Source organism: Muntiacus reevesi, chromosome 1 (genome assembly GCF_963930625.1).
Source record: "Muntiacus reevesi chromosome 1, mMunRee1.1, whole genome shotgun sequence".
NCBI classification, from domain to species: Eukaryota; Metazoa; Chordata; class Mammalia; order Artiodactyla; family Cervidae; genus Muntiacus; species Muntiacus reevesi.
Window position 1 is genome coordinate 179520847 of NC_089249.1, and position 64535 is coordinate 179585381.

At 50.6% G+C, this 64535-nt stretch overlaps 1 protein-coding gene across 5 annotated transcripts; it reads left to right on the forward strand.

Moving 5' to 3' along the window:
• Positions 1-19269: 19269 nt before the first annotated feature.
• FLT4 (fms related receptor tyrosine kinase 4) lies at positions 19270-59880 on the forward strand. 5 transcript variants are annotated; one of them, XM_065931216.1, is made up of 30 exons: positions 19270-19383; positions 32692-32788; positions 33486-33730; positions 33930-34042; positions 34152-34314; positions 34530-34669; positions 34942-35110; positions 35406-35523; positions 38172-38326; positions 38412-38574; positions 40016-40145; positions 41246-41354; positions 42350-42712; positions 42988-43134; positions 43232-43363; positions 43516-43622; positions 43900-44035; positions 44509-44613; positions 45185-45298; positions 45464-45552; positions 45673-45823; positions 46379-46473; positions 46841-46963; positions 48195-48306; positions 49409-49508; positions 49867-49972; positions 50554-50705; positions 51744-51864; positions 52904-52989; positions 57987-59880. In XM_065931216.1, exons 1-30 carry the CDS (start codon positions 19317-19319, stop codon positions 58180-58182), a joined length of 4104 nt encoding a protein of 1367 aa, XP_065787288.1. In that variant the 5' UTR covers positions 19270-19316; the 3' UTR covers positions 58183-59880. The 5 variants fall into 5 exon arrangements, 4 of the variants coding, with proteins under 4 accessions (XP_065787288.1, XP_065787308.1, XP_065787298.1 ...); XM_065931236.1 differs by having other exon boundaries at positions 57990-59880; XM_065931226.1 differs by having other exon boundaries at positions 40019-40145.
• The last annotated feature ends 4655 nt before the right edge of the window (positions 59881-64535 follow it).

Genomic DNA, 64535 nt, shown 5'->3' on the forward strand with positions numbered 1-64535 from the left:
TTCATTTCTCATACCTCCTTTTACTGAAAACACTTCCTTGAAAAGTTTTATTTCACATTGCATTCCTTTTCTTGTTGACAGATTTGTAACAGATAGAATACAGTCGTATTTGACCTCTAGTAAGTCTAGATACAACAGAAGTATTATACTTATTGATGGTTCTAAAGACATGTCTATTTTACCAGGTACTAATTTAATATTGAATATTTCCTAGTTCATGTGAACATGAAATTCATTTAGCTTAATCTGGAATTGTTTGATTTGTAAGTCCTTACTTTAAGTCAATTAAATAGGACTCATTCATAAATTAACAACAGCGATATTATCCAAAGACACATATTGAGACATGCACATATCCAGACAGACACAACCAGAGATCTAGTTTCATTTTCTAAACTTAGTCATGAATTAGATATTACAATATAAAATTTGCTAGTTTATAAATAGCAATTGGAATAAATAAAATGTTTACAGGCTTCTTCACATTTTTCCTCAGTCTCAGGAGTTAGATATGGTCTAGATAAGTGTTCCTGAGCCCAGGTGTCAAGTTCTAATAAAATGGCATCATGTCTAAACCAAATGATGGCCACACAAAGCAAAATGGCCATCACAAATCACAACACAGAACACAAAGCATAAAATACACACATAAACCTGGCAGTCCTAATCAGACACTCCCTTAAATACAAGATTACAGTCTCTCAGAAAACCTCCTATAGATACAGAGAACTTCATATCCAAGTACTAACAGAAGAAATGAAAACATCTCAGGTCTTCAAAGATTTCAAAGGGAGGAAAGGAAGCCAGATTGAAAGAAGAGACAGAAGAAGGCAGGAGAGGGAGGCAAAAGGGGTGATCTTATAGACGTCTCTTGCCACCTGCAGATAGGCAATATGGAACTTTTAAAATAACTCATGCAAATGGTTACTATCATGCCTGGTCAGGGTGGGCAGTTTCAGTCAGTGGGCTTCCCCTAACACCTGGTCCCATTTCCCCAATATACTCTGTGATGTTAATTGTGGAATTTTGTATGGCATGTTGAGTTTTAAGAACCTATATGGTGAATTAAAACATAATTGATTATAGGTTGGAAGGAAAAGCATAGCAAAAGATAAACCACACAAAAACAAACAAACAAACAAACAAAAAAAACTGGTGTGGCTATAATAAAGTCAGACAAAGTGTACTTTAAGTTAAGTTGTACTACAAGAGATAAAAGTTACAAATACTACATATAGCTAAAAGGATCAATTCCATAAGAAGATATAAGCAGTCTTAAATTTGCATGCCTCTAAAAATATTATTTCAAAATACATAAAACTGATGATAGAAGCTGCCAAGGCACATTGTAAAGGGCATAGATACAGAGAGAAGTAAAGGGTAGTAAGCCACCTTTGCAAACTTCACATTAATTGAAGAGAAAAAATATATAAAATACTTGATTAATCCATTAAAAAGTTAAAAAACCAAATGTCACTAACTCATACAAAGCAGAATCATAAACATATATATATAAACATATACATATATATATTGAAATTATGTAAAACAAAACATTATGTAAATCAAAAATTAACAATTTCAGCATACCTCTTTCAGAACAAGAAAACAAACAAACAGAAGGTTAAGGATATAGAAGATTTGGACAGCATGATTAAACTACTTGATTTAGGTACCATGCTACACCAAACGACCTTTTCAAGATTGGTAAGTTTACCATGACATGCTGAGCCTAAAAGCAAGCTTCAACAAATTTCATTGGATTGAACTCAGTAAGAATACATTCTCTTATAACATAATTTTAAACTATAAATTAAAAAATCACCAAGTATTTTTAAATTAAACAACATATTTCTAAATAACCCATAGTTCAAAGAAAAAATAATACTGGAAATTATAAAACACTATGATCTGAATTACAATAAAATAAAGTAAATCAAAGCTATAAAATATTATGCATATAAATAAAAGAAAAACTAGATAAATGGATGGACATAGCATATTCCTAAGTGATAACTATTAAGATGATAATTTCTCAGTATAATTCCAATCAAAGTTCTAGCATATTTTTCATTTCTGAAAAGTGACAAGCTGATTCTGTAATTAATACGGAAATGAAAAAGCCAATAAAAAGCAACACACTTTGGAAAAAGAAGCATGAATTTCATGAACTAACATGACTATATATTAAAAGTTATTATAAAACTACCATAATTAAAATTGTATGGTATTGTGCAAAATGGGCAAGTAGACAAATGAAACATAATAGTCTAGAAACAGACTAATCCATATAAGGTGACATGGATTAAAACAAATGTGCATCTGAAATGTAGTGAGAAAAGGTTGGTTATTTACATAAATTATGCTAAATCAATGAAATAACAATACAAAAAATCTTGATATCAATCTTATACTACATATAAATCAATTCTAGGTAGGTAATCAATCTAAATGTAAAAAGGAAAATTAATGTACTGAGAGGAAAAAGTGGAGAAAAATATCTTTATGACTTTGGAGTAAGCAGGAAATTTTGAAAATAGAATACACAAATGTGCACAAAAGGAAAAATTATAAAATGTACTATGTAAAAAGTAATAACTTCCATACTCCACTAAAATTCTTTCAAATAACTCATATTTATCAAATATAGTGTAAAAGTCAATTCTGTAAAGCAGTTATCCTTCAATTAAAAAATAAATATATTTATAAAAAAGATTCAGGAGACTGACTTAAATAAATTTTTTTATGATAAAAAGCACTAAAGTAATGCAAAAGCAAGTCACTGAGTAGATGATATTTGCAATAAATGTCTAGCAAAGGTATCCTACTTAGAGAAGTTCTACAGATTAAAAACAAAAAGACAATCATATAAGAAATGACTGACAAAAGAACTGAACAGAGAGTTTAAAACAGACAATATCTAAATAACCAGTATACACATAAATGTAAGTTCAACCAAAATTGGAAGACTACTTTCACCAAGACAAATTTTCCCTCTGACTATAAACAATTAGAAAACCATACAAAATTTGTCAAACAATGTTTTTGAGGTATTAGAAATCAAAGTGAGTTCTACAAATTGTCCAACCATCATACTAAAATTTCAACTTTCTATATCATGGCACAAGGAGAAGAAACCCAAATAAGGCTTAATAGACCTGCTGAGATAAGGCCAAGGCAGCTGGAATTTATAGTACAAAGTTCAGGAAAAGATTACATTATACATAAAAAGTACTCCAGAAATTTGTAAATGATTCACCTCAAGTTTTCTGCTGAGTGTTAAGCTGCATTTGCCTTTGCATAAGGACTTGGCCAGAATACTGGAGTGGGTAGCCTTTCCCTTCTCCAGGGGATCTTCCCAGCCCAGGGATTGAACCCAGGTCTCCTGCATTGCAGGCAGATTTTTTACCAGCTGAGCCACCAGGGAAGCCTAGACATTCATAGGTATAACATTTAAAATGTCTAAAATCTAATAAAAATTATTAGATAAGCAAAGAAGCTGGAAAAACGTGACACAAAACCAAGAGAAAAACCAGTCAACAGAAACAAAACCATAATTAGAGAGATGATAGAATTTGTGGACAATGACTTTAAAAGTTATAAATATATTGAAGAATCTTAAAGGAAAACAAATGAACAAAATGAACTTATAGTAAGAAGATATATAAAAATATCAAAAGGTATCCTTAGAGTTAAAATTACAACATCAGAAATAAACAATTCACTGCAAGTGTTATATAGCAGATTAGCAAAAGAAAAACTTGAAAAACACTAAGAAACTTGAAAAACTACAATAGAAGTTATCCAACAAAATCACTTTCTTTCACTTTGCTTGATCCAAACCAAAAACAACACCCAGTTGTGGATGTGACTGGTGATGAAATTAAAGCCAGATGCTGTAAAGAACAATACTACATAGAAACCTGGAGTGTTAGGTCCATGAATCAAGGCAAATTGGAAGTGGTGAAACAGGAGATGGCAAAAGTGAACACTGACATTTTAGAGATCACTGAATCAAAATGGACTGGAATGGGTGAATTTAATTCAAGTAACCATTATATTTACTACTGTGGGCAAGAATCCCTTAGAAGACACAGAGTAGCCATAATAGTCAATAAAAGAGTCCAAAATGCAGTACTTGGATGCAGTCTCAAAAATGACAGAATGATCTCTATTCATTCCCAAGGCAAACCATTCAATATCATTGTAATCCAAATCTGTGCCCCAGCCACAAATGCTGAAGAAGCTGAAGTTGAGTGGTTCTGTGAAGACATATAAGACCTTCTAGAACTAACACCAACAAAAAATGTCCTCTTCATTATAGGGGACTGGAATGCAAGTGTAGGAAGTCAAGAGATACCTGGATAACAGACAAATTTGACCTTGGAGTAGAAAATGAAGCAGGGCAAAGGCTAACAGAGTTTTGCCAAGAGAACTCACTGGTCATAGCAAACATCCTCTTCCAACAACACAAGAGAAGGCTCTACACATGGACCTCACCAGATGGCCAACACCAAAATCAGATTGATTATATTCTTTGCAGCCAATGATGGAGAAATTCTGTACAGTCAGCAAAAACAAGACCTGGAGGTGACTGTGGCTCAGATCATGAAATCCCTATTGAAAAATTCAGACTTATCTAAATCAAATCTCTTATGATTATACAGTGGAAGTGACAAATAGATTCAAGGGATTAGATCCGATAGATAGAGTGCCAGAAGAACTATGAACAGAGGTTTGTAAATTGTACAGGAGGCAGTAATAAAGACCATCCTCAAGAAAAAAAATTGCAAAAAGGCAAAATGGTTGTCCGAGGAGGCCTTACAAATAGCTGAGAAAAGAAGATAGACAAAAGGCAAAGGAGAAAAAGATATATCCATCTTAATGCAGAATTCCAAAGGATAGCAAGAGGAGATAAGAAAGCCTTCCTATGTTGTCAATACAAAGAAATAGAGGGGGAAAATAGAATGGGAAACACTAGAGATCTCTTCAAGAAAATTAAAGATACCAAGGGAACATTTTATGCAAAGATAGGCACAATAAAGGACAGAAGTTGTACAGACCTAACAGAAGCAGAGGATATTAAGAAAAGGTGGCAAGAATACAGAGAAGAACTATACAAAAAAGATCTTAATGACTCAGATAACCAAGATGGTATGATAACTCACCTAGAGCCAGGCGTCCTGGAGTGCAAAGTCAAGTGGGCCTTAGGAAGCATCACTATGAACAAAGCTAGTGGAGATGATGGGATTCCAGCCGAGCTATTTCAAATCCTAGAAGAAGATGCTGTTTAAGTGCTGCACTCAATATGTCGGCAAATTTGAAAAATTCAGCAGTGGCCACAGGACTGAAAAAGTTCAGCATTCATTCCAATTGCCATAAAAGACAATGCTAAGATTGTTCAAACTATCGCAGATTGCACTCATCTCACATGCTAGCAAAGTAATTCTCAAAATTCTCCAAGCCAGCCTTCACCAGTACATGAACTGAGAACTTACAGATGTTCAAGTTGGATTTAGAAAAGGCAGAGGAACCAGAGATCAAATTGCCAACATCCATTGGATCATAGAAAAAACAAGAGAATTGCAGAAAAATATCTATTTCTGCTTCATTGACTATGCTAAAGCCTTTGACCATGTGGATCACAGCAAACTGTGGAAAATTCTTTAAGAGATGGGAATACCAGACCACCTTACCTGCCTCCTGGGAAATCTGAATGCAGGTCAAGAAGCAACAGTTAGAACTGGACATGGAACAACAGACTGATTCCCAACTAGGAAAGGAGTACATCAAGGCTGTATTTTGTTACCTTCGTTATTTGCCTTATATGCAGAGTACATCATGTAAAATGCTGAACTGGATGAAGCACAAGCTGGAATCAAGATTTCATGGAGAAATATCAATAATCTCAGATACATAGATGACACCACCCTTATGGCAGAAAACAAAGAACTAAAGAGCCTCTTGATCAAAGTGAAAGAGGAGACTGAAAAGGTTGGCTTAAAACTCAACATTCAGAAAACTTAAGATCATGGCATCTGGTCCCATCACTTCATGGCAAATAGATGGGGAAACAGTGGAAAGAGTGACAGACATTATTTTCTCAGGCTCCAAAATCACTGCAGATGCTGACTGCAGTGATTAAGAAATTAAAAGAAACTTGCTGCTTGGAAGAAAAGCTATGACCAACCTAGACAGCATATTTAAAAGCAGAGACACTACTTAACCGACAAAGGTCCGTATAGTCAAAGCTATGGGTTTTCCAGTAGTCATGTATGTATGGATATAAGAGTTGGACCATAAAGAAAGTTGAGCACCAGAGAACTGATACTTTTGAACTGTGGTGTTGGAGAAGACTCTCGAGAGTCCCTTAAACTGCAAGGAGATCAAACCACTCAATCTTAAAGGAAATCAATCCTGAATATTCATTGGAAGGACTGATGCTGAAGCTGAAATCCCAACAATTTGGCCACCTGATGCAAAGAACAGACTCATTGGAAAAGAGACTGATGCTGGGAAAGATTGAAGGTAGGAGGAAAAAGTGTCAAAAGAGGATGAAATTTTTGGATGGCATCACCGACTTGATGGACATGAGTTTGAGCAAGCTCTCTGAAGTGGTGATGGACGGGGAAGCCTGGCATGCTGCAGACTATGCGGTCACAAAGAGTTGGACACAACTGGGCAACTGAACTGAACTGAATGGAAATTCACTAGGGGAATTCCCTGTTGGCCCAGTGACTAGGACATTAAACTCCCAAGTGTAGAAGGGGCCCAGGACTAAGCCCTTGTCAGGAAACTAGATCCCACAAGCCACAACTAAGAGTTCATATGCAGTAACTAAAGATTGGCACATGCTGCAACAAAAAGACTCCACACACCACAAATAAAAGATCTCACATACACAACTAAAAAAGGACACACATGCCACAAGGAAGATTGATGATCCAGTGTGCCACAACTAAGATCCAATGCAACCAACTAAATAAATACAAACATGCACATTTTCAAAAACAATGTTACTGAGTACAATCTCACTCTGTTCACTGCACAAGAGGCCAATAAACCCAAGGGACAGGTGTTGAGGGAAGGCATACGACTTTATTTGGACCAGCTGACAGAGAAGATGGTAGACTAATGTCTCAAAGCAACCATCTTGTTGGGGTTTGGAAGCCACGTTCTTTTGCAGAGCCAAAGAGAGAGGCTATGAGGAACCAAAGTCAAAAGGCAGAATAGAGAAGGAGAGGCAGTGCAGAAATGAAGTGAAAGGATCTTCAATCTTGCAAAACATTTCTAGTCTTTGGAAGGTATGTGTTAATGTCTTCTATTCAAAGGTGGGCAGGGTCAGATTATCTCTCTGTGAGCTGAACAAAGGCACTTTAGTTTACATTCAGGTCAGGGTCCTCTGAAGCAGGCAATTATGTATGATTATAATAGCAAAAGCAATGAAAAGCAAGTCAAAGAAACAGTTTCCAACATAGAGTAAGAGTTGGTTTTTTCTCTGCAAAAGAAACACATGAGGGGAAAAAAGGGTAAGGGGGAAAAAAAAAAAAAAACCTCAACTTTTAAAGTGGGCAAAGGACTTGAATAGACAATTCTCCAAGTATGTACAAGTGACCAGTAAATACAAGAAAAGAGGTTGAACATCACTAACCATGAGCGAAATGCCAATCAAAACCACAAAAAGAGATTGATTCAAGATGACAGAGTAGAAGGATGTGCACTCATCTCCTATGAGAGCACCAAAATCACAACTAGCTGTTGAAGAGTCATTGACAGAAGGGTGCTGGAACCTACCAGAAAAAGATACCCCATGTCCAACGAAAAGAAGAAGCCTCAACAAGACAGTAGAAGGGCACAATCATGGTCAAATCAAATCACACACCCACTGGGCAGGCGGCCCACAAACTGGAGAAAAATAAACCAAAGGGGTTCTCTCACTGTTGTGAAGGTTCACATGTTTCTGTTGTGAAGGTTCAAGTAAGGCTTCCCAGCCTGGGGATCCAGCAAAGAAACTAGGAATCCCCAGAGAGTCTGACTTACCGTGAAGGCCAGTGGGATTTGATTGCATGATTTCCACAGGACTGAGGAAAACAGAGATTCCACTCTTGGAGGGTACAAACAAAACCTTGTCCACAACAGGACTCAGAGGAAAGGATCAGTGGCCCTGCAGGAGACTGAAAAAGACCTACCTGACATGTTAGAGGGTCTCCTGTGGAGGCTGGGTCGGCAGCGACCTGCAGCAGGACAGTGGAGCAGCACTCCTGGGAGGTAACCACCGGCATGAGCCGAACAACTAACAGGGAGGGAGCACAGCTCCTCTGATCAGCAGATCATCAAGTTAAAGTTTTACTGAGTACCAGGGAGACCCAGTTTTCCCCACAGCCAGTCTCTCCGATCAGGAAGGTCACATAAGCCTCTTAGCTTCATCCACCAGAGGGCAGACAGAAGAAGCAAGAAAAACCACAACCCCACAGACTTCAGAACAAAACCCACAATCGTAGAAAGCTCATCAAAATAAAAAGGATTATGTCCCAGATGGAGGAACAAAGTAAAATTCCCAAAAAAACGGCTAAATAAAGTAGAGCTAAGCAGCATTCCAGGAAAAGATTCAGAATAATGATAATGAAAATGGTCCAGGATATTGGAAAAATAATGGAGAAGGTGAAAGAAATGTTTACCAATGACCTAGAAGAACTACAAAACAAACACTAGAAGGACTGAATAGCAGAATAACTGAGACAGAGCAGATAAATGAGTTAGAAGACAGAATGATGAAAATCACTGCCACAAAACAGAATGTAAAAAAAAAAGAAATGAAGACAGTCTAAGAGACCTCTAAGACAACATTAAAAACACCAATATTCACATTATCAGGGTCCTAGAAGGAGGAAAGGGAGAGAAAGGACCCAAGAAAATATTTGAAGAGATAATAACTGAAAACATCCATAATATGGGAAAGGAAATAGTCGACCAAGTCCAGGAAGCACAGAGAGTCTCAGGCAGGATAAAACCATAGAGAAACATGCCGAGACACACAGTAGTCAGACTGATGAAAATTAAAGACAAAGATAAAATATTAAAAGCAACAAGGGGAAAACAACAGCATACACGGGAACACCCATAAGGTTATCAACTGATTTCTCAACAGAAACTGTACAAGTCAGAAGGGAATGGCATGATGCATTTAAAGTAATGAGAAGAACCTATAACCAAGAATAATCTAACCAGCAAGACTCTTGTTCAAATTTGACAGAGAATCAAAAGTTTTACAAACAAGCAAAAGTTAAGCGAATTCAGCATTACCAAACTAGTTTTGCAACAAATGCTAAAAGAACATCTCTAGGCAGGAAACACAGAGAAGGAAAAGATCTAAAAAAAAAAAAATAAATCTAAAACAATTAAGAAAATGGTAATAGGATTACTGTTGTTGCTATTTAGTCACTAAGTGGTGTCTGATTATTTTGCAACCCGGTAGCCCACCAGGCTTCTCTCCCCAAAGAACTTCTGAGGCAAGAATACTGGAGTGGATTGCCATTTCCTTCTCCAGGGACTCTTCCTGACCCAGGGGTTGAGCCCACATTTCCTGCTTGTCAGGCAACGTTTTTTTACTGGAGAGCCACATGTGAAGCCCACTAGGATCATATTTATCAATAATTACCTTAAATATGAATGGACTAAATTCACCAGCCAAAAGACATAAACCGGCTGGGTGGATACAAAAGCAAGATTTTATACATATACATATATATATATACACACACACACATATATGTATATACACACATATATATACACACACATATGTGGATATGCATATGAATATATATATATGTATATATATATATAACCTGCATAGGAGTAGCTCAATATGTAAGCAAATTCTAACAACCATAAAGGGAGAAGTCAAGAGTAACACAATAATAGTGGGGAACTTTAACACCCAACTTTTATCAATGGACAGATCATCCAGACAGAAAATTAATATGGAAACACAGGCCTTAAATTACAGTTTAGGACAGTTTGACATAACTGAGGATTCCATCCAAAGGTAGCACACCATACATTCTCCAGGACTGACCACCTGCTGGGCCACAAGATGAGCCTTGGTAAATTTGAGAAAATTAAAATCATACCAAGCATCCTCTCCAACGACAACATTATGAGTTTAGAAATAAACCACAAGAAGAAAAACTATAAAAACACAAACATGTAGAGGCTGCACAATATGCTAATAAACAACCAATGGATCAAAGAAAACAATTAAGAGGAAATTTAAAATCTAGAGAAAAATGAACACACGATGATCTGAAAACTCTGGGATGCAGCAAAGCAATTCTGAGTGAAGTTTATGGCAATACTTAATCTTTCCTCAAGAAATAAAAAAAGTCTCAAGTAAACAGCCTAATCTTACACCCAAATTGTTTTACATGTTTTTTTATTTTTTTGTTTGCTTGTTTACATCTAATTGTTTTAACAATTAGAGAAAGAAAAACAAACAAAACCCAGAATTAGTAAAAAGGAAAGAAATCATAAAGATCAGAGCATAAATAAATGAAATAGGGACAAAGATAACAATTGCAAACATTAATGAAACTAAAAGCTGGATCTTTAAAAGTTTAAACAAAATTGATAAATCTTAAGCCAGAATCATCAAGGAAAAAAATGAAGAGAACTAAAATAAACAAAATTAGAAATGAAAAAGGAGAAGTTACTGACTTCATGAAAACACCAAGGATCATTTCAGTCGCTCAGTCATGTCCGACTTTTTGCGACCCCATGGACTATAGCATGCCAGGCTTCCCTGTCCATCACCAACTCCCAAAGCTTGCTCTGACTCAAGTCCATCAAGTTGGTGATGCCATCCATCCATTGCATCCTCTGTTGTTCCTTTCTCCTCCTGCCTTCAATCTTTCCCAGCATCCGGGTCTTTTCCAATGAGTCAGTTCTTCACATCAGGTGGCCAATGTATCAGAGTTTCAGCTTCCACATCAGTCCTTCCAATGAATATTCAGGCTTGATTTCCTTTAGGATTGACTGGTTTGATCTCCTTGCAGTCCAAGAGACTCTCAAGAGTCTTCTCCAACATCACAGTTCAAAAGCATCAATCCAAAACCACGGATCATAAGAGACTACTATTAGCAACTGTACAACAATAAAATGGACAACCTGGAAGAAATGGACAAATCATTAGAAAGGTACAGTCTCTCCCTAGACTGAACCAGGAAGAAATAAAACATATGAACTAACAAATCACAAGCACTGAAATTTTAACTATGATTAAAAACCGCCCAACAGACAAAAGTCCAGGACCATATGGCTTCACAGGTGAATTTTATCAAATATTTAGAGTTAACACCTACCCTTGTGAAATTGTGCCAAAAAATTGGAGAGGAAGGAAAACTTCCAAACTCGTTTTATAAGGCCACAATCACCCTGATACCATAACCAGACAAACATACCACACACACAAAAAGAAAAAAGAAAAAAATTACAGTGATGAACAAAGATGCAAAAATCCTCAATAAAATACTAACAAACAGAATCCAACAGTACATTAAAAAGATCATGCACCATGATCAAGTGGGATTCTATACAGTTCATGGAATTCTCCAGGCCAGAATACTGGAGTGGGTGGCCTTTCCCTTCTCCAGGGTATCTTCCCAACCCAGGGATCAAACCCAGGTCTCCTGCATTGTGGGCAGATTCTTTAACAACTGAACCACAAGGAAAGCCCAGGGATGCAACCATTTTTCAACATGTGCAAATCAATCAGTGTGGTACACCATATCACCAAATGGAAGAATAAAAACCACATGATCATCTCAATAAACACAGAAAAAGCTTTTGACAAAATTCAGCACCCACTTGTGGTAAAATCTCTTTAAAAAGTGGGCATAGAGTGTACATACCTCAGCATAATCAAGACCATATATGACAAACCTACAGCTAGCATTATGCTCAATGGTGAAAAGCTGAAAGTATTTCCTCTAAGATCAGGAAAAAGACAAGAATGTCAACTCTCACCACTTTAATTCTACTTTTTCTGTTATTTTCTGTTGACCAATCATGATACAATGGTATTAAGTGAATAATACTGACATAATTACAATAGTAAAAGATCTTTACCAGTTTTCACAATCAATAGCCAGACAAAATATAAAATATAATTACAACTGCAAGCCATAATGGGGACATGATTAACCTAACAATATAAAATAATTACGTACAATTTGGGGGTTAAGTGGAATGACATGGTAAGTGGAAGGAAAATTATTATATACATTCACATGTTTTCATCTGTCCAGCCAGTCTTTGTCTTGTGGTTTGTGCATTTAATCCATTTCCAGTTAAGGTAATTATTGATATGTATGATCATATTAACATTTTCTAAATTGTTTTGGGTTTATTTTGTGTAGGTCTTTTCCTATGTTTGCATTTTCTGCCTAGAGAAGCTCCTTTAGAACTTGTTGTAGAGTTGGTTTAGTGGTGCTGGATTCTCTTCACTTTTGCTTGTTTGTAAAACTTTTGATTTCTCTCTCAAATTTGAACAAGAGTCTTGCTGGTTAGAATATTCTTGGTTATAGGTTCTTCCTTTTCATTACTTTAAATGTATCATGCCATTCCCTTCTGACTTGTACAGTTTCTGTTGAGAAATCAGTTGATAACCTTATGGGTGTTCCCTTGTATGTTATTTGTTGTTTTCTTCTTTTTATTTTTAATATTTTATCTTTGTCTTTAATTTTCATCAGTTTGATTACTCTGTGTCTTGGTGTGTTCCTCCTTGGGTTTATCTTGCTTGAGACTCTCTATGCTTCCTGGACTTGGTTGACTATTTCCTTTCCCATATTAAGGAAGTTTTCAGGTATTATTTCTTCAATGTCTTCTCAGGTCATTTCTCTCTCTCTTCTTCTGGAACCCCTATATGTGAAAGTTAGTGCATTTAATCTTCCAGAGGCCTCTTAGGCTCTCTCTCTTTTTTTTTTCATTCGTTTTTCTACATCCTGTTCTGCAGCAGTGATTTCCACCATTCTGCTCTCCAGGGCACTTATCCATTCTTCTGCATCACTTATTCTGCTCATTGATTCCTTCTAGTGTATTGTTCATCTCTGTTTGTTGTTTAGTTCTTCTAGCTCATTGATAATTATTTCTTGCACCTTCTCAATGTTTGCCTCCATTCTTTTCCCAAAATGTTGGATCATCTTCACTATCATTATTCTGATTTCTATTTCTGGAAGGTTGCCTATCTCCACTTGGTTGTTTTTCTGGAGTTTTATCTTGTCCTTTCATCTGGGACAAAACCCTATGCTTTTTTCATCCTGGTTAACTTTCTGTGGTGTGATTTTGATTCTAGCCACTGTGGAATTATGGTTCTTCTTTCTTCTGCTGCTGCCCTCTGATGGATGAGGCTAAGAGGCTTGTATAAGCTTCCTGATGGGAGGCACTGATGGTGGGGAAAACCGGGCATTGGTGGGCAGAGTCAAGCTCAGTAAAACTTTAATCTAAAAATCTGCTGATGGGTGGTGGTACTCTCCCTTCCTGTTAGTTGTTGGGTCTATGGGGACCCAGTCCTGGGGTCTATAGGGACTCTATAATAAGGTTAACAGTGACCTCCAGGAGGACTTATGCCACGGGGTTCTTTCCAGGACTGCTGCCGCCAGTGTCCCCATCCCCAGGGTGAACCATTTCCACCCCACTCCTCCACTGTAGACCCTCAACACTAGCAAGCAAGTCCAGTTCAGTCTCCTGTGGGATCACTGCTCCTTTCCCTTGGGTCTAAGTGTGCACAAACTTCTGTGTGTGCCACCCAAGAATGGAGTCTCTGTTTCCTCCCATCCTGAGGAATCCTATAATCAAATCCCACTGGTCTTCAAAGTCAGACTCCCTGGGGATTTCCAATTCCTTTGCCAGCTCCCCAGGATGGGAAGCCTGATATGAGACTCAGAACCTTCATAACGGTGGGATTCTTTGGTATTATATGGTTTTCCAGGTTGTGAGTTGCCCACTCAGTGGGTACAGGGTTTGATTTTATTGTGTTTGCACCCCTTCTACCATCTCATTGCAGTTTCTTCTTTGTCTTTGGATGTGCAGTATCTTTTTTTGCTGGGATCCAGCATCTTCCTGTCGATGGCTGTTCAACTAGTTGCAATTTTGGTGTTCTCACAGGAGGAGAGGAGCACAGGTTCTTCTACTCTGCCAACTTGAACCAGAATCCCCCTCTGGGGTTTTATCTTGTCCCTTTATCTGGGGAACTAACGTTCTGCTTCTTCATTCTGATTAACCTTCTGTAATGTGGTTTTCATTCTAGCCACTGCAGGATTGTAGTTCTTACTTCTTCTATCTGCTTTGCCACTTTTATTCAACATAGTTTTGGAAGTCTTAGCTATAGCCATCAAAGAAGAAAAAGAAGTAAAGGGAATCCAAATTGGAAGAGAAGAAGTTAAACTGTCACTGATGGCAGATGCCATGATACTATATGTAGACAGTCCTAAAGGTAGTACCAGAAAACTATTGGAGCTCATCAATGAACTTGGTAATGTTGCTGGTTACAAAATTAATATACAGAAACCCATTGCATCTCTATACACTAACAATGAAAGATCAGAAAGACAAGTTCAAGAAACATTTCTACTTACTACCACATCAAAAAGAATAATATACCCAGGAATAAACCTACCTAAGGAAATAAAAAGCCTGTACTCCAAAAACTATAAGATGGTGATGAAAGAAATCAAAGTCACAAACAGATGGAAAGATATATCAAGTTTGTGGAGTATAAGAATCAATACTGTCAAAATGACTAAACTACTGAAGACAATCTACAGACTCAATGTAATTTCTATCAAACTACCAATGACATTTTTCAGAGAACTAGGAAAAAAAATCTCAAAATTTGTAAAGGGACACAAAAGGCCCCAAATAGCCAAATCAACCTTGAAAAAGAACAATAAAGCTGGAGGAATCAGTCTCCCTGGCTTCAGATTATACTACACTACAAAGCTACAGTCCTCAAAATAGTATAGTACTGGCACAAAAATAGAACTATAGATCAATGTTACAGGATAGAAGATCCTGAAACCCATGCACCTATGACAAATTAATCTAATTAATTAATAAATAATAAATTAATGACAAAAGAGGCAAGATTACACAATGTGGGAAAGACAGTCTTTTCAACAAATGGTGCTGGGAAAACTGTATAGCTACATGTAAAAAAATGAAATTAGATCAGTCTTTCTGTAATACCATTCACAAAAATAATCTCAGAATGGATTAATGACCTAAATGTGAGATTAGATACTATAAAACCCCTAGAGGAAAACATAGGCAGAACACTTTTTGACATAAACCACAGCAATGTCTTTTTCAATCTGTTTCCCAGAATAATGAAAATAAAAACAAAAATAAATGCAGAAGCTTCTGCACAGTAAAGGAAACAATAAACAAAATGAAATGACTACCCACAAATTGGAAGGAAATATTTGCAAATGATATGACAAATAAGGGATTAATCTCCAAATTTTACAAACAGCAAATGATGCCTAACGGCATCAAAGCAAACAATCCACTCAAAAAAATGGGCAGAAGACCTAAATAGACATTTTTCCAAAGACATACAGGTGGCCAATAGGCATATGAAAAGATGTTCAACATCTCCAATTATTAGAGAAACGAAAGTCCAAAATACTATGAGATATTACCTCACACCAGCCAGAATGCCTATTACCAAAAAAAATCCACAAGCAAGATTCCTTTAAAAAGTGGAAATAGAACTGCCATACAAACCAACAATCCCACTGTTGGGCATACACACCAAGGAAACCAGAATTGAAAGAAACACGTGTACCCCAAAGTTCATTGCAGCACTGTTTACAATAGCTAGGACATAAAAGTAACCTAGATGTCCATTGGCAGATGAATAGACAAGGAAGTTGTGATGCATATACACAATGGAATATTACTCAGCTATAAAAAATAATGCATTTGAGTCATTTCTAATGAGGTGGATGACACTGGAGCCTATTATACAGAGTGAAGTGAGTCAGAAAGAGAAACACCAATACAGTATATTAATGCATATGCATGGAATTTAGAAAGATGGTAGTGACAATCCTATATGCAAGTCTGCAAAAGAGACACAGATATAAGGAACAGAGTTTTGGGCTCTGTGGGAGAAGGCAAGGGTGGGATATTTTGAGAGAATAGCACTGAAACACGTATATTGCCATATGTGAAATAGATGACCAGTGCAAGTTTAATGCATGAAGCAGGCACTCAAAGCTGATGCTCTGGGACAACCCAGAGGGATGGAGTGGGGAGGGAAATGGGAGGGGGATTCAAGCTGGGGGAAACATGTGCACCCATGGTTGATTCATGTCTATGTATGGCAAAAAACACCACAATATTGTAAAGTAATTATTCTCCAATTAAAACAAATTAATTAATTTTTTAATCCACAAACAATAAATGCTGGAGAGGATGTGAAGAGAAGGGGAATCCTCCTACACTATTGGTAGAAATGTAAATTGATACAGCCACTAAGGAGAACAGTAAGGAAGTTCCTTAAAAAACTAAAAATAGAGCTATTATATGACACTGCAATCCCACTCCTTGGAATATATCCAGAGAAAAACATGATCCGAAAGGATGCATGCATCCTAATATTCATTGTAGTGCTGTTTGCAATAGCCAAGACATGGAAGAAACCTAAATGTCCACCAACAGAGGAATGGGTAAAGGTGTGGTACATACATGTTGGAATATTACTCAGCCATGAAGAATAATGAAATAATGCCATTTACAGAAACATGGATGGACCTAGAGAGTGTCAGACTTAATGAAGTAAGTCAGACAGAGAAGGAGGAATATTGTGTGACATCCATTATGTGTGGAATCTAAAAAGAAATGATACAAATAAACTTACTTACAAAACAACAAGAGACTCACAGACTTAGAGAACAAACTTAAGGTTGCCAAGGGGAAGGACAGGGGGAAAGGATAATTAGGGATTTGGGGATGGACATGTACACACTACTATATTTAAAATGGACAACCAGTAAGGACTAGTGTTATAGCACATGGAACCCTGTTCAATGTTATGTAACAGTCTGGATAGGAGGGGAGTTGGGGGAGTATATATATATATATATGTATAGATAGATAGATAGATAGATAGATAGATAGATAGATAGATGAGTCCCCTCACTGTTCACCTAAAACTATCACAACATTGCATGTTTGTTAACTGACCACACCCCAATACAAAATAAAAAGTTTTTTTTAATAGAATAAAACATTTCAGCAGCCAAAAGAAGAAAAAAACCTACAAATCAATAAGAAAACGACAATAGGCAGTGCTCAGAAGCAAAAGACTTGACATTCAAATGGAAAATTATTAAAATGTGCTCAAATTCAACATTAATTAGGGAAAATCTAGTGAAACCATAAAGAAATGCCACTACAAATCAATTAAAATGACTAAATTCAAAAATTAAAACTGACAATATGTGTCGGTGAAGATGTGGAACACAGGGAACTAATTACACTGCCATGGAGTGCAAAATGTGCAAATAATGGAAGAGTAGTTGGTACCAACAACAAAGTAGAAGAAATCTAGTAGTGTCACTCTTATACATATAACTTAGAGAATAGGGCACGTGTATACCAAGAAACATACAAAACCATGTTTGTAGCAGCAAAAGTTGGAAACTGGTAACAACTCAAACTTCCATCAACAGTTGGTGCACAAATGAACTATATTGTATCACACAGAAGACTATGCATCCATGAAAATGAGTGAAGTATTGGTCTTCAGTGAAGCATAGGGCTTTCCTGGTGGCTCAGTCTGTGAAGGATCTTCCTGCAATGCAGGAGACCTAGGTTCAATCCCGGGGTCAGGAAGATCCCCTAGAGAAGGAAACGGCAACCCACTCCAGTATTCTTGCCTGGAGAATTCCATGGATAGAGGAACCTGGTGGGCTACAGTCCTTGGGGTCACAAAGAGTCAGACAAGACTGACTAACACTCACTTTTTCATAGGTCTTCATAACAATACACATGAATCTCACAAAAGATACTGAGCAAAAAAAGATTGCACAATTAATCCATTTAAATAAGGTTAAAAAACAAGCAAAACATATCTGGAAAATAAAATGATAAAGAAAAGCAGGGAAATGATAAAGCCAGGATTTGGGGTTTAAGGAGGAGAAAGGGAGAACTTCTGGAAAGCTCATGCCATTTTATATTCTTTAATCTGTGGGACTGAAACAGAAGTGTTTGCTTTAAAATTTGCATTTATAATACATTGATATATAGTTTCAATATATTAAAACTAAAAACAAAAGTTGAAAGAAAATCAACATATGGTTGAGGAAAAGAATCTAACTTCATTTATTTGGTTGCCTACACATTATTTATTAAATCATCCATATATGATTACAACTTAAAGTCCATTCTTTCTTGCATTAGAGATTTAGTAGCAATTGTTTTCAACAATGGTTTTGACAAGGGTGAATGGGTGGTAGGGCGGAGGGATAGTAAAATTGTGATTATAAAAGCAGGAGAGGGAGACAGTCATGCTCATGGGATTTGTTTTTAAATAGGAAAATTCTAGAGACATAACTGAAAAGAGAAAGGAAGTCTATGAAAGGGTTGCCAAGTCAGAGAGCAAACTGTCACCTGATGAAAGGACTTATGAATGAGCTCAGAGCAAAACTATTTGGAGGAAATCTAAAGAGGACATGCCTGCAGGATGGAGGTTAGTTATACTGGGTGCCTGGCCCAAGGGTACAGTCTCCATCTACACCACGTAGGCGGTAAGATAAAGTTTACTGTATGGTCTCAAAGATTTGATATATTGCTATTTTAAATTATATTGCTTTCCTCTTTTTCCTACTTTAAACATAGCATTTATTAACTGAAGAAAATTACAGAAAAATACGAGCTGCCACATTTTGTCCAATCTTGGCGGCGGGGTTCATGCCCTTTTTCAGCGCACAGTGGCCAGCCTGATGGGTTGTGGTTGACTCGGAAGTGGGGCACGGACCAGCCTTCCCGCCCACCAGCACCCTCACATCTCTGCGGCAGTCTCCTAGGCTAGAGGGCGAGGGCTGCTCTTCGAATCCAAGACCCCCCCCCCCCGGGAGCCCTGCCCCGGCAGCAGCCCCGACCCGGCCCCGCCCCGGCCCCGCCCCGCCCCTGCCGCAGCCCCGCCCCGCCCCGGCCTCAGCCCCGCCCCGGTCCCGCCTGAGCGGGGCATCTCGCCCACACTCAAGCGAGAGCTGCGGTCGCAAGTTTGATCCGCGCCACCGCGGCCGGAGATGCAGTGGGGTGCCGCGTTGTGCCTGCGCCTGTGGCTCTGCCTCGGACTGCTCGACAACGAGCGTGGTGAGCCCTCCGCCTGCCCCAGTGCGCAGCTGGCCACGAGCGGGGACGCCTTCCCTGGGCAAATGGTGGGACTGCACGGACGCGAGACCGGTCGGGGGACGGGGCCCGCGGGACCCTTGGACGAGGGGAGACAGGGTTGAGAGCCAGGAATTCAGATCCCGGAAGGAGCACAGAGAGTCGGGCCGGGCTTGCCGGGATGAAGAAAGGGAGAGGACGGGCCGTGGGACGGCCCCGCAGCGTAGAGATGGGTTCTCGGCTTCACTCCACGGTCTCCGGTTCAGCTCCCTTAGACCTGGGCCCCTTCGCGCTGCATCCTCAACCTGAATCCTTCGCTTGCTTACACGCTTTTCTGAGGAGTCGGGGCATCGCACTGCTCTATCCTGCGATCCGCGCGCACTGAGGTTGTCCCCCAGCGCAGAGGTTGAAATCCCCGCCGGGTCGTAGTCCCGGCTGCGCACTTCCCCGCGACTCTAGTCCGCGCTCGAGATCAGTATTCCTGAGGGAACTCTGGTTGCTGTTCACTTTCCCCAGGCCAAAAGCTGGGCAAAAGCTCGGGATGGAGGAGACAGGAGTAGTCCGGGAGGACTGGGTGCAGGTGTTGGAATTGAGGCTAATCTTGAGTCAGCAGCTCGTCAGTGATCAGCGTGGCAGGAGAAAAAGACCGGCCATCCCGTATTTGAGGGGTAGCACCCTGGACGGCCAAGCTAAGGATCATAAGGCAGGGGCTGCAAGGGAGGGTCTTCAACACAGGAGAGGCAGCGTGGGGACATGTGACGGGAACATGACTAAAGGCTGCCCACGAGGGGTTGGAGGGAAGATAATATGGGGGATGAGGGAGGGATGGCTGTTTGGAGATGTCGGGGGTAAAGCATCAGAAATGAGAGGCAGATGAGCTGGAAGCCCATGAGAGCTCTAGTGACCCTGAAGGTCAGAGGGTGGAGGACCCATCATGGGTCCCCAGTGTTTGAGGGAGTAGTTCTGAGAGATCTGAAGGGAGAAATGGACACCTCTATTTTTAAACACTGTTGGCTTTGAATACTGGCTCTACATGTTTCAATTCTTTTAATCCTCACAAGGAAATGCTAGAACCTTTTTACAAATGGGAACACTTGGACCAAGGACAGGGGTAACTTCCCACAAAGTCCTCAGGAAGCCAGTAGTAACCCAGTGTTCAACCCAGGTCTTTGGGATACCAGAACCCCCTTCTCTGTGTCTATATGGGCTGAAGGGCTGGGGAGAGTGGAGTGAAGGGAAGTGTGGGTGAACCCAGGGGGAGGAGGGTGGAAGCAGACATCCTCTGGCCTCCAAGTCAGGGCAGGTCTGCGCAGAGGGGCTGCCCCTTGGCCCTCCTTTGCTCCCCTGCACTCTTCCCAGGACCAGGCTTTCACAGGTGCCGTGGTTGAACTTCAGGGCTGAGGAGTGGGAGGTCCCACCTTGAAAGACATCCAGCAGGCAGTGGGTATAGTGTCCAAGGCTCAGGAGAGAGGCTGAAGAGGAACCTAGCTGTCCCAGGATGGGACCCTCTTCCCCAAGGAGGGGACCAGAGAGCAAGAGGCTTCCAGGGAGACAGAAAACATCCAACATGCAGGGTGTAAGGAAAACCAGGAGAGGTTCACATCCTGGTGCACCTGAGTAGAGTGGAAGGTGGCAGACAGAGGGGGGAGAAGTCAGTCTTGCAGTGAGTACAGGTGATTCTTACCAAAGTTGGGCAGTGAGGGAGAAGAGAGAGAATGAAGCTAAGGGGCCCGTGGAGGGGGATGGCCTTGGCTGGACCAGGGCATGGCTGGTAAGGAGATAACCCATGGTGAGCAGACCATTGCCACTGTCCCTGAGTCTTATATTTGTGCCACCCATTTTTGGACTGAAGAGGACCTGAGAAGCCCCTAGACTGATGTGGGTGCTGGAGCAGAAGCACAGACATTCCAGTGCTGCCAGTTGTCAGCACAGCCACAGTGGGATGCCACGTGCTGGCAGGTAAGCCAGCCTGGCCCTGAAATTGACCCTCAGAGATGTGGTGCTTGTCCCAGAGCTGGCTCCTGCCTAGCTCTACCCCTAAATTACTTGCTGTATTGCCTGGACCCCTCTCTTCCTCTCCTTGTGCCTCAGTTTTCCCGTGCATAGCACTGTAACAAGCTGGCAAGCTCTGACGGGCTGTACTTGGGGCTGGACTTTTCACCACAATCATGTCCCTCTAGAGAAGGTAGATGGCAGAAGCCACCTCCCACAAGCTTTATCTCTTGGGGCTTAGACTTTAGAGAGGCTGTTTGTGCCTCTGAACAGTGGGCAGTCACCCCAGGGACAGATGAGGAAGGAGACAATTGCCAGGAAGCTTGGTTGGCCTGCTGTAAGGATCCTGGCTCCTGCCACGGCTGAGACACACATGCCCATCCCAGTTCTTCACTGTCCCTGCTCCTCGGCCCTGAGCCAGAGCCAGGGGTGAACAGAGGTGTGGGAGTGGGGTGGGCATGTGAGTCAGTGCAGGCAGAGCACTGGCCTTAGCTTGGTGCTCTGAGGACTCACACAGGTGTGTCACACACCCAGCATGCTGGAGGCACTGGGTCAGTGTGGCCAAAGGACTCTGCCACCCCACAGCAGTGTCCACGTGACCAGGCACCAGACTGGGCATGAGGCGTAACAAGGGGACTGTCTGGCCATCTCCTTGCTGTGCCATCCCCACCCTGACCCGCAGGCAGTGACAGGCAGCCTAACCAGGGAAGGGGGCTGCAGTCCTGTGCAAGGTAGCGAAGGGAAGATTGGGACCAAGTCCAGCCTGCAGGAGCTTCTCAAGTGTCAGACTTGCAGGGACACAAACATAACATCACAGCCCTGGGTGATAGTGCTCAGTGACCCCAGTGAGGTCCAGCTGGTGGTGTGGGTTCCACTGCTTCCAGCTTGGAGCTTCCTGGAGGGGTCTGCCTTAAAGGCCCAGAGACAGAAAAGTCAGATGGTGATCAAATGAGGCTAGAGTCCTGGGGGCAGGGCGATGGGGTGGAAGAGACAGGAAATGGAGACGCAGGAGCTAGCGGCACACCTGGAAAGGGTGGGTGTGAGCAGGGAGCCACATGGTCAGATTCCCCTGAAGGCATCGCCAGAGGGGCAAGGGCAGACGCAAGGCCCACAACAAGGAGGCTGCGGGTGCGCCCAGGAGATACTCCAGGGAAGGAGGCAGCAGGAGATGGTGGAGAGAGAGGGATGAGTGCCAGTCTCTGGCTGAAGTGGCAGAAAGGGTCACGAAATTGTTTACCAGATGGGGACCCTGAGAAGAGGAGGAGATGGGGGAAGATGAGGCATTCCACTGGGGAGGCAGGGCCTCCAGTCAAAGGCAGGAAGGAAGAAAGTTGGGAGTGTGATATGATAGAGGGAAGTCAGGGAATCCAGGAAAATTAAGCGGGGGCTCAGTCATGAGCAGAAGTTTTTTCCTACATCTAGCTTACACCCTTCCTGCTGCCATATTGGTGTTTCCCCCACCATGCAGATTTCTCTCCACTAGGACCGCGTCTGTGCCCCACATTCCTGAGATATCCCTTGGCGAAGAGGGGTGGGTAGGGAGACGAGTCCAGAGACTCCCACACTCCTTGCACGGACCCCTGAGCAAGACATGGCCAATGTGTCCAGCTGGAGCCAGGGATTCCTGAGTTTCGATCCTTTTCAGACGCTGGCTTCCTCTGGGATCTCCGTTTTCCGGTCACACTAAAGGGAGAAGTCTGGGAGCAGGAAGATGCAGACTTTGGGACTGGCTGCCACTGAGGCTGGGTGTGGCCCAAAACAGGCACAGCCCTGCCTGGCTCCAGTATCCCAGGCCAGCCCCATCTCCGAGGGCTGGATGGGGTGCGGGTGGCCCTGTGAGCACGCACAAGTCAGGGTGGCAAGTGGGGGAGCCCCGCCACGTGGCCAGTGAGGTCAGCATGGGTTCATGGGAAAGGACTTGCTGGCCACAGGAGAGGACATCCTGCCTGCGTTCCCTCTTCCTGCAGCAGGAGCCCGTGGCCCAGATTTAGCAGCACTGGGGGGCCACCTCTGAGCCAGCTGGGCTGTCTGATAACACTGCCCGTCCTGCCGCCACAGAGCAGAGCCCTGACCCCAGAAAGGCCGGGGCAGCTGCCTGGTAAAGCTGGCTGCACCCATGACTGCTGCACCTACTTGGGTGCTCTCCCCCCATCTCACCCCTTGTGGGTACTCAAGCAGCCCACAGTCCCACTCAGCCTTTCCAACACTCCCTGCTTCCAAAAATTGCTTTAGCAGGACCACTCTGAAACACAGATCTGAGCCTTCCTCAGCCCCCCAGCCCCCCTTGGGCTGATGGTACAGGCCCTCCTGCTAGAGGGCCTCCCCCAAGAGGAGCCCGAGTTGCATATCTACCTAGCCTGCACCCACACCTCAACCTCACTGTGTGAGCTTTCTTCTGCTCCACATACATGTGAGAGGCTGCTAAGAATTGCAGGCAGAAGGTGATGCTGCACCAGCTGGGAGGGATTTACTAGGGCAGGAAGAGAGCTTCATTCCCCACCCCTTGTGGGCCCCAGGAACACAGAATCTAAGCTTTAGGGTAGGTTCACAACACGCGCTACCAGTGAGTCCCACCTCAGTCTGAAATGGTTAATCAAATTTCTCCACACAGAGTATGTGAAGATTTTAACCTTGTGATGTAGGCTGTTGTCCCTGTCTTGGAGATTAGTAAAATTAATTAGAAAATTAGAGGAGTGAAATGGCTCATTAGATTGTCAGAGCAGCTTTGAGGGAAGTGACAGGTGTCTGGGGTCTGGTGCCAGATGGCATAAGGGCTGAGGAGCAAGAAGGGGCAGGTATAGCTGGCATATCCATACTCCAGCAAGGTAGGCATGTGGGGTCCTAAATTGCTGACCACCTCGTGGACATTTTCACCTAGATGTCCCAGAGAGCTTTCAAAAACAGCACACTGCTAGACACATTGCTTTCCCCTGGGCCTGCCCCTGGCAGATGAGCCTACTCCCGTGCAGAACCTCTGCTCTTCCATCCCTACCTCCACCTCTGCCCACACGCTGTGCACTGTAATTTTGTCCCCTGGATCCTCAAGCCAGTCAAGAGCAATCCAGGGCCAAGTCCCACGCTGGCGATGCCACCCTGGAAAGGATCTAATCCTTGCATTGAGGAACTGTTGAATGTAATGAGTCAAGCTGCTGCATGAAGCTGTGGAAATGTGCAGAGAGGCTCCCAGGAACCTAAAAATGCAAGCCTAGGGCTGGAGCAGGTACCAGGCAAGTGACAAGGGTGACTAGAGAGTCATATGAGAAGCTGAGATTCCATCTCCAAGTGTCAGAAAGGCAGGAAATGGTTTTAGGTAGAAGAGGAATTCGTGTTCCAGAAGGATCCTCTAACCATTGCGAAAGGCCTGGACCAGTGGGGAGAGGAAAGTGTGGTAACCCGGGGATGGGACACTGAGGCTGGCCAGACAGTCAGATGGTGAGGAAAGGGGCTGAAAAGGACAGTCTGGGAACATCTAGGGGTGGCAGTCAGACTAGAAGACATCTGCTGCTCAGTGGTTGAGCTCTGGGAGTGCAAAGCACTCTGCCAGGGTGGTAGGGAGAGGCACGGAGCAAGCCTGGTGCTTCCAGCCACTCTGCTGTTGATGCTGGTTCTGAGGAGGTGTAGAGTAAACAACAGCTTCCATACTCCTGTCACCCAAAGGTCATCTCTGACTAGTGAGTTAACCTCCATGTCTTAGTTTTTTCATCTGCGAAATGATCAGGATGGTACCCACGTCAGGGGGCTTCCCTTGTGGTTCAGACCGTAAAGAATCTGTCTGCAATGCAGGAGACCTGGGTTCGATCCCTGGGTTGGGAAGATCCCCTGGAGAAGGGAAGGTTTACCCACTTCAGTATTTTTGCTTGGAGAATTCCATGGACCGAGGAACCTGACAGGCTACAGTCCATGGGGTCATAAAGAGCCGGACACGACTGAGTGACTAGCATTTTTACTTTCTTCTTTCAGGGGGGCAATAGAGGGGTGTGGTGTGCACAAGTGTGTAGGCTGTGCTGGCATACGGAAAGTGTTTGCACTTGTTGTCTGTTGTCGTAACAGGATGTATTGGGGTAAGCAGAATTTGAGGGTCAAAGTGAAGGAGCAGAATTTTCACTTCTGTGAGTGCCTGTTTGCCCACAGCCTTGCCAACACTGGGAACTCGCTATCGTTGTTACTCTTGCTCATCTGGGCTCAGGGACACTTCTGTGCCCCCCAGTGGTGGGGATGTGCTAGGTCTCAGGGCTGGGGGCACTTGGCAGGAAGCATCTGGGAAGCAGAGCCCCCTAGGGCTGGAGCTCAGGAGGGCTGCCAGGGAGGCGGGGGCAGCTTAGAGGTGGGCCACCTCTAGGAGGAGGGAGCGCAACTTGAGCAGGGCTCCAGTTAAGGGAGCCTGCCAAGAGCCTAGGGCTCGGCCTGTGACCTGTGGCGCCACTCTGGGCCCTCACTGCCCCACGCTGCACCCCAGCTCCTGGCAGCTCTGCCTGCCTGACAGCCCACAGTCACCAGCGCTCTGCCACGTGGTCCTCTGCGCTCTGCGCCCTCCTCCTGGACCAGCAACTTCTTATTCATTCTACAAAGTCCATTTCAACTCATGCGAACACTCCCTTCCACTGGCAAGACTTTCTCTGACGGCCCCGCAGCCTTGGCAGTGAGCCCCAGGTCGCAGTGAGCGCTCCAGGTGTGTGAGGCACAGCCCTCAGCAGGCAGAGGCAGCAAGGCCCCCAGTCTGCCTCAGCCCGCAGCAGCATATGCTTACCGCGGTTCTTCGTGTGATAGTATGCTGTTAGTGCTCTGTGGTTCTCAGTAATCCTGGGGACAATTCTCACTTCATAGGCGTGGATGGGGGAAGTGACTTGCCCAGGGTCACACAGAGTGACGCGAGAGGGGACACAGCTGCACTCTCAGGCCTCTGAGCCCTCTCTCTGAACAGCCCCTCCCGGCCTAGCCTTCTCAGCCCTGCAGGGCGGCACCCAGACTGCCATCCACGTGGGGGTGGCCGGGGGACGCCAAGGCAGAACACGCCGTGAGCCTTCCCCCAAGGTCAGTGAACAAGCCCGGCCCCAAGAGCGAAGGAAGAGCAGGCTCTCCAGCTTGGCTGAGCCCTGGGGCTGCTGCACAGAGTCCCCGCCTGGCTGTCCCTGGCCCCGGTGCTTCCCCCTCAGCTTGCCTGCAGTCTGCAGGGCCCAGCTGCTCAGGAGACTGTGGATCCGACTAGCAGGACTGCTGTACAGCCCCTCTTACCCACGGGGTGATCATGACAGGGCCTGAAATAAGAAACTGCCAGATGCAAAAACCACTACTGTGAGACAATGCCAGAGGTGGAGTGGCACCCCCAGGCTGGAGCACCATGCTGGCATCATGGGCCTGGGTTGGTGGTGCTGGACCTCAGGACAGAGGTGTGGCCCAGTCACATCCTGGACCTCAGGAGCCATCAGTGATGCAGTCGTTCCCTGTGTGGTAGTTGAGGGCCAGGGGCACTCAGCAGTGGATGCTGGGTGTGGCTGATATCCTGACTGTGTGGCAGAAGTAATGGGAGGTGAAGCTGGCCAGGAAGGGGGCCAGTGGGGCAGGGCAGAGCTCTGGAGGCCGGGCCGAGGGCATTCATAGATCGGGAGGGCCACAAGGAGCCAGGGAAGACATCCTTTGGGCTGAGGGGCAAATTGGAGGCCAGGGAGGAGACTGTCAGGGAGCAGAGAGGTCGGGAGACTGGCACTAGCGGAGGCAATGGGAGAGGAGGAGACGGAGAAGTGTGAGAGCCGAGTCCCAGGCAGGGGTGGGCCTGGACGGGGGCAGACTTTGGCTCCTGCACAGCTGCTGGTTGCCGCTGACCTGGAGCCTGGAGCCTCAGTGTCCTCCCTGCTGGCTGAACTCCCGACCCCTCCCTGCCTCCCAGTAAGTGTAAGGATCAAATAAGGCGATAACTGCTGGGATGTGGTCAGTGTCTAGCCCACCGGCCTTCCCGCCCTCCTGTCTGCCCCTCACCCAGGATCCCGGTGTGCTGCTCTCATACCCGGCACCTGCAGCTGACCCCAGGGCCCCCTGCCCAAGGCTGCTGACAGCACGGGAAAGAGGAGGGATGCACTCTGGCCCCCTGACCTCAGCCTGGCGCCTACCCTGCCTGCTCTGCTCAGGCCAGGGGGCCAGGGCCGCTGGCCAGGGGAAGGAAGAAGCCAGTTCCTGGGCCAGGAACAGGAAGGCAGGGGGACTGCGGCAGAGGCCAGGATGACAGAGCTTCCTGCTTCGGGAAGGGAAGGACAGCGGGGACAGACAACAGCCAGGCAGGAAGGATGCGCCTTCTTTGGGGTTGCATGTGGGGGCTGGGCAGTATGGAGCCTCAGGGCATGGCAGCACAGGCCTGAATCTCCCCCAGCTGCTGAGCAATCTGGGGTATTCATGGTCACCAGGGGACCTGGCCTTTAAAACTGGAATCTTTTACAAGGCACAACAAGGTTTGACAAAGTTTTAACCCAAAGGTTGACTGCAGAGGTTTGTTTAGCCAACCAACCAACCATTCAGTCAGCCATTCATTCATCCTTCTCTCCATCCATCCATTCATCTTTCTACCCATCCCTCCATCTGACTGTCCACCTGTCCTTCCATCTAGCCACCCTTTCTTTTTTCCACATTTCCATCCTTCCATCCATCCATCCTTCCATTCATCCACTCATTTGTCCTTTTGTCCATCTGTCCATTTGTTTATTCATTCAACAAGGATTTACGGAGCCTTGACTCTGTGTCAAGTGCCGTGCTAGGCATGGAGTGGGCTGGAAAAGGGACTGTTTGGGTCCTTACCCCACTGAAACTTATTGTCTAGGAGAGGAAATGGAAAAACATAACTTAAGTAAATAACAAAATTACATATTATGACAAGAAGAAAGAAATAACCAACCAGGATGTTAAGGTGGAGCTTAAAGGAGGACTTAGGTTTTGGGGGTGGGGGGCGCAGAGGTCATGTCTAAGCTGAGGCCTGAAAGTGAGAAGGGCCTGGCTGTGCAAGGCACGTAAGCAGAGGCTGATCAGGAGGAGAGGTGTGTGTAAAACCCTGGGGCAGGAAGGAGCCTGGCGTGAAACAGAGCAGCCTGGGGCCACGGGGGCTGGAAGACAAGAGCAGGAGGTAAGAGTAGACCTGGAGGGTGTGGAAGGGGGCAACGGCCAGGCCACAGCCAGAAGTTTGGAAGTTCCTTGAAGTAGAGTGGAAAGTCCCTGATGAAGTTTAAGCATGATTTTACCCCTTAAAGCTGCAGTTGAGAGAAGGGGGTCTGGGCTGGAGGTAGAGATTTTGTAAGTACTGGGTCAGCCAAAAATTTTGTTTGGGTTTTTCCATACGATCATATGGAATAACCTGAATGAACCTTTTGGCCAACCTAATACACGACCACTTAAGAGTGACAGTATTTGGTGCTGGGCAGAAGGGATGGAAGATGCGGGGAGGGTGAGCTCACAGAAGCCAGCAGAAGAGGGAACAGCCCTGCTCCCTGCCCTGGAGAGCCTCCTGCAGCAGCACAGAGGTCACGGGATACCTTGCCAGTGGTTCCATGAAGTAGAGAAGGAGGCTGCACTCTGTGGGAAGATGAGCAAATGTGAAAGGAAGGAGACAGCAAACAGAATTTTTGCTATGAATGGGAGTAGAAAAGGGGAAGGGAATATAGGATCAAGGAAGTGAGGAGTTTTTGTTTGTTTGTTAGTTTACAAGATGGGAGATGATTGCATAGAGGAAAGTCGGTAACCAGAAAAGAAAGAAATGATCTGCAGAGGTTGGATCCCCAGCATGCTGGAGGGCTTGGCCTGGGGAGCAGGAATGTCAGAGATGAGGGTGTGGGGAGGGTGTGGGACTTGAATGTGGGAAGATGAGAGGTCTCCATCTAATGGCTCTCCTTCATTAGTGCTGAGAGGGAAGGAGGAGGGACTGCCCTGGGCTTCAGCCCGAGGGTCGCTTAGGCTTTGCCGACAGGAGAGAGAGGGGAAGCAGCATAGACCTCGGGCTTTGTGCTGCGTGCTGAGCCTCTGAGGGACGTGGGCACTGGGGCTGGGGAATCAGTCAGGGGCAAGGGAGCATTCAGAATGATGGGCTGTGGGCCACGCAGTGCCAAAAGAGGGGTGGGGCCAGGAAGAGGCGGCAGTGCAGAGGGGTTCCTGGCCAGGACGTTTTGATGAGGTTGAAGGACTTAGCAGTGGTGAAACTTAGCAGGAGACAGAGGAGGCAAAGAGAGAAGTACAGGAAAGTAGGCACTCGATGATGACACAGCTTCTGGTGGGGACCAAAACCAGGGTATGCCCAGGAAGTGAGGGGCTGAAGGGAGGAGGGAGAACAATAGAGATGAGGACCGTGAAGGCCAGGGTGCTGGTGACTCAGTGCTGTGGCTGCCGAAGTTTGGAGAAATGGCCTGGATTGAGGTGGGGGGACCTGAAGAGCCAGGAGCAGAGAATGAGGGGAAGTGACCAGGACAGGACTGATGACAGCTTTAGTGGGGAGTGGGTGGTGCTGCTGGAAAAGGGGAAGTGACCACAAGGAGTTCTCTGACGTGTGCAATGGGGAGCAGTAACCACCCCAGGGGCAGTGGTGTCCTCAGAAATGCAGATTTCAGTTAAGGCAGGAAGGATGGAGGAGGTCAGCGATGTGTACAGTGAAGACTACTGCTCACTCAGGGTCCAGCAGAAGTGGGGTTGCAGAATCCGGCATGTGGCTCTAAAGGAGAGGCTCTCAGATGGGTGAGAGGGTCGGCAAGCATTATGGATGAACCTCCTGTTTAGCATAGCGATTCAGATGCTTCCTTTGGTGATATGATAGCCTCTAGGGAGGAAGCTCCTACAGGCTCCATACCCCATATAGCCACTCAACTCACCCATGCTTCCACATATCATCCATTCATTCATCTGGTAATCCTTCATCCATCCTACCATTCTTGAATTTGTTGTTGTTCAGTCACCAAATCACGTCCGTCTCTGCAACCCCATGGACTGTAGCACATCAGTCCTCCCTGTCCCTCAACAATCTCCCAGTTTGCCCACGTATTCTTGAATACATATCCTCAATTTGGGGTGTGTACCTCTTTTGTCCGAAGGTTAGGAAGATGAATAAAATGCAGTCTCTGTTCAGATGTGACCGGAAAACTATGATTTAGTCTAGTAAGTGTTCTAGCATCATGAGCCTAGGAGCCAGCACTGCCTAAGTGTCTCCTGAGTGCCCCTTATAGAAGGACTTGTGAATTAGAACCTAAAGAGGGACAGCCACAGCAGGGAGGGAAGTACAAATGTCCAGGGTGAAAGAATGAACACAGAGACTTCAAGATGAAGTCTGGCACTCGGGGACAACAGTGAGAAGCCTGCCTCTCAGATGTCTCGAGAGTTAAAGCCGGAGAGAAGAGGCGTGGGCAGGAGGGACGGGCCTGGGCTCTCCCCACTTTATCTTGGAAGGAACGGAGAGCTGCCAAAGGAAGCTGGGCTGATGACTGCACAAGCCCTAGTGCCAAGGGCATGCCCTGGAGGAGCGTCTCAGGGAAGGAAGGGCACCCTAGCTTGGCCTTCCCAGGGGCCCCAGAACGCTACAGCCCTCACAATGGCGTACAAATGACCCAGGGCAAACAGGTCCTGGCCGCTGCCCGTCTCCTCTGGTGCCCAAACACCAGCCTCAGGCCCGACCCCCAAGTGGTCCACTAGGGAGCTGGTTCTGTCATCCCTTCATATGTCCAAACCCAAGTCTATCATCCCTGCCCCTCCTCCGCTTCTGTAGCTCAGAAGCCAGTTTGTAGAGTGGCTTTATTCACATTCCACTGCCTGGAAAATCCCACTTCTCTTTGAAAATCCACCTTAGCGGTGTCCTCCTGGCATTCACTCCCAGCCCCTCACCACCAGAAGGAATCCTCCCCACTGTGGGGCCTCTCCACCAGAGCAGCCCCAGGACTAGGTGAGGAGCTGTGATGGGGAGCCGGAACCCACCCTGGGAAGGAATGGACCTGCTACTTTCCCACCTGGGGACCCCAGGGCTGAGTGCCAGGAGGGGGTGCACTGGCTTCAAGCTAAGAAGAGACTGCATGGTGGTCCCAGCAGCTGGCCATGCAGTCCAGCTGGAGGGCCTCAGGTTCCCTGGCTGGACTAGACACTAGTTGGATTAGATGCTCAGTGAGGCCGTCTGCCGCTAACCAGTGGTGGTGTGGTACGTAGAGTAGTCTGGCCAGTGGGAGGCCAGGCCCTGGCAGCTATCAGGCCCATGTGATGCTGAAATGAGATCTTGGTATGCAGAGTGGGCCATCCTGTGCTGCTTTCTAGGGCAGTTTGGGGTCAGGGTGATGTAGAACCAACTATAGTGGGGATTCCTCCAAGGTCTGCCTCCCACAGTTAGCTGCCAGGGCAAGACTCTAGGCCTCAGGAAGCTGAACTGGGCAGGGCAGGGGAACTGGACCTGTGGGACTGGGGCCTAGGGCAGGGCAGCGGGCTGTGCCCCCCGGGAGGACAGGGACTCGGGGGAGGGACAGAACACAGCCCTGGGCCTCCAGCCACACAGTCCTCACTTCCTGTTGTCTCAGGATGGTCCTGGCAGGATGCATCTGCCAGAGTTCTAGGCCCAGACCTCCCCTAGGGCCTGCTCCCACCCTCCTCCAGGATCATACACACAAATACACAAGTTCACGTGCACACACGCACAGACATGTCAATGACACACATGCACGAAATCACACACACACAGCACTCATCATCAGTCCTCTAAACACAGATCTGTGCCCACAGACACCTAGGCACACAGAGACAGCACACATGCACACACATGTGTACACACGCATGCGACTCTCTCCTGCTGGGAGGAGGAGGGAGACTGAGAAGCTGCGTGGGCAGCAGGGCCCAGGTCCTGGAGGGTCACAGGTCAGTGTTTAACCAGGCAAGGCAGTTCTTTGTGTGGGGGTTAGACCTGTTGGAATAATGGAGGGACGGAGGCAGGGGAGGCAGGGAGAGGGGAGCACGGGCAGCCAGAAGGTCCCTTGGGGGCAAAGAGAGACCGATGGAACCAAGCCCATGTGGGACAGACTCCGCGGGGTGCAGAAGAGGGCAGGGTCACAGGAAGAGTCCCAGGGAGAGACAAGGCCTCAGTCCGGGGCATGTCTGGGGGTCTGCGCTGTGCAGTGGCTGGGGGGTCTTAACGCCGAGGAAATGTACTTCAGGCTTCACCTAAGGTGAAGATGTCTTGGGCCGTATCCGTCCTGCTCCCGGCTGAAGGGCTAGGCAGCACCTGCCCTGCGGAGGGGCCCGCCAGCACCAGATCCATATCATCACGTGAACTTATGACCCAGTCCACGCTAACCCTATCTCCCAACCCAGGCCTGGCCAGTGGCTACTCCATGACCCCGCCAACCCTGAACATCACGGAAGAGACATATGTCATCAATTCCAGTGACAGCCTGTCCATCTCCTGCAGGTATTCAGCCCTCACCCAGGGGGGCTTGGGCCTGGGTCCCTCCTACCTAGCAGGCCAAGGAGCCTACAGAAGGCGGAGGCAATGGTGGCAGAGGGCTCAGAAGGCAGCACCCCAACCCCAAGGCAGAGAGGCCTCAAGGCTTAGGGTGCTCCCAAGCAGCTTCAGTGTTGGTTCTTGGAGGCACAGACCATCCCCAGCCCTGTAGACGCAGGCACCCTGCACCCTACCCCGTTTCACCCATACCCACCCCTCACAGTCTCCTACAGACCACAGGTCTCTCACCCTGCCATCCTTCCTTGAGTCAACCCGTACTGGCCTGGGCCACCCCATGCCCACCCCCAGGTTATCCTACACGAATGCTCGGCTGCCTGCGCCCACAGTCAGCCACCCTTCACTGGCCCCAGACCCCCTACACAGACTGCCAAGCTGTGATCTTCCCTTCAGCCCCAGCCACAATCTGAGGCTCAGGCTTTTCTGAAGGACAGCCTGCCAAATGCAGGCCCAGGCGCCATGCAGAGGCCCCAGGGGACTCAGGGGTTCCCCGCCCTGTGTTCATGGTGTGTGCCCGAGTGCTGGTCTGCCCTGACCTCTGAGCGAGATGGGCTATGAGCCAGGCGGGGCCTCTGAGAGGCTCCACAGGGACTGTCCCCCAGGGCTGCGGCCCGGGCCTCTCTTGATGTCCTGCCTCCTTCACCAGGGGGCAGCACCCCCTGGAGTGGGCCTGGCCCGGGGCTCAGGCTGTGCCAGTGCCAGAGGAGAAGGGCGGTGAGGACACGGGGACCGTGCAAGACTGTGAAGGCACAGATGCCCGGCCCTACTGCAAGCTTCTGCGGCTGCAGGAGGCCCACGCCAACGACACAGGCAGCTACCGCTGCCACTATAAGTACATCAAGGCCCGCATTGAGGGCACCACTGCGGCCAGCACCTACGTATTCGTGAGAGGTGAGGGAGCCCAGAACCCACCCCCAAGGGCACTCAGGAGCCATGGGCAGGGTCCCGGGTCCTCAAGAGGGGGCTGGCATCTGCGGCTGCAACCCCAGCCTTGGGACCCTGGGGGAGCAGGGGCTGCCCTGCGGCCCCACACCTGGGCAGCCTCCCTGAGCTCTGCCCGCCCCTCCCTGGCCCCGTCTCCTCTCTTCAGACTGGCAGCAGCCATTCATCAACAAGCCAGACACGCTCCTGGTCAACAGGAAGGACTCCATGTGGGTGCCCTGCCGGGTGTCCATCCCCGGCCTGAACGTCACACTGCGCTCGGTACAGCCCCGCCCGTCTCCACCCTCGATCCGGCCCTCCGGCCCTGTCCCTGGGGAAACAGCCAAGGGGCAGGGGTGGCTGGGCCCTGACAGCCCCTGCGTCCCTACAGCAAAGCACAGCACTGCAACCTGATGGACAGGAGGTGGTGTGGGACGACCGCCGGGGCATGCGGGTGCCCACCCCTCTGCTGCGCGACGCTCTGTACCTGCAGTGTGAGACCACCCAGGGCGGCCAGGCCTTCCTGTCCAACCCCTTCGTTGTGCACATCACAGGTAGGGGGCTGCCCAGGGCTGCAAGACCCTCCCCCAGCTGCTGCTGCCCACGTGCTGGGAGGAGAGCTGCAGGAAGAGGACAGGAGCCCGCTAATTCCCAGCAGTGGGGCTGTAGGCACCATGGTCTGGCTGGTCTCAGGGGCTGTCCTACAGCCCCTGTCCTACACTGGCGCTGTCCTACAAAGGGCATGGGGTCCCTGTGCATGTGTCACCAGGCAACGAGCTCTATGACATCCAGCTGTTCCCCAAGAGATCGCTGGAGCTGCTGGTTGGCGAAAAACTGGTCCTGAACTGTACCGTGTGGGCCGAGTTCAACTCAGGTGTCACGTTTGACTGGAACTATCCAGGGAAGCAGGTGAGCTCGGCACCCCTGGCAGGGGCTGTACCTGAATCCTTCCCAGGAATCCCTGTCGCAGCCCACACTCACCCTGGTCTGGCCCACACGTTCTTCCCTCTGTCCCAGGAGCCCCTGTCTGATAGGGAAGTTTTCCTATCCCAAGGAAAAGTCAGAGTCTGAGTCTAAGGCTTCTGGAGCTGCTGCTGTTTGGGCTGGGGGGTGTGCCTTTGGGGGTCAGTTCTGTCGGAGCCCACCTGCTCTGAGCCTGTGCTTCCCCTGGTCCTGGGCAGGCAGAGCGGGGTAAGTGGGTACCAGAGCGGCGCTCCCAGCAGACTCACACAGAGCTCTCCAGCATCCTCACCATCCACAACATCAGCCAGAGTGACTTGGGTCCCTACGTGTGCCAGGCCAACAATGGTATCCAGCAGTTCCAGGAGAGCACTGAGGTCATTGTGCACGGTACGGCCTGTCAGCTCGTTGTGGCCAGCGTGGCTTGGGCTAGGCTGGGTGTCAGTTGTCAAGCCTGGAGCACAAGGGTTCTTGTGCGGTGTGGGCCCAGGGTCATAGGTCATGGTGCACCCGAGTAATGTGGAGTCCAGCCAGAGGGAAGGGAGGGTCTTGAGTGGGTGGACTGCCCAGTTCCCATGCCCCAGAGAGCAGGGCATCTGGCCACTGGGGGTGGCTGCAAATCCCTGGGTGGTGCTGGGTCAGCCACACCAGCCCTGACTTTACCCTGATGTCTCCCGTCTGACAGAGAAGCCCTTCATCAGCGTCGAATGGCTCAAGGGTCCGGTTCTAGAGGCCACAGCAGGAGATGAGCTGGTGAAGCTGCCTGTGAAGCTGGCAGCCTATCCCCCACCGGAGTTCCAATGGTACCTCCCTGGGTCCTGCCCCTCCCTACCTACCAAGTCCAGTGCAAGAAAGAGCCACAGAGAGGGAAGGGCAAAATTCCCCCCATCAGGGCCTACTTCCTGAGACCTAGATGGGGACCTATGCCCTGAGTGGGGGGCCCCCATGAAGATTCCAACGAATATACACATCATGTGATATTTTGGCTCGAGGGAAGGTTGGCCTGAATTGCTGCTAAACTGTGAAAGAGTGTGAATACTGGCCTCCTGCTATGTGTGGGTGCGGTGGGCATAGCATAGGGCTTTATCTCTTTCCTGCACCCACTCAGCCTCACTGAGGGCCCCCACTGGAGGGGATCATAGAGGAATGGCTTCAGGTTTCCTAGGCTCCTCTCCAAACAGGTTGCCACCCCCAGGAAACTTCTAACCAGAATTTTGGAGATATGATAAGGGTTTCACAAGGATTTCTGAGCTGGGCCTGAGAGCTGTGTGGCAGTGATCTGGAGCTTCTGGGAGGCCTACAAGTTCGAGATCCCCGCTCCTGGTGTGTGACCTGAGAGTAAGGTACCCCTTGCAGGGTATGCCAAGAGTCAGAGAGAGGTCCCTCAGTGATGGCTTTACCTTCACCAGATGCTCCCCGAGAGCTCGGGAAGGCACAGCACCCCACCATGCACCCTTCAGCCACCTGAGCAGTCCATACAGCCTGATCCTGGGAGATCACACTCTTGCTTGTCTCTCATCATACACAGAAGGGAAACAGGCCAGGAAAGGGGAAGGGCATTCCTGCCCAAGCCCTGAGCCTCCTGGGACTCATCTGCTCTGTCCTTTCACAACTGGCCAGGGGAGCCTCGCCTTTCCAGCCTGGAGCACCTCCTGCCAGGCAGGATGACCTTTTCTGAAAACCTAGAGCTTGGCAAGACGAACCCCAGACCTCTTCAGCCAGCATCCCACATCTCTGGCCAGAGTCCGGAAGCAGGCTTCTTCTGGGAGGGCCCCGGCAGCCCTGGGCCTGGGACTTCCGTGACTCTCCCTGTGAGGCTCAGGCTCTGGGGTCCATCAGGGCCATCTGGTGCAGGCCCGGGACACTTGAGACAGCATCCTGAAGGGTGCTGGTGGAGGCTGGACTAAGGCCTTGCCCCCTGCTCTCCAAGGCCAGTGGCACTGGCCCTGTCTGGGAGGGTGGCCAGCTCTGTTGCATCAAAGATCTGGTCCAGGCCTGATCCTCAGGCAGCTGGCTTCCTCTCACCGTTCCCACCACATCTGGCCCTTTTTTTTTTTTTCTCACTTGGTCAATAGCTGCCTCCAAGAAGCGCTCAGCTGGGCCCACTGTCCACTGAGACAACTGCCCCAGGATATTTGTGGTGAGCATAACCCCACCAGGGTCAGCTCTTCCAGGAAATCATGTGATGACTACTAGCAGGTGAACAGACAGAGATCTAGTGGACAGGCCGGTCCTAGCCCCCAAAACAGCCTTTGTGTGTCCAGCACCATGCTGACACCAAGGCTGTATCTTGGGAGACCTGACCACACCTGCAAGAAGGTGCATTTGGTTTCCCTGGTTTTCACATGAAGACTCTGGAGTTTGAGGCAGTGAAGGATCACAAACGCAGCAGGTAGCAACCAGGATTCTGCACCAGAGCTCAGCAGGCCTCCCAGCCTGGCCCTACTCTGCCCTGCCCTGCTGTGTGACTTCTGGCAAGTCAAACCTCTTCTGAATGGGCTGTGGTGCAGCAGTTGAGAGCCAGGCCCCTGCATCCCCCTCGCTGTTACTTTCCATCCCGAGGGCTGTGCTTTCCTCCTGTCTCTCTGGCTTAGTAAACCAGAAGACAATTCCTGCCTGAGGGCTACTTCCAGGCAGAGGCCAGAGCTTGGGTTCCAGAGATGCTGCCTGTAGCATTCCCAACTCAGGACTGGAGAGGAGTCTCCTCTGGGGTATGAGTCATCCATTTACACACATGTACACTGAGAACCTATGTGTGCTGGGTGCTGCTCTTCACATAGGGTATATGGCAGCGACCATACGTACAGCTCAGTGTGGGAACCAACAATCAGCAGACACGTGTGTGAACACTAGCATGCAGACAAGCAGATGCAGGGCCCAGGGTCAGCTCCTGGTCCACACAGCTGCTCTGACGGCTGGGTGACGGTGGATATAGGAGAGAGGGAGCCCTGCAGATGTCTAGCATGCAAGCAAAGCAGGAAAGTGAGTACAAAGGCCCTGGGAAAGGGGGCAGGGCAACAAGAAGCCCATGCATCTGGAGAGCTCCAGGAAGGGCAGAGTCAGGGTCAGGGCTCCCAGACCCCTACGTGGTCAGGGTCTGAGCTTCGGCCTCAGGGATCACTCCTCCACTCCTTCACAGCACACCCCCGTGAAGCCTATGGCAGAAACAGGGACCCCTGGGGACTCTGGTTGGTCCTGAGCCTGGGAGGTGTCATGAGCCCTCACAGCTCAAGCCCAGGGACCATCCGCACAGCCGTCTGTTCCCCAGTCCAGAGTCGGCTGCCACAGCCCTCACCCCTGCTGCTCGTCCCAGAAGCAGGTCTGGGGCTGGGAGGCCTCTCCCACCTCCTGACTGTGTCCTAGTGGTCGGGGCTGGGGCGCTTCAGGGAAGGAGGGACAGGACAGGGCTGGGGTGGAGGTCACAGCCCCCTGAACTCCTTTCCTGGGCCAGGTACAAGGACAGGAAGGCCGTGTCCGGGCGCCACAGTCCCCATGTTCTGGTGCTCAAGGAGGTGACGGAGGCCAGTGCAGGCATCTACACCCTGGCCCTGTGGAACACCGCGGCTGGCCTGAGGCGTAACATCAGCCTGGAGCTGGTGGTTAATGGTAGGTGTGGGTGGGACAGGAGATGGGGAGGGGGACAGGGGGGTATTTGGGGGTACACTGACTGGCTGTCTGCCTATGTCTCCAGTACCCCCCCACATCCACGAAAAGGAGGCCTCCTCCCCCAGCATCTATTCCCGCCATAGTCGCCAGGCCCTCACCTGCACGGCCTACGGGGTGCCCCATCCTCTCGGCATCAAGTGGCACTGGCGGCCGTGGACACCCTGCAGGACCTTCAGCCAGCGCAGCCTGTGAGTGTGGCTCCACCCTGCCTCCCCCACTTCCCAGCCCCATCCCCAACTTCAACCATAACCCTCTCTCAGTACCAGCACCCTCCCCATAGCTCAGCTTTAAACCCAAACCCTATCAATTCATGGATTATAGCCAATCCCTGAGCTCACCTTGACTCTGCAAGGCTCAGACCCTCCCTTGTACTGTCAGGCCCGGCTGGACACAGGGATGGTGCAGCTCCCACCATCCTCTCCCTTGAAAGCGATGCTCCCCAAAGGACACGCCTCTGGGCACTAGGGAGGGCACCCCTCAGCAAGCAGGCAGGCCTGCGCTGGTTTTGCGAGACATGTACTGAGTGAACTCCAGGGCACGCTAAGCATGTCCAGGCTCACCATCCCATCTGTGCAGTGCTCACCATGACCCCTTAGGGAGGAGAAAGTGAGGCTGGAGAAGGCACATGACTTTCCTAATGTCATGGCAGTAAGCGGCAGGGCTTGCCCAACTGCTGGGCCACACTGCCCTACCTGGGGGCCAGTAGGACAGACAGTCCAGGAGAACAGAAAACTTGAGCCAGCAAGGGCCAGGAATGGAGGGCGCCAAGCTGGTCGGTGGTCTAGAAGGCACTAGAGAGACAGTGAATGGTGCTGGGCAGGGGAGGGGCTAGTCACATGTGCCATTTAGCAAGAGATCCTAAGAGAAAGGGGACAGGATCACGGGCTGGGGAACCAAGGGAGACGAGGCAGCCATACAAGGCAGAGAGACTGTGGCCCTTGGCATGGTCAGTTAGGGAGATTCACTAGGGGTGGCCAGCCCACAACATTCGAGGTTCACAAGAGATTCTTCCAAATAACTGTGAGGTTGCAGATCACTGGCACCTCCAAATGTGCTTCCATCTGATGCTCTACTGTTATGCTCTGCATGATTACAGAGCCCTAGAGCCAGTTCTGCTTCCCTAAAGGCAGACAAGAGCCTCCCTTGAGCCCCCTTAGACCCTCATCCCAGCTGAGACCAAAGGTGCTGGGATGCACAGCCGTCCCAGGGAGGGGCTGCAGCTGTAGAAGAGGGACGGAAGGAGAGGGTTTCCTGTGGCAGGAGTTAACAGGAGTGACTCTGCTGCCCCAGGAGATCTAGGTGGATTTTGCAGGAAGGGACACATGTGGGTAGGGGCAGGGAGCACAGCAGACTAGAGGATTGGCACAGAGTCACAGGCGTGTGGTGCTCTGCAGGCACAGATCCTGGTCTGCTGGGTAAGGCTGTGTCTGGCAGCCCATGCAGGATGGGTTACTGAGCCCTGAACAGTGTGCCAGAAGCAAAGCCCCTGCCATCCTCGCTTGCTTTGGGGGGCCAACCTGCCCACCATGAGATGAGATGACCCTGTGTATGAGAACAGCTTGACCCTACCCTTAGTGTAGTCCCTCTCTGCCTGAATCCCTAACTGCCCTTGTCCCTCTTTGTCTTTAGCAGCCGGCGGCGGCAGCAGCGAGACCGAATGCCGCAGTGCCAGGACTGGAGGGAGGTGACCACACAGGATGCTGTGAACCCCATTGAGAGCCTGGACACCTGGACAGAGTTTGTAGAGGGCAAAAATAAGGTATGGACCAGCCAGGCCACTGAGTGGCTGGGGGAGAAGGAGAGAGGTGAGGTCCTTTCTTCAGAAGGAGAGAGGTGGGGTCCTCTCCTAGCCTTCTGGGTCTCCACTGGACTTGCAGAGCTCTTGCAATAGCAGCTGAGAGTCAGTAACCTTTCTACAATGTCTCTGGACATCAGCTTCCCTGCCTGCAGTAGGCTGCAGGGGCCAGACCTGCCGCTGCTTCCCAGAGAGGGAAGCTGAGATTTCATGGCTATGGGCCCACATGAAGGGCTGGGAGAGCTGGGGCTGGGGATGCTCCATCCTCCCCAAAGACGGCTGGCCCAGGCTGGGGGCAATCCCTCGAAGAGGCCTAGCAGGGGAAGGACTGAACAAAGGCACCCACTTCCTACAGTCACTTCCTGTTTTCCTACACACCTCCAGAGCCTCTTCCTGTTCCAGGCTGGCCAGGAAGTGCCCGACTTGAGGCTGGGGGTGGGCTCTCGGGCTGGTAGGCAGAGCCTATGGCCCCCTCTCTTCCTCCGCTTCCAAGCTTCCTACTCCCCCAGGCCAGAGTCCTTCTGGAGCCCTGGAGCCCATTTTCTTCCCTTGCCACGACCCAGAGTGCTGAGAGGTGCTATAGGCAGCCCTGAAGGGTTTGTGGGCGCATTGCAGGGCCTCACACAGTGACTCCTTGGACCACAGGCTGACACTTGATATGACCAGAGCATGCATCCTAACTCTGGCTTGGACCAACCCAGTACCACCAGCCCCTGTTCCCTCCTCAGCATGGCAGCAGTCTGAGCCCATCTGTAGCCAAAGGGCTCTCTGGTCCTGCCTAACAGTGCCTTCTGACACCAGCCACAGCTGATGCCAGCAGTCCACCGTGCTGTCCCTTGAGTTTTCAGGGGAGCCACCTCTTGCTGCTGCCCAAGGACCTCATCACCTTCTCCTTGCCTCACCAGTCCTGGTACTGTCTCTGAGCTTTGGTCATCTCCAGCCCAGAGCCTCGGTTTCCCCCATTATTCTGGTGGGCACAGCAACTTCCATGCAGAAGGAGGAGGTGAGGGTAGGGGAACTTAGGCAGGAAATGGATCCTTATGCCTGACATGTATCCTGTCCAGACGGTGAGCAAGCTGGTGATCCAGGAGGCCAATGTGTCCGCCATGTACAAGTGCGTGGTCTTCAACAAAGTGGGTCAGGATGAGCGGCTCATCTACTTCTACGTGACCAGTGAGTGACTTGGGCAGGCCTGGATGGAGGTCAGGAACCAGGTGGGCACAGGAGGAGACCAGGCCTGGGAGAAGATAATATGCCTGGGTTGGGGCCCCACTGAGTTTCTTGTGACCTTGAGGTGCCAGGAGAGATACGCAGGGCCCACTGGGCCTCTGGGTCTTGGCAGGGGATTAGATTTGGAGGTTATAGGCATATGAACTGGAATGAGGCAGCGCCATCTGCCCCTAGACCAGGAGGTGCCTCCCTGGGGTGCCCCCTTGTTCCCCACAGCTGCACCTTCCTCCACTTCCCTCCCACCCCCTTCCTGAGCCATAGATCCTGCACAGCAGCTGGTTCTTACGTGCATTTGGCCCTGGGAAGAAGGTCCGTGGTTGCTTCAGATTTTTCAAACCTGTTAATGACCTCAGAAATGCTAAGAAGACCATGGAAGGACAGTCAATGGGCCCAGAGGTTTAAATGCAGGCACCTAGAAGAGAGGTGGAGCCAAAGAAAACAGTCTGCAGGAGAGAGGAGCCCATAGTAGCTGACAGTGAACAGCCAGAGGGACAAAAGGAAATCAGGAGCCATTGCCAAATGCTAATGAAGCCAGATTGATTCAGAAAGAGGACAGGGGTGGGAGTGTGCTCAGCAGTGAGGGAGAATGGGCATTCGGGCCCCTGCTGAGCTGCTAGCAAGAAACTCATCGGTGGCATGGGCTCCTGGGAGAGGTGGGGGCAGTATCCAGCTGGGCTTGTTCAGGAAAAACTAGAGGGGGCATGGCAGGAGAGAAGCCCCTGGTGGAATTGACTTGAGAGAGTTGGTCTCTTGTCAGGGAGAGGGAGAAGAGGGCCCCAGAGTGTGTCCCTGGCCCAGGTACAGGTGATGTACACCCTTATTTGAGAGCTGAGTGAGTTCGAAGGTCAATGAGAAAGAGAGAGGGAGTCCCTGAGCAGGTGGGTAGGTTCGCCAGCACCTCACGATGTCACAGTGAGTGGTTCCTCCTCCTTCCCCAGCCATCCCCGACGGCTTCAGCATAGAGTCAGAGCCATCAGAAGAGCCCCTAGAGGGCCAGGCCGTGCGCCTGAGCTGCAGGGCTGACAACTACACATATGAGCATTTGCACTGGTACCGCCTCAACCTGTCCACGCTGCATGACGCACAGGGGAACCCACTGCTGCTTGACTGCAAGAACGTGCATCTGTTTGCCACGCCACTGGCCGCCAGCCTGGAGGAGGTGATGCCCGGCGAGCGCCACGCCACGCTCACCCTCACCATCCCCAGTGTGGCACCAGAACATGAAGGCGACTATGTTTGTGAGGTGCAGGACCGGCGCAGCCATGACAAGCACTGCCATAAGAAGTACCTGTCTGTGCAGGGTGAGGCAAGGCAGGCCGGAGGGGCCAGGCGGGGTAGTGCTCCCCAAGGAGCCTTTATCCCCAGCCCAGCACGCACCTGGGCAGTCCATTCACAAGCCCGAGCCCGCAAGAGCATCCCCCTCTCCTTCCCCTCCGGGGCTTGCACAGCCCTGCCCACCCCAAGCTCAAACCCTGACCCTTCAGCTTGGAGAGTTCCTAGCATGGGAGGGCCCTTTCCTGGAGCGCCCTCCTGCTTTCTGCAGCTCCACTCAGCTCTCTCTCAACCCCACCTGCAGCCCTAGAAGCCCCACGGCTCACACAGAACCTAAGCGACCTCCTGGTGAATGTGAGTGATTCCTTGGAGATGCGGTGCCCAGTGGCTGGGGCGCACGTACCCAGCATCGTGTGGTACAAAGATGAGAGGCTGCTGGAAGAAGAGTCTGGTAGGGGGATGGATATGGGTGGAGGCGGCATCCGGAAACTCTCTAGGCCAAAGCCCCAGACCTACTTGAACTCAAACGTCCACCGCCCTCGCTGCAGGAATCGACCTGGCGGACTCGAACCAGAAGCTGAGCATCCAGCGTGTGCGCGAGGAGGACGCGGGCCACTATCTGTGCAGTGCGTGCAACGCCAAGGGCTGCGTCAACTCCTCTGCCAGCGTGGCTGTGGAAGGTCCCGCCTCCCCTGCGCGCCCCCCCCCCAGTCCGCCTTCTGCCCACACTCGATGCCAGCCGTGCCCACCAGAAGGGGTGCCGCCCGAAGGGTATGCCCTCTCCCCCTCACAATATGTGCACAGTTGCCACCCCCGCTTTCTGCCCACTCAGGCTCTGAGGATAAAGGCAGCATGGAGATCGTGATCCTTGTTGGCACCGGGGTCATCGCTGTCTTCTTCTGGGTCCTCCTTCTCCTCATCTTCTGTAACATGAGGAGGGTAAGCACTCCTTGTCCCCAGCTGCTCATGGGCTCTCTCTACCCTGTCCAGCCCTTAAGTTAAGGAATATGGTTCACCCTGGCTCACCTGGAAGCCTTGTATCCTGGGAGGCCCCCCAGACCCTTCCAGGCTGTACTGTTAGAGGACAAGAGGTTGTCCATCTGTCCCCTCCTATGTCGGGAGTCCGTAAGGAGAGGCCATCTGTCCTGGGCACAATTTTACTAAAGCCAGGATGGTATGGCCAAGTCAGTGAGCTGTCCCCATACCCATCCCCCAGCCAACCCATGCAGACATCAAGACTGGCTACTTGTCCATCATCATGGACCCCGGGGAGGTGCCTTTGGAGGAGCAGTGTGAATACTTGTCCTATGACACGAGTCAGTGGGAGTTCCCCCGGGAACGGCTGCACCTCGGTGAGACCCGCTCCCAGCCTGCTTCACCCACCCAGTCCTGCTGGGCAGACGCTGCTTCAGCTGCTCTGGGGTCAGGCAGGCTGGAGCCCTGCAATCCCTCCATTCTCAGAACTCATGCCAGAAAGTCCCACCTGGCCCCCACCTGGCCTGACCTGTCCATCTAGGCACGCATCCCCAGAACTATTATAGGGGCTCTCAATTCCCAGGCCCCCCGAGGTCACTTCCTGCTGCTCTGAGCAGGGTGGGCCTGTCACACCTGCTGGGAGAGGATGCAGGCCTTCCTGTCTGTCTCTCTCCTCCCTCTCTCCCCACCCTGCTCCCCGTGCACTTCCTGTTTGGCAGGGGGGCTCCTGACTTTCCTCCCCCTCCTGGGCCTACCTTCCTGGCCCTCCACAGGGGTTGTCCCTTCTGCCCAGTCCTCTCCACCCACACCCCCATACAGCTCACCTGGAACCAGCTCCCTGCCCCCACAGGGAGAGTCCTTGGCCACGGGGCCTTTGGGAAGGTGGTGGAAGCCTCAGCCTTTGGCATCAACAAGGGCAGCAGCTGTGACACTGTGGCCGTGAAAATGCTGAAAGGTGTGGGGTCAATGGGTAGAAGGGGTGGCTGAGCTGGTGGAGACCGGCAGCTCTGGGTGGGCTGGTGGGTCTGTGGTGCCAGAGGGGAAACAGGTTCAGAACAGATTCTTACCAGAAGTTATACAAGGAATCCATGGCCTGGGGCTCAGCTCTGAGTAACACTCACCAGTCCCACCTAAACCTTTTGCCTCAGAGAGGGAGGTGGCATTTGCTGCGCCCCCACCAGCACGAGCGCTGGTCAGGCCTAAGCTCAGCTGAGAGTGAGAGTGCTAGTCGCTCAGTCATGTCCGACTCTTTGCCACTCCACGGACTGCAGCCCACCAGGCTCCTCTGTCCATGGAATTCTCCAGACAAGAATACTGGAGTGGGTAGCCATTTCCTCCTCCAGGGGATCTTCCAGACCCGGGGATCAAACCTGGGACTCCTGCGTCTCCTGCATTTCAGGGGAATTCTTTACCGTCTGAGCCACCGGGGAAGCCCAAGCTAGTGGCCCGGGAAAAGGGATATTCAGGGCCTGGGTCAGCGGCCAGGTGGGCCCGGTTACCAAGCAAAGCCCCCATGTTGCTTTCAGAGGGCGCCACAGCCAGCGAGCATCGCGCCCTGATGTCGGAGCTCAAAATCCTAATCCACATTGGTAACCACCTGAACGTGGTCAACCTCCTGGGGGCTTGCACCAAGCCCAATGGTAAAGAACTCAGTCGCCCTTCGGGGAGGGTGAAGCCCCACGGTGCCCTTATCTTTGCGGGTGTGGAGGGCCAGCTGGGCCGGGAGTGGGCGGGACACAGGAGGGCTTTGGGGCGGGCGTGGCTGTGCTGCTTGCCCTCCAGTGCACCCTCCTGCCCTGCCCCAGGCCCTCTCATGGTGATCGTGGAGTTTTGCAAGTATGGCAATCTCTCCAACTTCTTGCGCACCAAGCGGGAGGCCTTCAATCCCCGCGCGGTAGGTGGGCGCCTCACCGAGGGCTAGGCCTCTGCTGGTGAGCCGGGCGGGGAGGGCGGAAAGTGCTTTTGCAGTAGACGGCGAGCCTCCTCCCGCCCCGACCTGCTTTGTGCATCGCAGGAGAAGTCTGCTGAGCAGCGAAGGCACTTCTGCTCCATGGTGGAGGGCGCCAAAGCTGACCAGAGGAGGCCAGGGAACAGCGACATGGCCCTCCTCACAAGGCTCCTAACGGGCAAGGGCGGGGCGGGGCGGGCCGCTCCAGTCCAAGAAGGTAAGAGTCTGGCGTCCCCTTGCCCAAAATGGCTGGCATGCTCCAGGACCCTGGGATAAGTCAACCTGGGGCCCTCCTGGAGGGACTTAACATGGGAGCGTATGAAATGCACTCTGCCTTAAAAAGAGAGGCCACCTCAGGAAGCAAAGCCCCATGTTCCCGCCAGAGGGTGCCATTGCTCCCTGATGGTAGGAGCTCAAAATCCTAATCCACACGCTTATTAACTACCTGCACTCCTGGGTTCTGATGTTTGATTTGGTCATCTCTAGATAAACAAGAGTCTGCCCTGCAAACGTGGTGGGGAGCAGTCCAGGCAGAAGTAGCAGAGGCAGAGGTCTAGTGTGGCAACAGTACTCACTGCTCTGGGAGTAGTTAGCGGGTACCACAGAGAGAAGGGAAGCTGAGCGGCAGGAGAGGGGACCAGCAGGCTTGTTAGGCCTGGCCAGGAGGGATGCAGCCAGGTTCAGTGAGCACGTAAGTGCTCCCTTTGGGGCTGGGTGGGAAGTGGGAGCCATGGCTGAGGCCCTTCCTAGCCAGCTTCACTTCTTTGTGCAGCCAAGGACCTGTGGCTGAGCCCGCTGACCATGGAAGACCTTATCTGCTACAGCTTCCAAGTGGCCCGAGGCATGGAGTTCCTGGCCTCTCGAAAGGTGACTGCCCCAGCAGCCTCTGCAGAGGGGAGAAAGGCCAAAACTCACCAGCTTACGCCACAGTGAAGCTGTAGTCAAGGCACATCTCTCCCACTTTGCAGCGCTGTAGATTGACTCCAAAGGGTAGAACCAGACTCCCAAGATTTTCCGCCAGTCAGAGGCAGAGCTGGCTATAAAACCAGTCTGTCATACTGCACAGCCTTCTCCGCTGCCCGCACAGTGCTACCAGCTCTCTCCATAGCAAGTTCTGGGTCACGCAGAAATCTATCCTCAAGAGAGCAGGACTCACGCGGGGTATCCTGGAGCTCTAGGTGTGGGTGTGGCCACAGGGGCCTGATCGCCTCACTGCTCCTCTTCGCCCCCCTAGTGTATCCACAGAGACCTGGCCGCTCGAAACATCTTGCTGTCAGAAAGTGACGTGGTGAAGATCTGTGACTTTGGCCTGGCCCGGGACATCTACAAAGACCCTGACTACGTGCGCAAGGGCAGTGTGAGTACAGGCCATGGCAGGTGGGGGACTCACCGCCATCCGCCTGGAAGGTCTGAGGACCTACAGGGATCCTGGAGACTCTGCTGAGGCACCTGGAGCAGGTGTGTGGAGACAGGAGCTGACAAACAAGGGCCCTGGTGCTCCAAATGGACCTTGTATCTGACCTTTTTGGTCCATTAGGTGGGTGCTGACTCCACACACCTGCTCAGTAGGAGCTGGTCATGCAGAGCTAGATCCTGCATGACGTCTGTCCTCGAGGTAGACACACCTAGTGTAGCGTGGTTATAGGAAAATACGTGGGTGCTAGGTGCAACTTGTGTCTCATTGGTGGTGCCCAGAGGTAGCCAGGCAGGCATCTGAGCATCTAAATTTGTTTAGGGTTTTGCCCCAGGGGAGGAAGGAAGAGGCTTAGAGGGAGGTTGACAGGCAAATTGGGTCCAGGCTCTGAGAAGGAAATGGCAACCCACTCCTATATTCTTGCTTGGGAAATTCCATGGATGGAGGAGCCTGGTGGGCGGCAGTCCATGGGGTTGCAAGAGTTGGACACGACTGAGCAACTAAACCACAGACAGCAATGAGAGGCCCACCGTGCAGGGCTTTGTCCTTTATTCTAACTCTCGGGTATGTGGGGACTGTGGAGGTAACAGCCAGCTCTCCAGAAACTCCCTCCACAAGCTATCACAAGAGTGGGGTGGGGTGCTAGGGTGGAGGCAGAGGCAAGTCAGGAAGGCCCATGGTCCTCAGGGCTCCCAGGTCAAAGCCATAGGAGGGAAGTCACATTAGGAGCCGCCAGGGGAGGGGTCAGGAGTGAGGCCAGGCTTCTGGTGTGGGGACCAAATGAATGGATAGTGGTGGAGCTGGTGAGGGTGTGCAGGGACACAGCATCCCTCAGTATACTGGGCCAAGGGGTCTGCAGCTGGAGACAGGCTACAGGTTTTCTCTGGGAGAGCACAGGGGAAGAGAGGGACCCAGATGTCTACCCAGAATAGTAGCAGGAAAGAAGCCTTCAAAGAAGTCACCAGGCACCTGTGGAATGGAGTGGGGGCAGTCAGCAGGGACAGAGCCAGTTGCAGGAGTCATCTGAATACACGCAGGGTGGACCTGACCAAAGAGCCTTTCTTGTGTTGTGACTCCAGAGTCCTGGGGAGAGGAGGGGCAGGGGAGGGATGCCCCTGGGTTTGGCCTCTCTCTGTCCTTCCCTTCCCCACTGGGACACACGTCCATCCCACAGGCCCGGCTGCCCCTGAAGTGGATGGCCCCCGAGAGCATCTTCGACAAGGTGTACACCACGCAGAGTGACGTGTGGTCCTTTGGGGTCCTGCTGTGGGAGATTTTCTCCCTGGGTGAGTACAGGCAGGGGGCAGGGCAGGGCAGGCTCAGCAGAGGTGCACACCTGGGCCGAGCAATCCCGCTCATTCTGAGACAGGTGCTTGGGGGGGCCCCCTGGGCCCCCCCTTCACGTCCAGCCTGTGCCCAGGGCAGAACCCTGTGTTCACCCAGCAGCTCCTGGGCTCATCACTGTCACAAAGGGGAAGGCTGTAGGAGTCCCCCAGACCCCTCCCTCCCTGGCTGAGCCCCTTCCTCACAAGCCGCTGGGGACACAGCTCCTGCCTTTGCAGGGCTGGGGAACATCTGGAAGGAGACCAGCGGCTCCCTCAATGACCACAGCTGCTCAAGCCTCACATAGTAAACCGGGCCCTGCTGGATCCAAGATGAGGGGTCCCAACCAGGGTGGGGGTGAGGCAGGAAACAAGTAGAGTGAAAACGCTGAAGCAGCCATGACCAACACTGTTAGTGAAGATAGAAGCACACGGGGAGCACAGGGAGGACAGCGCTGGGTGTGAGCTGGACAGGCCAGGAGGGGCAGGCTCACGACGGCGGGCGGGCTGCAGGCAAGAGGGCATGGGGTTGGTCATGGCTGTGATCCTTGTGCTGGGGAGCTGAGCAGGGTGTAAGCAGTCAGCACTGGGAGATGCTGCAAAAGCCTTCTGGGGTGAGGGCCTGGAATTTAAGTCTACTGGGAGCCATGCAGGGTTTGAGGGAGGGACTCTTGTCTTAACAGGGCCTTTCCACTACGGTATGGCTTGCAGGAGCTAGGTCCTTTTTGCTGGTAGAGCCACAGGACGTAAGGAAGAGCTGGAGAAGGCTTCTCTGAGGAGGGGTCATTGTGACAGGGCAGCTCAACTGGTTCAGAAAAGCTCCACTGGCCATGATGGTCCCAGGATGGGGAGTGTTTCCGCCAGTGTGCCTGGGAGAGCTCTGATGCTCATGGCAGCTCTCACAAGCGGGTGCCACGGTCCTCTTAACCTAATGAAGAACTCACCCGAGGGGAGGGGGCAGCAGGGTGAACTCCCTGCCATAAGGGGCCGGGGCAGAGGCGGTTCAGACCTGAGTGGAACAGCGGGAGCCTGCTCCGCACCCACCCCCATCCTATTCTACCATCAGGGGCCTCCCCATACCCTGGGGTGCAGATCAATGAGGAGTTTTGCCAGCGGCTGAAAGAGGGCACCCGGATGAGGGCCCCAGAGCTAGCCACTCCTGCCATGTGAGTCTCTCGGGAAGCCGTGAGGCACTGAGGGGCCATAGCGGTGGGTGGGCACCAGGAAAAGGTAAGGGGGGTTGTGTGCAGGCTTGGGAAAGGGGGCATGTCGGCCAGGGTGGGGAGGGGGTTCAGGCACAGGAGCCGGGCTGTAGACCTACAGACACTGTCTCTCACTCTGTCACGGGGCCGCCGCCAACAGCTCTCCTTTCTGCAGGTAGGAGGGACGGCCTGGCCTTAGCCCAGGGGAGGGAGGCAGGCAGAGCAGGCGTGAGGGATCGGCAGGAGGCAAGAGACTTGGGTCTGCTGGGGTCAGGTGCGGGGTGTGCTCAGACAGCCGTCCAACATCCAGCTGTACCCACAGACGCCGCATCATGCTGAGCTGCTGGGCAGGAGACCCCAAAGAGAGGCCTGCATTCTCAGATCTGGTGGAGATCCTGGGGAACCTGCTTCAGGGCAGGACCCAGCAGGTGAGGCCCCGACTCTCCCTGTCCTGCTGCAGCAACCTCTGACCTCCAGGCCAGGGGCCATCACATGGATGGTCAGAGCCCAACTTTCCCACGAAGAGGCCCAGGCTGGTCCTCAGGGAGCCAGCAAGGAGCCCCACTTCCTGGCAGAACAGTGATATGTTCTACCTCACGCTTTGCCCCTCTGCCCCCTGCACCCACCTCTGACTTGTATCTCCCTCCCCCAGCTCAGGACTGGCTCAGGGCAGCCCTGAGACCTGGAGGAGGAAGCAGGGAGCTGCCTGCTGCCCCAGCCTCAGGGACTTGAAGATGGGCGCTTGGGGGCCAGTGCTGCCCCCAAGGTGAGGGTGGGAAGTACTGATGTTCGAGGCTGTGGGGCAGCCAGGCTCTGGAACGAGGATGCTGTTATTATGCCTGCCTCCTCCTTAGGGCTGTGGGGAGAACCTGCCCAGCTCCCTTAGTCCTTGGAGCCCTTGAGAAGAGCACTTGAAGGATCAGGAACTCTAGAAGTCCTGAGTGCAGGAGCAGGGGCGAGGTGGGGCATAAGAGCCTCTGACCCTGACTTTTTGTACCATTCCTGCCAGGAAGATGAGGACTGCATGGCTCCTCGTGGTTCTCAGAGCTCGGAGGAAGGCAGCTTCTCGCAGGCATCCACCACGGCCATGCACATCACAGAGACGGATGCTGACACAGAGGACAGCCCGCTGAGCCTGCACCAGCACAGCCTGGCCGCCAGGTCAGCCCCATTCTTCAGATCCAAGCATCCCCCGGGCAAGGGGAAAGCAGTTTGGACATATAAGTTTTATCCTCATCAGTCATCAAGGAAAAGTGAAGGACAAGGACTTAAGAGGCCATTGTATATCAATTCGAAGAGCTAAGTGACAGCATTGCTGATGCCCTGGCGGGTGTGGCCAGTCTTGAGGTCCTTCCAAGCCCATGTGGCCTTTCAACTTTGCTTTTCTCTATGTCCCCTCAGTTCTTCCCTCTGGCCTCCTCCGCTTGCCCACACTCCTAGCCCCTGAGAGGCCCTCCACCATCAATTTCAAGGGAGCGCCCCTCTCAGGCACAACGCCCTGGCCAGCTCCACCCTGTCAGGAAAGAACATGGAGCAAGGGAAAGAGGGATGAGTTCCCAGGACCCTGAGAGTGGAGCTGGCCACTCACTAACCTTGTTCAGGATTTAGAATGGAGCCTAACTCTCCAGAGTTTGGGGTCAGAGGCCAGCGAATATTTGCCTTCCAAGGAGGTCATGCATCCAGATTCGCATTGGTGTTGCTGAGAAAAGAGCTCAGGACTCTCCACACCATCCTCCCCAGCAGAGAACAAGGTCGAGCGTGGGCAACAGGACACCCAGCTGGTTTTTGCCGAGTTCCTTCCACCAGCCCCGCCACAGGCACTCAGATGTGCACACACCCGTACACGCAGGTCAGACAGGGACGCGTGACATCAGTGCTGCCTGCCCTGCACAGGGTGGCCCGTCTTGGAGGGAAGTCCTCCCCAGCCTCTCTCCAGCTCCACGTCACACCCAGGCCATGTGCCCTCTGCTGCTCGCTTCCCACATCCTCCCCAGCAGTGGCCTCAGGGAGGTTCACTCCTCTCGCCTGGGAGCAGAGGCAAGACTCAGGGCCCTGGGGGGCCGTCTAGACCAGCCCCTGTGCTCAGCCCCAGGCCTGGCGTCCTTCCCAAGAGGAGAGGGGTACAGAGGAAAGATGCAGAGAGCTTTCAGGAAGGGTGCTGGACTGCACTTCTCAGCACTTGCTGTTTCCTCCCCACAGATATTATAACTGTGTGTCCTTTCCGGGATGCCTTGCCAGAGGGACTCAAACCCAGGGTTCCTCCAGGATGAAAACGTTTGAGGAATTTCCCATGACCCCAACTACCTACAAGGCCATAGTGGTAAGTGGAGTGAGTGGGCCTGTGCCCTCACCCCAGGTCATGGCCCCTGGACTCTTCCCACAGGGAGCTAGATGTAAGGAAGCCCTGAGGCTCCTGGCAGAAACCAGCTCAGCACAAGGAGCCCAGTGCCCCATGTCTCTGCCTCTTTAACTCACCCAGGGTCGCCCCTCCCCAGCACCCCAGCCTCTCTCTCCCTGCAAGGTAGAAACCCAGTGGAAAGACAGCTCCTCCTTCTAGACTGTTCTCCTGGGATCAACCCGAGTCAGGGCCCCCCTTGGGTGGCCCCCGGGCCCCGTGACCAGAGAGGAGATGGTGTCACTAGACAAGAAGTCTAGGGTAAGAGGCATGGGAAGACCACTCGTGTTCTCAGATGGTGGTCAAGCGGAGTAGACCTCTTACAGCTCAGTGAGGCTGGAGGCAATCTGACCGTTTTGTAAAAGCTCAGCCTTCCAGCATCCATCCAGATGGGGCTGGTGAGTGAAGACAGGCCCAGGGGAAGCTGGGTACATGGGTGGCGGTGAGTGCCCTGAACCAGCGCCATGCAGACCTGCACTCCCATCCCCAGGGTCAGACAAAGACGCAGGGGGAGGGCCCCCCGTCCTTGGCGAGAGTGTGGTTCAGTCCCCCTCCACAGAAATCAAGACCACTCCAAGTCACGCTGATTGTGACATAGCCCCACCAAACCTTGAACGCATCTGAGGATCCTTTTTCTCCACTGTGACCTGTCGGACTCTCTCTAGACTTCCCCTGTTTCTCCCGGTGCTCCTGCTCTGCTGTGTCCTGAGCAGGCGTGTGGCCACCTTGTGCATCTCCCAACAGGGGTGTCCCAGTCTTGCCACCCTCTTGAATCACAGGGCGTGGCCCCGCCAGACGCGGTGTCTCCCTCTGCGGCAGGGGCGTGTGACGCTGACCGACAGCCTCCGGCCTCCCACACACAGGACGAGTGTCCAGGCAGCGGTGGGGCAGGTCTGAGGGGGGCTGCCTACGGACGGGCCTTCCTGGGGCCCACATGCAACCTCGGCATGGTCTCTCTGCGCAGGACAGCCAGACGGACAGTGGGATGGTGCTGGCCTCCGAGGAGTTTGAGCAGCTGGAGAGCAGGCACAGAGAAGAGAGCAGGCTCAGGTAGGGCTTCGGGAGCTGCCTCCTGGCCGGGGCCCAGCACGGGGAGGCCGGGCCTGAGTGTGCCACGCACTCTCTCCTGAAGCTTTTCCTGTCTCCAGATTACCTTTTGTGTGTTCAGGGCAGACCACTCTGGGACTTGAGGGTTTTGTCCACCAGCCTTCCCATAAGCCCCACCCCTCATCACTGTCCTGGCCCAGCACCCTGGTGCTGGTCCCCTTTGTCAGATGCTAGACAATAACTTCTTTGTGAAACCAAGAAGCATGCCCAATGGATGTAGCACCCTTCCCCCAGCCAGGAGAGGCCCCAGATCATGTGACCTAGAGCCGGCTGTTGTACTTCTTTGATGAGAATACAGTTACAGAGAAGTCTTCCAGTGTGCTTGCATAGGGGGTGAGCTCCATAAACAGTGACCTCCATTTTCCAAGAAGATAACTCCACTCTTTAAAAGTAGATCTGAATATTTAAACTTTTAAGGGTATACATAAGACAGTTAAATGTGTACATATTTTTTTAAACTTTTGATCCATTTTTTCAACTTTATTGGAACACACAGTTCTTTTTTTCACACAGCATCTCTTAAAATCCAGTGGGAACTGCACATTAAAGATGAGTCTGGTCAATGGCCTAAGATACTCTGTTGCATATAGAACCATAAATGAAGATTAGTGTCTTTTTGCATGCAGTCTTTTTTTAACTTTTTGTTTTGTATTGGGCTGTAGCCGGTTAACAATGTTGTGATAGCTTCAGGTGGACAGTGAAGGGTCTCAGCCATACATACACGGGTGTCCATTCTCCCCCAAACTCCCCTCCCATCCAGGCTGCCACGTAACACTGAGCAAAGTCCCATGTGCTACACAGGACATCCTTGTTGGTTGCCGTTTTAAATATAGCAGTGTGTACCTGTCCATCCCAAACTCGCTAGCTATCCCTTCCGCCCATCCTTTCCCTCAGCAACCGTAAGTTCGTTCTTTAAGTCTGTGAGTCTCTTTCTGTTTTGTATCATATCTTTTTGGATTCCACCCACATGTAAGGGATGTCATATGATCTTTGTGCTTCTCCGTCTGACTCACTTCATTCAGTATGTATGACAATGTCTAGGCCCATCCATGTTGCTCCAAATGGTGTTGTTTCATTATTTTTCATGGCTGTGTAATATTCAAATGTATATATGTACCACATCTTTATCCATTCCTCTGTCAATGGACATTTAGGTTGCTTCCATGTCTTGGCTATTGTAAACAGTGCTGCAATGGATATTGAGATGCATGCATCCTTTCAGATTATGTTTTTCTCTGGATATATGCCCAGGAGTTGGGATTGCAGGGCCATATGGTAGCTCTATTTTTTGTTTTTTAAGGAACCTCCATACTGTTCTCTGTAGTGGCTATATCAATTTACATTCCCACCAACAGTGTAGAAGGGCTCCCTTCTCTCCACACCCTCTCCAGCATTTATTGTTTGTGGGTTTTTGGTGATGGCCATTTTGACCAGTATGAAGTGATATCTCACTGTAGTTTTTATTTTCATTTCTCTTATAGTGATATTGAACATCTTTTCATGTGCCCCTTATCCATCTGTACTTCTACTTATTTACTTTACTAATTGACTTGCTCATAGCTGTTTAAATGATAGAACCTAAAATATTATATTAATATAAAACAGTGCTCTTTTCTGCTTTTTTCAGATCCTTGTGTGACCCCTGTGTCTATCAGGGACCCCTTTTGTGGTCATCTGATGTAGTTTTACTTGTCTTCTGCCTAGGCCGTTTTTTAATCAATAGGTGTTATCATTGAATAGTTTACCCTAGACCACAGGTGTTAATTTGTATCACAGTAGGATAGTTGAGGTCATTCTTTGCCTTTCTGGTAGGTATCATTAAGATCTCAGCAACTTAGCCAAATGTCTGTTACCTTCCCAGCAGCCTACAAAGGCATGTTTGCAACACTGTGAGCACTGGAGGTTGTGGGGTTGTATGCCTACAGATAATTGCTGCATCTCTATCATGCATCTTGGCCTCCTTCTTTGTTTTTATTGATTCTGTCAGGTAATCTCTATGAGTAACCTAGTTTTGAAAAATTAATGCTTTTTATTTATTCAACAAAAATAGTCTCTGGCTAATTTTTCTTTACCAAATGGTCTTTTTTTAATCTCCCCCAAAAAGTATTTCAGTAAGAGGATAAGCCAGAGGATGATAACTACTTAAATTCCAGTCTCCACACATCTTTCTAAAATCAGCTCATGAAACAAGACCTCTCAGAGCCCGTGACTATGATATAAGCAAAGGAGAGACTCCACTTGTATGTGAGTAGAGATCTCAGCGGCAGAACCAGCAGAGCCATGCCCGCACCCTGGCAGAGGAGAGCAGTCTGGGGACTGCCCCCTGAGAGGGGACCATCAGGGTCCTCGGGACCGTGGCCACACAGACTGAGGAGATGTCAGAGTGTGAGCACTAGGACAGTGGCCTTAGGAAGGCTCTGCTTCTGAAAGGACAGTGGGCAGGAGGGGAATGTGCACCTCGGGTGCCTGGCGGTGAAGGAAGAAGGGAAGAAGGGAGAAGGGAGAAGAGTCTTATAGAAACAAGATTATATGAAGAGTTCAAAAGACAGTCACACTGCCAAGGGTCTCTTTACAGAAACTGCGCGTCGTGATGGGAGCAACAGAGGACATTATTCTCTTCCCAGGTTCCCTTGAAATACAGTGTGATGATCCTCAAAGAGGTGTAGCAGGTCACTTGGCAAATGGAACATTCCCCAAACAGATGTAGAGGTGGAATGGAGTGTGCCTTAAAAGCATCTGTCAGGGAGAAGGAAGGAGTTCAGCTCCTCAGTTCTTTCCTATCTTCTGCTCACCACTGGTCAGTACTCACCCTGTGGGAAGTTAACTCATCCTCACTCCAAGGTGGCTCACCCCGTCCTTTCAGTGGCACTTAAGATGCCATTCCCCATTCTCTGTGACGTGGTAGCTCATCCAGCTCTGCAGGTAGAAGGGAGATCGGAAAGCCCGAGGCTTATGGTTGGTCAGCATGGCCGCACAGCGGCAGCTGGGGAGGTGTCCAGCACTCCCACTTAAGTGGCTGGCGAGTCCCCACTGGTGAGACAGCATGGGACATGAATGGAGCCTTTGGAGAGAGGGATTCAATGTGTTATGGTGTTACAGTACTCCTGAATGCAGAAAGCTACAGAGACGCCCACATTCCTGGCCCTCCTCCCATAGGGTAGTTCAGTTCAGTTCAGTCGCTCAGTCGTGTCTGACTCTTTGTGACCCCATGGACTGCAGCACACCAGGCTTCCCTGTCCATCACCAGCTCCCAGAGACTGCTCAAACTCATGTCCATCAAGTCAGTGAAGTCATCCAACCACCTTATCTTCTGTCGTCCCCTTCTCTTCCTGCCTTCAATCTTTCCCAGCATCAGGGTCTTTTCCAGTGAGTCAGTTCTTCACATCAAGTGGCCAAAACATTGGTGTTTCAGCTTCAGCATCAGTCCTTCCAATGAATATTCAGGACTGATTTCCTTTAGGATCGACTGGCTTGATCTCCTTGCAGTCCAGATCAAACCCATAGGGTAATCTCAGCCTGAATAAGTGTGAACAGAGAAAAATGAGCACTATCCATACAGAGTTATTATAAGAATAAAAAAGAAAATTAGATTTAAAACTTTTCAGTAGCCATAAACACTCCAAAAACAGCATGGAAAAACTGTGATACAGCACAATGACATAAATTAAATTCATAATGAAATACGTAGCTGCACTATTAATCATAAATTCAAAAATTCAGAATGAATATAGACAAAGTGTGACAGTATCAAATGGGAGCCAGCTAAATTTATGGAAGGAATTGAAATAAAAGACAAATCCTCTCAAAAATGAAGAGCAGAGTACCCAAGGGACAATTAAATATGATCAGACTTGCAGTGGAGGACACATTTGATAGATAGGAAAAGAGGTCAAGAATAAATCAAGAGATCTAAAAGGTCAGAAGGAATGTGAAAATTTTAGAAGTTAAATAGAAAACTCCCACATATGTACAACTGGTGTCTCTGAAGAAGAAAACTGCCAACAGTGAAATAGAACTAATATTTTTAAATATGTAATTCAAGATAATGCTCTTAAATGAAAGGAACCAAATCTACATATTAGAAGGGTACCTGGGAAAACTGGTCCAAAAAGAGTAAACTCTGAGACATAACCTAGTTGAACTATCAGATTTTAGAGATAAACATTCAGGTAAAACACCAAGTCACCAAAAAAAAGAGAGAGACAGATTGAAGCATCAGGCTTTTCAGTAGCATCATGCAAAGCAAAAACAATGAAACAAATTTTCAGAAAGCTCAAAGAAAATGAGTTCTAAGGAGGGAGCATCACTGGGCCATCATTGAGGCAGGAGGGGACCCAAATCTGCAGGGCCCTCTGGGCCAGGGGCAGAAGCTTGGACTTTATTCAGAGTGAGTTCTAGGGAATGAGTTGTATTGAAGGGTGTAACTTGAAGGATCTCTGAAGACTGGCCTATAGGGAGGCTTGAGAGGGAGGAAATGATGTGCTAGGGCAGTCCCGAGCGCTCAGTGATGGCAGCTCACTCTGAAGGAGTGGCGGGGCATGCACGGGGAGGCGTGCATGCCTTTTAGCATAGAAAGGCCAGGACCACTGTGTGGGCTGGATGTGGGGGATGAGGGGAAGGGAGGAAGAGGGGATGAGACCTGGGTGCCTGAGGCTTTAGAGCAATGTTGGTGCCATTTACAGAGATGAGCAAGACCGGGAGAGAAGCAGGTTTGGGGGGATGGAGTTGGGCTTTCTCCATTGTCCCGCGCCCAGGCATGGGACAGAGAACCGTTCTGGTGTTTGCCAGCAGGCACACTGCTTTGTTTTTCTATTTAAGTCAAATCTGTGTGTTTCCATTGGCCTTGCTTGTTGCTCTAGTTGTTCCTGGTGATTCCGGTCAGACCTCAACACGGTTCCGATCGTTCTTCTTTTCTGACTGATGTCACCTTCCTGTCTCAGCAGCTGTAAAGGACCGGGCAGGAATGTGAGCGTGACCACGGCCCACCTCGACCCCCAAGGGAGGCGGCGGCCCGAGCTGGGGCCCCGGGGCCAGGTGTTCTACAACAGCGAGTATGGGGAGCTGGCGGGGCCCCCGGAGGAGAGCGCCAGCACCCCAGCCGCCCGAGCGCCCTTCTTCACGGACAGCAGCTACTAAAGCAGCTTCGGACAGGCCACCCTGGACCCTGGGCTCCGACAGTGGGTGGGGGTCACGCCTGGCCAGTGAGCAGAGGGCTAGAGACCCAGGCTGGAAGCTCATCTCATCCAGTTTGGGCCAGGAGACATTTCTTTCTCCTTAGCTAGGAAGAGTAAAACCCAGGCTCCAGCGTTCCCTTCAGTTCCGTCACCATGCCTGCCCAGGACACCCTGCAGATCCCTGGGGCCCTCCTCCCCTTCAGATGCAGATTCCACTCAGTCCAACATTCACAGGGGCCAGCTCTGGGCTGGGCACTCTCATAGGAAATATCTCTTTGGGTGCCTCATCTCAGCGTGGTAGATGGTGTGATCCCTGACTTCTGATGAGAAGTATGAGAATGACATAATAGTCGAGGTTGAACTGTGGGCTCCCAGCCCTGCCCCAAATACTGCCCCTTCCCGTGGGAATGGCTTTCTTCATTTGCCCCTCCAAGGCTCAGTGAAGGTGCCATATTTCCAACTCAAAGCAACAAATGAGAAATTTGAGTGGAGAGGAATGGAAGTGTCCTTTCTCGAGCCTGACCAAACAGCTCAGAGCAGTCATCTCTGCACTTCCAAACCAGTTACTGCAGCCTTCTTCTCCTGAGTGCTGAGAACTATTCAACATTGTTGTTGTTGTTTTTTTTAATTAGAATTTCAGAGGCTATTTGAGCTGGTATAAAGAATTTACTTTTAAAAAGTTCAGTCTGAAGGGAACCCAGGAAAGGTATTTCTGACACTCAGTCAACTGCTGTCATAAAAGACCCCACTGTGGCTGCCACCTCTTTCTGGAGAAGCCCCCAGCCATACCTGCTTGGTCCAGAATTGGAAGAGTCATCTGACGGTCTAGAGCTGCCCATTTGAGAACCACCTGGTTCTTCCCTCTGGGGCCTGGATCTGCTACCCAAGGCACCACCCAAGCTGTGAACATCCTTATGAGAGGCAAATACTGTGGGTTCCTTCAAGAAAGGCTTTGTGGCTGGCCCAAAGGACCCCCAGTATTGCAGTTTACCAGGAGGCAATCCACAGATGTCCCTACACCCCCATGGAGGCCCCTGTCTCCTGCCCCCTGCTCTGTGCCTGACATCGGGGGCCTGGCAGGTCAAGCCTTTGTCACAGAACAATGGGGGACCCTCTGGAGGCTGGAGCCATTCCCCTCAGGCACCCCACCTAGTTCGCACTGGCTGGCCACCCACACCCCAGGAGAAAGACCCCCATCCCAGTTAGCACCATGGAGGTTGACACCCCACTCCCCGCCATGAGACGCCTGCAGGACAGGCGGCCATGCAGCGAGCAGGGGCGTGCCTGGGAGGAACCACCGCCCCCCACCCCCACCACCACCATGTTGTATATTGTTCCTTTAAGATACATTGAATGTAAGTGTGGCTGTAACCCTAACCGTCCCCAGGTGCCCTCCCCTGATATCACCTGCTTGTGAGACCTGGGTCTCAGCTTTACCTGGTTGAAGTCCAGAGGGTGTTTCAATCAGTGAAGCATCTCAAGGATTTCCGTGCAGTGAGTGGCCCAGGCCCAAGACCCCTCCCAACATGTGTCCCACCTATGCTCCTGTCACATAACTGCACACACAAAGATGTATTGAGAAGAAAACCTCCCCCCACCCCTTGCAGAACATATGCTCCAAAAAGATAAAATATTTAACAAAAGATAATAATAAATTTGATGCCAGTCTTGAGTTAACAGTGAATAGATTCTCAGTTAAATTCCAGATCTCTGTTAAGATTTTGTTCTAGCCTTCCCAAAGTGTGCCCACATGCGGTGGAAGCCAGTGTCCCAACTGTGCCCAGTTCCAAGCTGGCCTCCCTTGTGGGCCTCTTCGGTGCCACCGGGGTGGAAGCTCAGGGCTGTACTGAGTGTCCCCAGAGCACCGGAGACTCGGTGTGAATAGGAGCTCAGCTGGCAGGGCGCTGGCAGGGAGCATCTCACCAGGCAACAGTGTGTTCCCGCCTCTTGACCCCTCAGCCCCTCCCGCTTCCTGGGAACTTCTCTTCTTCTCTCAGGCCCCAGCCCCTTACAGGGTGCCCACTCACTCCCTCATCCCCCCTCCCCTCCTCCGCAGCCTCACACTCCTGCTCACTTCATGAGTCGCTTCCTTTGGGGGAATCAGGCCGAGGGCACACTTGATTCTGTGCTAATGTCACTACTGCTCCTTAGCATCGGTCCCTGCTCTGAGCACACACCGTCCTAGGCCCTGGAACACAGCAGAGTCTCTGTCCCCACAGCCCCCATCATAAGGAGCGACATGTGGGCAGAGCTTTGCAAGGGAGGGCGATTGATGTTGAAGGCCTTGAGTCAGAAGAAAAGAGGGATCTGGAGAGATGGGTAGAGGTGAGGTGCAAAGGCTGGCAAAAGCCCACCCTATGGGCCTAGGAGCCCAAAATGAGGAGTTGGTCTCTTGTTTTAAAGCAAAGTTTAGAGAAAGTGGCAACAATCTTTGACTTATATATATGCTCTGAGAAGCACACCTCTTAAAGGAGCAAAACAGGACCCCCTGGAAGCTGGGTGACGCCTTGGTGGGAAGAGGCTGGGCTGCACCAGAGTGATCTGTGAGGGGCAGGAGAGGAGAGCTTTGGAAGAGGCCAGAAGGGCAGAGGAGTCCCACTCTTAGGAGGGTCCTTATCCAGGCTAGATATGCAGAGAAATCCCTTTTCCTAAGTGGACTTCTATAAGAGCCAGTCCTAAAACCTGCTCTATCCACATTGCCTGAGGCCCAGGGCATTCTCAGCCCAGGAGCCCAAGTGCCAGGGGAAGAGCCCTGAGGACAAGAGAACAACGGGGACACTGGGCCTGACCCACACTCAGGGAGGGCACTTGCTGACTTCCTTGGGTCTGCGCAGGGGCCAGCGTCCAAATGGGAGAAGAAGTAGTTGAGAAGTCGGGGGAGAGCAGGACTGGAAGCACCCAGGACTTGCTGATGGAGTGGCAATGCTGGGCTCCTGGGGAGACAGAGGGACAGCCCGAGTGGGTCGGCTAGGATGCCCGGCCCTGTCAGCGCCCTCAGACATACAGGATCCATGAACTCAGTGTTCACTGTCTGCAGGGGGACCCCGGAGAGCAGCTTCCAGCACAGGCACTAGCCTCCCTCACCCCCACGTGGATCCCTCAGGCCGCTTGCCTCTAGCAGTGCCAGGCCAACTCTTGAGGCAGGGCACTCAGCCCAGACAGTCCGCTGGAGACTGTCTCTGAGGCGCCAGCCGGTGCCCATGTCCTGGGGTCCGGCCCACCAGATGTCCACAAGCAGGTTCGTAGCGGGAACTGCAGCATCGCCAGGATGGAGGCCTGCCCCTAGTGCCCCTGAGTGCGGCCCGGGAGCCTTGAGCCACCAGGCAGAGAGCCTGGGCCAGGCTGCTCTGCAGGCTTCTCACAGCCAAGAGTGGCGACGGTGGCACCCTGCGGCTGGGTGGCCCTGGGCCAGGCACTGCCCCTTTGGGCCTTAGTTTCTTACTTGTGACTTGCTACGCTGCCACCTTGATGATGAGATAACGATTTAAATACCCCTAGGAGTGACCACACTTAGGAGGAAACCCTGTCCTCACCAAATCATGTCCTTCAATGCAACATTAATTCAGCTTGAAAAGACCGTCTGCAATGGTACCCAACACCAACACCTTCCCTACATTGACTCACTCTCCTGCTCATCATACAGATACCCACTGTGCCATCCACCCACACATCTGTCCACCCATCCATCTGTCCACACCCATGTATGCATCCATCCCTCTATCCATATATCTATCTATCCATACGTGTGTGTGTGTGTGTGTTAGTTGCTCAGCTGTGTCCAACTCTTTCCAACCCAATGAATTGTAGCCCACCAGGCTCCTCTGTCCAAGGAATTTTGCAGGCAAGAAAACTGGAGTGGGTTGCCCTTTCCTTCTCCAGGGGATCTGCCCAACCCAGGGACGAAACCCAGGGATTAAACCAGGGAGTAAACCCAGGTCTCCCGCATAGCATGCGAATTCTTTACCGTCTGAGCCGCCAGGGAAGCACCATGTCCACATACAAACATACATCCATTTCCCCACCCATCCCCCCATGGCAGAATAAATGGGAGCTCAGCCACCCACAAATACCCCTCTCAGGAATCACAGAGACTTTGGGGGCTGCGGCCCCAGGATGGGGACACAGCTAACCTCAGCTAGTTGGTTAGTGCTTCAGTAGGAGAATAGACAGGGGAGGTGGGAAGCCTGTTTTTAGGAGGATTAGGGTCAAGATGACATTAATAGAAGAAAATCTATCTGTTGTATGAGACCAAACTGTCACCTTCTGGAAGTCGGTGAGCCTCATCTGAGGATCTGCCAGAGCAGCTGGCTACAGCCACCACTGCGAGTGAGTCGTCCCTGGCCTGGTGCACAGCGGGATGGAAGCACCTCTGTCTCTAGATCCTGATGGAAACCCCTTTACTTCCGGCTGTAGCCAGAGGAGGCAAAGTGTGTCATCAGCCCAGTGTGGGGTGGGGGGGAGGGGGGAGGGATACTGACGGGGAAATACAAAAGGGCTAAGGGAAGAATTCAGAGAGGTTGGAGGCGCAGAACTGAGGGCTTTGGACGGTGGTAGGGCAGCATCTTTGAAAGCCTCAGTCAGCCTCCATGGGACGTGAGGTCCAGTTAGACAGGTCAGAATGTCTCCCTGGGTGATGTCCATCAGACCTGGTTTGTGTGGATCAGTACAGTCAGGCATGGACACCCTGGACGGGGGTCTGCTCACCCTGGGCGCTGATGGGTGTCGCGGCTCCCTGCATGGCCTGTGAGAGACGGGAATAACAGAGGGATTGCTGTTAAACCCTTGGGTTTGAAGCTGTTGAATAAGCTTCAGAGTCCTCACTTTGAAATGGCAGGGAGTACATCTCTGTATGGGTGGGCTCTGGGCTGGAACGTCCCTTGGGGCTTGACCCACCAACTCCCATTCCTCAGCTGGCAGGTGGCTGCTCCCAGCCTCCATGTGTAGAGGCAGGGCAACGTGCTAGTCAGTGGGGGGCCTTCCAGCCCTGAGGAGACCCTGCAGACACACCTGGAGCTGGCTGGAAAACCCGGCAGGTCCCCAACGCTCTCTGAGCTGCCTTTCTCCTGATTCATACAGGTGGTGCCCCTCCACGTAAGGAACCACTGCTGACCATGCCTTCAGGCCATGAATTGTAGGACTCCTCTCTAGCTCAGGCTGAAACAGGTAAACAGGACGCAGCTTGGCCACTTGGAGCAGAGCCACGCGGGGCCTGAGGATAGCAGCTTGTCCCCCTGACCTGAAATAGTGTCTGAGGCTTGGTGCTGCTGGCTGCCAGATGCCCAGCTGAAAAGGCAGAATTTCATTCTTTGCTTAAGCCATGGCCCATCACTTTTACCGGTGCAGTGAACCCCTTTCACACAGCAAAACCATGTGGATGGCAGCTGACCCTGTCCACCCTCCCCACAGCAGGGCTCTGAGAGAAGCAGGGCCCTGCACAGGGAAGGGGAAGAAGGAAGTAGTTGAGGGAGCCTGATAAATATTTACCCAAGGGCAGGTGCCCATGGAGGCAGGAATAGACGTGCTGGTGACATAGTCCAGAGCCCAGGGCCCTGATGAATGAGCTATGAGGAAGAAGGAGGAGCCAAACGTGGTGTTGGCAGAGATTCATGGTGTGACCATGGGGAGGACCACACAGCCACAGCTCCGAGCCTAGCAAACTTTCTGCTCTGGCCCTCCCCCATCCTGCTTATCGTCAGCTGCTCTGACCTGTACAAGGGAGAACCCTGAAGCCTTGCTGGGATGGCCTCATCTGGGCCCCCAGGAGGGCCCTGGGCATGACTGCCCGAGTCGTGGTGACTACTCAGGACAGGAGAGGGAGGGATCTTCTCCTGGTTGGTTGGTGTGGCAAGTCCTGACCCACGAGGATATCCCTGGGAGGGGACAGGGTAGCCAAAAGGGCAGGGCGGGTCTCTGAGACCAGGCTGTGGCAGAGGGGCCTCAGGATCCTGGGAACCAACTCAAGACTGTCCTTCCATCCCCACCTTCCTTGGGAAGCACCAAGGAATGAGGCAAGGCACCGTGGGGGCTGTTTCCAGGCTTGTATGTGCATTGGCTTCAGAGACTGATGCAGGAGTTTATACTTGAGGAACATCACAGATATGAGGAGACTACACCATAGTGAGTTATTGTTAAAAAAAAAAAAAAAAAAACAAACCTGTGGGCATCAAGAACCCTCCAATGATGTACAGTAACCAAGGCTCCACCTGCCCACTGGTGTGTGAAAGGCGAAGCTGGGTTAGGACTAACCCTAACCGTAACCCTCGGTGAGGGGTGGAATTGGTGTCCATAATCTGTTCCACTTTGCTTAAAAATTGA

What these genes read in the sequence shown, in the direction of transcription:
- FLT4 (XM_065931216.1), top strand. Translation starts at nt 19,317, where the DNA reads ATGCAGTGGGGTGCCGCGTTGTGCCTGCGCCTGTGGCTCTGCCTCGGA. An exon ending in GGAACTATCCAGGGAAGCAG is followed by an intron (nt 34,670 to 34,941) that starts GTGAGCTCGGCA and finishes GGTCCTGGGCAG; the next exon opens with GCAGAGCGGGGTAAGTGGGT. An exon ending in GGCCGTGAAAATGCTGAAAG is followed by an intron (nt 44,614 to 45,184) that starts GTGTGGGGTCAA and finishes TGTTGCTTTCAG; the next exon opens with AGGGCGCCACAGCCAGCGAG.